The following is a 60,948-nucleotide window of genomic DNA, read 5'->3' on the forward strand; positions in this document are numbered from 1 at the left end:
GCCTGTTTCATAATTATTGTCCAACAGTTAGTGTCACAAATGTAGCTTTTACTTTTCATGCCCATATTCCAACGCAAATAGCTAAGATTTCAACTACTGGGATTTAATTAATCATTCTGATGGTGATTCACAGTCCTAAGCAAAGGGCAACTTTCTTCTCCCCATCCCCACTCTTTCAGCTGTAGGGGATGTGCAGAGCTAGCAGTCATGTTGGAGAAGAGTAATCTCATTAAATTTTGCACATAATACCTGTAAGTTACTTGTTGACTAATACTTAGCCAAATCAAAAGCTCAGAGAGAGAAACTGCGCAGAAGTTTGGGATCTTTGAAATGTGGTCACATTGTGGTTTCCAAGAATATGTGTAGCATCAGGACAAATAAAAACAAATTTCAAAAAGGAGCCAAAAGAGGAGCTCACAGATGTCAGGCTGCTAATTCACTGCTGCAGCACAGTCCTGGCAACTTAAAGGACAGTCTGAAATTTGAACCTTCTGGTATTAGGCTACCTCTCACCTGGATCTCCAAGAAAAGAATTGCACAATCACAGGTTGTCAGACCAAAACTCACCGAAGACAAATGATTATGCTATGCTGCACTTCATTTTTCCAGTATCTAATACCATCCTCAGCCTTCTTGCTCTAAGTTTCTTGAAGAGTAAGTTTTAGTCAGTTATTGGTGAAAGCAGTGACCTCTACTATTGCTTCACCACACACAGCACATGTGGAAAACAACTTCTCAAGCTTCTTTGAATACACACACATGCCTGTTTTAATCCCTTCCTATCAAAATGTTCAGTTCACATAAGGTCACTCCTTTTAGCTAGATGAACTCTTGTCATTCATGAGTCTTCAAACTCCCTCTCTAGAGAGTAAGCCCACATTGCTGCAGAAGTGGCTCCACCTGAATTATTCCCCATTGCTTTGCTTGTCTTTCAGACACTTCTTTAACAGACTGGCGCCCAAGGGCATTGTTTCAGTCCTCTCCCAAAATTCTTTTGAGAGGGATGTGGGTTTTTAAGTCCTACACGTCATTAAGGATTTCAGAGTGCAGATTTCAGTGTGAATTCCAAACATCCAGAATTTTGAAGGCTATTCTGGGTCAAGTTCAATTAATGACAAATACAGGACCCAGCTACAGAAACTGAAAAAAATGTTTGTGTTTTGAGTCGTGGAGCCCCACCTCTCTACAGTGGGGCTTTCACTGTGGTCTTGCTAGTGTTAAGAAGTCTTGGCTTAATGAATTTGGGCTCTTGGTTTACTTCTCTGTGGTGATGAAATGCTGACTGACAGTTTATATATGACTCTATTTATACCCACGTGCATGTATATGCACATTCACATATACACATGTGCATGCAAATACAAATAGAGACAGTGTATATACTGCCTGTTTTGAAACAGTCCTGGCACATGGTTTGATTTGAAGTTTGCTTTGCCTTTTAAATATTCCCTGCTTTGTTCTACAAGGTTTGATGTAGATCAGATTCAGACTTGACCGTGTGTTCCTGCTTACGGCATCTAAAACTAGGGAGGACAAAACAAAACAGTGGTCTGGTTTTGATCTCAGTCCTCAAATCCTTCTCATGATCCTTTTGTCATTTGAAACATTTCTATGCAATTTAAAAGCAACATGTTACATGCTATAGCCCAGAAATCAAATCCTCTTTGTGTCTGACTTTAATTCACCTTCATGTCCCGATGCTGTAGTCATGCCAGGGGGTCTTTGCATAAATGAGAGTGAGATCTTATAAGCCCAGAAATGCCTCTTACATTTCAGTACATTGATGAACTGGATTTTAAAGGACTATATCATAAAAATTACCCTCCAGGCCCTACAGACTTTAAGAAGGCAGCTACAAAAGGATTAAACCAGTTACAGAATAAAGCATAGGTTTGCAATTGAAGGATTCTGGTGATTATTTACGACCTTAAATCACAAAATTTGGATTTGGATTCCAACTCCCTTTGTGTTTGGGGAATCACTGGCAGTTGCTTGATTGTAGTTCACTGCTGCCAGTTAGGATGATTACATTGCTCGAGCGGAGGCATTCCTCTCCACCTCCTGCTGGATACTGCTGCAGCTGCCATGTTCCCAGTGCTCCCACCGTCAGTGAGCAGGGGCGATCCTAGATTCACGGAACCACTGAAAAGGCTGTGAGGGAAACCTGGCGTGATTGGCAGGGCAAGGGGTAACAGGAGAGGACAAGGGTTTCCATAAAATTCAGTGCCATTCTTCTGCCAGTACTGTAGAGAGGCATGGGAGGAGTTAGTGCCACCAGCTGGCCATGCTTCCTAAAGCCTTCCTGTGGCTGGTTGAAGACCTTTGGGTCAGTCAGGCCTAAATGTACACTCCAGACGCAAATAAATAAAATAAGGCTACAAAGCTGTCAACAGAGCTATGGTAAAGCCCGGTTTGCAGATAGCGACTAGTTCTCCCTCAGTAAAATAATCATCTGCTTCATTCCTTACACTAAACAAGCTCTTTTGTCTCTGCCACCAACCAGCTGATCACTACACCCAAGGCGGACAATACCATGTATGTACAGCAGCGAGATGAGTATCTGGAGAGCTTCTGCAAGATGGCAACAAGGAAGATTTCAGTCATCACAATCTTTGGCACCATGAACAACAGCAGCATGAAAATTGACCACTTCCAGCTAGGTTCTTTTGTTTTTTAATAATTTCTTTCCGTCTTGTGGGCACAATACAGACAGCAAAGGGAGAAATCTCCCCAGCTTGGGTCAAGATCTAAGCAACATTATTTGCTGGGGTTCTGTTGTACTTTCACACCTATTCCTTCTCCTTCCATGCTAGCTACCTCCCTTTTGTATTTACATAAGTGTCTCTGGTATTTTCCGTTAGGCTTCCCAGTGATGTAACTTGAGCACCTTTAGCTTTCTTTGTGGGAATTGTTAAAGCCAGTAAAACAGTGAAAAGGCAGAAAAACATGATGAGGGCATGGGACAAAAAGAAGAAATTAGGCTCAGGTCTACCAATATGTTGAATACCATCGTCACTATCTAACTAAATGGCTACCCTTTTATGATGCCCCCCCCCCGTCCTTGCTTTCACAAGACATCAGCCATGGATGGCTAGATACTGGCTAGCACAATTCAAAGAAACTCGCTGTTGTCATGAAGGAGAGGAGACTGGGGGCAGGAAATGCTGCAGGGAACTGTTTAAGATTATATTCAAAACTTGGCCCAAATTAATTCTGGTTTGAAGTTCAATATCATTATCTCCCCACCCTGCCATATAACATTGTCTCTTGCTTTTGCACTCCTCATGAGATCATGGTAAAACTTCAGTTTTCAGGGGCATGCACTGGCTAAACCCAGTTCAAAGAGAAGCATGCCAGTTAGTACCCTTGCTGTGAGTTCCCTTCCTTCCCAGGATCAGCTTTCCTAGGCTTAAGAGCTAATTTTGCTATGTCCACAAAGTGAGCATTCTCCTCCACAGCAAGGGGAGGTCCAGGTGCATTTTCCCCTTTGTACTGGTATATAGATATTAATCTAGAAGATTTCAACCATAGCTTTTAGGTAGGGACAACCTTACACATGTGCACCAGCGTACCTGATGTTACAAAGTTTACCATTTAAAGTCCTACTGCCTCTCTTTACCCATAAACCTAGATACCCATCAATGTGACTGCTTATTGCTGGCTATTTTAAAGAGGTTCATGTAATTGAAGCCAGAAGTTTTGGACTATAAATCAGACTATGCAGGATTTGCAAAGCAGCTCATTCAGCCATATTTAGTATCACCTTTTTACATACAGAATTCCCATACTGGGCATCTACCTCTCTTAGGCAGCCTTGAAACAACTGGCGTCAATGTCCAGGTCCAGGGAGGCGCCCATCTAAGCCAGTGAGAACCTTTTCTTTCATAACAGTAGGATTTGGGCAGACTTCAGTCCCAGTCCAGCAAACCACTTACACTTAGGTGTCTCTTGAATCAGGTAAACAATGTCATTGCTGTCTGCATCTAAAAGGTTAACACTACCATGAATACTTCATGGGATGAAGGCATAGAAATAGCATAATAGTTGCTACTTTTGCTTATAAGTCCATCTTTCCTCTGGAAGTTCACCTGGTTTTACCAGTCCCTGGGAAGAGATGTGCTCTGGAACAGAAAGCTCAGGACCATACCAGCTCCAGGGTATTTCAGGTCTGGCATACAACAGGCCAGAAAATCCCAGATTTATGTCTGGCTTCCAGCCTCACCTCTACTACACTCAGAGGGAGAGCACCTAGCGGGGATCAGGAGTCTTGTGTGCCTGAATGACAGCGAGTCACAAATCCTGCCAGACCGTGCACCTTGTTGACAAATCTGCAGTGGCACAGGATTTTCCACTTCAAGCCAAGGTTATTCAAGGTCACTTTTTGTGTGCCAAGATCCATCTGCCTGTCAGTGAACTGTTTAGGATTATATTTAGCTCCAATCTGGCTCATAAGCAGACATTCAGTGACATAGACCATACTCTTTCAGCCTGTTCAAATTTAATCTACACCCAAACTTTTCCCAAACCACACAACTGAATTCTCACAGGAGAAATTAACTTTTTGAAGAAAAGCAGGAGACTTAGAAGAGTACAAGTTAAACCTTACATGAAGTTCACCTTACCTTTTTTCAACAAAAGCCAAATTCTGAGCTTTTAGAAAAGTTTAATATAAACATCTTTCTATTTACACACACATACACACACACGCACACCCTTCTCCTCTACCCTTCCTGCTCGCACAACCTTTTCATGGCTCAATCTCCTTCAGCACCAGAGGCATCAAAAGCTCCTAAAAAACAATTTGTTCACAGTATTTATGCTGTGAGAAGCCTGAGCACCCTTCATGATGAGGTCTACTTGTAGTGATGCATCTTTGGACTAAAATACACGACAACAATAGAAAAGTCCACAATTTCAAACACATTTAGAAGCAGTAAATAAAAGAGAGCTCATTAACACTGTTCAGCTAAGATTAGCTCATACTGAAAGCAAAGAACATTTCCCAGTTTCATATTGTAATGACACGAAAACTGAGTGTCACTGCAGAGGGCTTCACTTCACCCCAGGTTAGCCATGTGGTCTTTTCCCCAGCTCATGGGAACAGGGCTTTAGTCAGCTAAACACCAGCCCCAGGCTACACACTTTACAATCAAAGCCAATACCTAATCCATCAGGCCACTGTACTGCTACAACAAACTGATGAACTTCTTTTTAGCCTTATCTGAATTATTTCTAAGGAGTAGCTCATCTTCCCAGCCTGTCTAGCTGCTAAAGAAGTATAAAGAAAAGTCTCTGTACTCTTTCAGTGACCTGTCTAGAAAAAGCAAAGAGAGTCAGGACTTTGCGGGTAGCAGCAGACAGTCTTGATTCCCACTGTTCTTCATGCTGATCATTATGCTCCTTCTTTATGAAGTGGAGGTCAGGGACAAGTAGTGAATTGAAAAGAGGCAATTAGATTAACTTATTTTCTTTTTCTCCCTAGAAATAATTTCCAAGTTTGAAAGGCAGGCCAGCATTTGTGGCTTTCTTCTCTCCCATGACACATTTTTCAGGACTTGGACATGATGCGTACCTCAGTACCTCTACAGGCTTGTCTTATACAGGCTTCAAGTCTCTGTCTCCAGAGGTCTTTTAGGTCTTTTTTTCCTCGGGTATTTCTGAATGTTTTCTTAGCGTAGAGCAGTAAGTACATACAAGTCACTCTCAAAAGTAAGTTTTTTCCTGTCAGGGTGCTAGAATAGGCAACGAACACCAGCAGGCTGATGTAGGAGAAGGAGTGCCACAGCAAGGTATACAGAGAAAGCTGAAGAGCTAGGACTGTAGTATTCAAGACACATTAAACAGTTTCTTGTTTCTTGCAGTTACTAAACCTCCCATGTAAGTTTTTAAGACTGGCCAGGTTAGCTCTAGTATCCTGGCCAACCTAAGCTGTTCTAGCTATATTTTATTTGCCCAAATTCTCTATGCTGTTTCATTTGGATATGGTGCTTTCCAGCCCCTGTCCTACATTGTTCCTATTTTCTGTTCCAGAAATGGTTGCATTTCAGGAGCTGGTGAAATGATTAGTACATGCATATACATGCATAAGAATATTGAAAACAAACAAACAAGGAAATCTAAAATATCTTTCCAGGAAAGAGCAGGCAACCTAGATCTTCTAAAATCAAGTAGAAACGCTGAATACTGATGTGCACATGCCCCAGGACAGACTGTTTCAGGAAATACTGGGACTGAAAACTGAACACTTAAAAGCTGTAGCACCATATTGCTGTTTTTTTAATATCTTGCCTGTGCAGCTGGAAGAAGGCTTTTGGGAAATGAATTTTCCCCTTTCGTTCAAGGTGAAATTAAAGGCAGAGTGCTGTGTGATTCCATGATTACTTTCATTTCTCCTTTGTCTCACATTAAGATAATGAAAAGCCCATGAAAGTGATAGAGGATGAAGATCTTGTGGACCAGCAGCTCATCAGTGAGTTGAGGAAAGAGTATGGGATGACCTACAATGACTTCTTCATGGTGCTGACAGACACTGATATGAAGGTCAAGGTGAGGTTTTTAACTCTTTGGAAGAAAAGGCATTAGAAATACAGGAAAAAAAAGTGAAAAAGTAGGAAATTATACACTACAGGATTGCATGTGGGGGCACATAAGTGACTGATGCAGGACTTGGTTATTGCTGGAGGGCAAGAAAAAGGACAGTAAGAGAATTTTTGAGGAATTAGGTAGTTATCTTTGGTTTCTGCAATTAGGGGATTTCAGGAATTGTGGGTTTCTGCTAGCATCTGATCTGACATCATAGGAACAAGAGCTCCCACGGGCAGGGGTTTTATTATAGTACCTGGTATTCTAAAACACAGTTTGACTGCTCATCAGGATGACAGCATATAGCATATGGACAAATGCTCTTGTTAAATGGGCTTACAAAAGAGCATAATGACAATTTGTTGCCTGCAATGGCCTGGCCTTATCACATTGGGAAAATACTGAAAATATGTCATTTCCAAAGAGTACTCTGACTGCAAAACTAATGCTATTTTACATGGCTTCTAATCTGCTTTAGGCCTTGTTACCTGTGTGTAAACAGGAATACTTGGATCTCTATATATACCACGGTGCTGTGATATATGCAGAAAGACTCCCAATATGTGCATCCTTTCATCCATCTGTTCTTTTTTTTTATAACAGCAATATTATGAAGTACCTATAGCAATGAAATCTGTGTTTGATTTGATCGACACCTTCCAGTCACGAATCAAAGACATGGAAAGACAGAAAAAAGAGGGCATTGTCTGCAAAGAAGACAAGAAGCAATCCCTTGAGAGCTTCTTATCCAGGTATTACCTTCTGTTCTTATCTGCTGCTAGTTCTAATGATTATTGTCTTATTGAAAAAATACCCATTCAACTATTTCTGTGATTTTTTAATATAGATTTCTCAGTACTTAGAGTGCTTAGCAAACGTAGAGATGTAGCCATAACCTGAATGCAGTCTTGTATAAAGCACTAGAAGTCAGGATGTATGCTGTGTTTCCTGACTGCACATTCTTTGGACACTGATTTTCTGTACCTCAGTTACCCCATAACGACATGGAGATAATAACACTGATTTGCACTAGAAGAGCAAACAAGGATTAATTCACAGATGTTAGCTCAGTGTTTTAAATGCATGAAACACAGTGTTTATGTGTTTCAATCATCAACCATCACAATCTCATTAATCCCATTCTAATCCTTTCCATGTAGCTCAAATCAGTAATTAATTCTCTGTAACTTCCTTCTTATCCTACTCGAGATAACAGTTGGTCTTTGCCAGTATTAGTAATGCATATTACTAAAGGTCTTGCACAAGTCTTGCAAAATGTTTGAGAGACCTTCTGCAGAAAGACAGTTTTGCTTATGCAATTGCTATATGCTGTTACTGCTCTACCTGCAAGACCTGAATTCCAGGCAATAAACATATCTGGACTGTGGGAATTCAGATCCACAGAAGGCCTGTGCAGCTATAGATCCCTCTATCACAAGATAATTTATGTGAAATTAGGGCTACTCATCACTCTAGGTTTTACTTACTGCATCCTCCTCACCTACTATCAGAATCCATGGGAATACACTGTTAATGTCAAATAGGGATAAATAACTGAGGCAGTGGGGATTACAACTTGAGGAGGAAAAAAGCAACAGGAAAATGAATAGGCTCTTGTTCCTAAACATTTTAAAATTCACTGGCCATTTCAACAGAATAAACCTTTAAATAGATCCACCCAACCCACCTCACCACCTCCTGTTTAGGTCTCAGCAATTCATCCTCAAGACCATCAAGAAGAACCACAGGTTAGGAACAGCTGACCAACACAAGAAAAAGCTTGTATGCTGGAAAGTGTCAGGCCCCAAATCCTTCTTTTCCTGGAATCAGCCCTAGTAATAAGCACACATTAGAAAAAAAGGCAGGAAAAATGCAGAATGTTGCATCTCTAAACACATCTGCAGCTGCACAGAATGCATTTGTCATCTGAGCAAGGAGCATCAGGCTTTAAATACTGGGTGGGCTTCACTAGCCATGTTAACTGGTCAGATTCCCAGCAAGATTCATTCCAACTTTGTCCAAGATTATGTTCCCAGCTGAAAAAGAGTCTTGGCATCATTTCCAGTGCTGCGCATTGCGGAGGTCAGTTACAATAATGCAAATATTGTTCTTAACAAGTCTGGCTGGAGTAAAAGGAGACCATGAGAGCCAGAGGTGGTTTGAGTACTGCTTAAAAGCTACATGTATTGGAAGAAGATCCTTGAGTTTGAGAGGGGGAGTGCCCTCATAACACCAAGACACTGGCTGCACTACTCTCTGGGCTCACAAACAGGAACGGGATGCAAAATAGGTAAAAGAGAAAGAAAGAATGCACACAGAGAAGGGTCTGGCAGATCTGTCAGGACAGAATTGTTGGCCTGCGGCTTGTGATATCAGAAATAAGGCACAAATGTGTACATTAGTGTTGCTGAAATGACAGCTGTGAAAGACCAACTGAATAATTTTTCAGTAAGATGTAGCCCCTGACAAGCACACCAATTACAGGGATTGCCTGGTGCAGGAGGGTGAACAGCTTGAGTGGCTTTCAACCCTTCTCAGCTCTCTGCATCTCTGAAGGAGATACTCAAAAATCCATAAAGTGATTAAGAGTATCTTAAAACAGCTCACATATATGATTCCATCCTGATTTATGCCCTGGAAAAAATATGATCCACTGTTTACATTCTCAGTTATCATTTCATAGAATCACAGAATGGTTTGGGTTGGATAGGACCTTAAAGATCCAACCCCCCTGCCATGGGCAGGGAAATCTTCCACTAGACCAGTAGCCAGGTGCTTTTGCTATACAATATATCACAAGATAATTTTTTCCTTATTTTCAGAATAACAATATGAAATTTCCCCCATTTCCTCATGTCATGCATATGATTCTTAATGCTTCTCACTCCTATGCACATAACTGTATACATACACCTATGTCTCTTTGCTTTTCCTCTGGGGTAAGTTTAAAATGTGGGAGCTTTGCTTTTCAAGGATTTACTTTTTTAATTATAAAAATACATGCAGTATCAGTCAGTCAACAAGACAAAAACATCAGCATCTCCCATTCTTTTGGCAGCTTCTGTGATATTGGGCAAGTTCACCATATTTTCTTCTTCTCCCAAATAGAGTAGAATTGACCCTTCGCATTAGCCTTTATTTTGAGATCTTCAATTGGTTCTGCAGAAAGGCAGGTTATTATTGTAACAAAGTAACATCTGCATCCATTTAAAAGATCATTTCCTGATACAAAAATATCCCTGCAGCTTTGCAAATTCCTATAAATCTGATTTATTCAGGTTTAGTGGAGAAGTACTTTTATTCAAAAAAGGAGTTGCTTGGAGAGAATTAAAAACCCCTGTAGTTAGAATTTTGCAAGGTTTCAAATGTCCTTATGTCAGTGACTTTCCTTGAGAGGACAAGGGAAAGCACTCCTTGTGCAAAAGTTTGGTTAGATGGGGTGTTCCATATTAAAGAAATAGCCAAGATTTTTCTTATTGCTCCATGCATACCTCATACGGCCACAGGCTCACACAACCACGCTCTTACAAACAAGCTCAGATTTAAAACCATGTTAGAGGTATTTTGAGCAAGTGTGGTGTAGAAGAAAAAGAGGTCAGTGAGTATTTACACAGAAGTATGTTATGTCTGAAATGAAGATACACCCTAATTCTCAGACAGGCCTTGGACTGCAAAGTAACTGTGCAGTTCCAGCAGGGGTGAATGACGTAAAAGGTCAATGTTTAGTGAGGAATTCTACAGGAATGTTTCTTTCTATTGAATATACACTTCTCAACATTATTGTAACTACTGAAGAGGTCTTTGAGCAAAGATCATAAGCTTTGCAGTGTTTCTTTGGTGAAGCAGCAGATGTTTGAGAGTTGTAAAATCCAAAATAGGCTTTATCCTCTCCCAGTGATGGACAGAACTGGGAAGATCTCCCATACAGCTGTTACTCAGAAGTTGTGACAGGAATGACATACTTCAGCCTACAGAGAACAAAAATGCTGACAGGACTCAGGTCATGTATTATCACTGTACACTGTCACACTCTCTCCTCCTTCCAGGTTCCGATGGAGAAGGAGGCTGGTGGTGATCTCTGCTCCCAGTGATGAGGATTGGGCTTATTCCCAGCAGCTTGCTGCTCTCAGTGGACAAGCCTGCAATTTTGGTGAGTCAAAAGAAATGACACTCTTGCTCCCCAAACCCACATCCTTCCTGGTGATGCAATAGCTTCCTTTGCTCAAGTCTGAATCTAGACAGTCTGAGGAGTCTGACAACCGAATAGCTTGCTGTAGGTACTCCACATCCAAATGGAAAAGACTGTGCTAAGCAGGTAGTACAGCAAACCCCCTGAGAGAGCTAAGACAGCTAAATTGTTCCCAGGAATCATTTGTGCGAGGCAGAAAAGGTTAGCACTCCAAAGCTTCCCTCCAGGCTTGAGCTTCAGGAGCTCAATGACGTTTTCTTTTCCTTAATGCACAAATTAACACGTAAGTACAATGCTTTGGGAAGGTCAGATTCTCTATACCCAGCTCAGAACCAGGTCAGGTTTCAGGGAGATGATGGCCATTAGGTTTTGTTTGTTTTTTTTTTAATCCTTCCTGCCTCATTGCCAAAACCTGTAAAAATATTATCCAACAAGGACACTCCCAGCCCCCTAAGTACTAAAGAGCCAACTACATAGTCAGTGGAGAGAGATGGAGTCTTCCAGGAGGCAATTAAAAGCAAGACTCAGAAACACTCTTCTGCCTTTCCATTAGAAAGCCCAGAGAGACCTACTCCTTAACTTAGGCTTCTGGCAACGCAAATCCCATAGAGGGCATAGACTTGACTCCTGCAACAGAATGAAACAGCGGCTGTTTCAATACATTTCAGTTATGCCTGGAGATCTGCACAGTATCACTGCTTATTCATAACCACCCAGCTTTCATTCAGAGCATCAGCATCATCTCACTTGGTAACTACTGAAGTAAATGGTGACATGGACCACCGCAAAATGCTTCCTGAAGAATGGAATGTAATTAAAACAGTTAATTCTCCTCACCTTTTGTTAGGGACAGCTTGAAGGAGAACCAGCAAGTTCCTAAAGCGTTTGTCCTCAATGGGTGTTATAACTAAGCATCTATCCTCCAAGTTGTAAAAACAGTTACATCAAAGATTTTGTAGATACAGACTCACGTTACACAAACAGTTTCTACAGCCCCCTAAGGCCTTTCTTCAAAGCACTCCAAGCCTCTGCCCCAAACAAATGAAAGAAGTGAATGCCTGTCATAAGCCATCCCCCGCAGTCATTTAGAGTTTAGCTGTGATAGGTTACATTGCCCCTAAATACTTTGTTGTTGTGTAGATGACAAGTAAGAGCTTTGAACAAAACAGTGCAGAAACATTCTGAATTTGGGGAATGGCCTCTACAAATACAACAGTGTGCCTGATGCTTGCATCCCTACCCCTATCTCTGTTCTAGAACCACTACAAATGCTGTCGTCCTTGGGACATTAGCAACAGCTTTCATGCAACTGATAACCATATTTACTTGACACACTAGCTTATCCTCATGTTTGGGACAGGTGATGTGACTGGCAGAGATTTCACATAAATCACTAGCTCTTCCTCCTAGAGGGCTGGCTGAGACTGGGTCCTAACTTAGCATACAGAGACCTGGCTGATTAAACTGAAATCTGCCACAGAGCAGAAAAACCTGGTCTGACCCCAAATCTCCTTCATTTCCTCCACAGGTCTACGCCATATAACTATACTCAAATTGCTAGGACTTGGAGAAGATATTGGGGGTGTCTTAGAGTTGTATCCAATTAACGGTAAGTAACTGTTTCCAGTTTCTTCAGTACTCCCCACGAAGGACATTACATAGAGTTTCTTTGCTGTAATTTCTTTAGAGGGATTGGTATGAATATTTTTTTCTCTTTTGTTTCTTTCAAGAAACAAGACAATACAAAAGCAAACAAAAAGCTTTCTTGGTGTTCCCGTGCTAAACATTATATAACTTATTCAGGACACAAAAGCCCAAATATCATTTCGAAGACATCTCACGTCTTTATCTTCCACCTAAACATACAATCCCAAGTACACTTCTCTGCCTGCCTTGCTGTCAAAGATGAAGAGATGTCTGTGCCTCTTACATGTGCAAGAGTTTGCAGGGCTAATAGAACACCAACTCAGCAGATCCTCTTATATGGGTCCCTCAGTCATCTTCATAGAATGGTTTAGACTGTAAAGGACCTTTTAAAGATGATATAGTTCAACTCTACTGTCATAGATAGTGACATCTTTCACTAGAAGAGGTTGCTCTAAGCCATGTCCAACCTGGCCTTGGAACACTTCCAGGGATGGGGCATACACTGCTTCTCTGGGCAACCTGTTCACATGTTGCACCACCCCCAACCTGAAAAACCTCTTCCTTATATCTAAATCTACCCTCTTTCAGTTTAAAACCATTACCCTTTGTCCTGTCTCTATTGGCCCTGGTAAAATCTTTCTCCATTTTTTTTTTTTTTACAAGCCCCCTCTAAGTATTCTGTTTGCTCTCTGCAGGCTACTTCAGGTACCTATTCTTAGGAGATCTCACTGTCAGGGTACATTTCAAATGCTACCACTTAAGCCCAACAACTGTCTCCATCAGTGAAAGAACAGTCAGATGATTTATCCCATCTCCATTCTGACTGCTCTGTAACATGAAAGCGTGCTAATCTTTCTAGCTTGCTGGCCTCCTTCAGAGAGCTTCAACAAGTTTGTAAGACGTGCCACTTTGTAAAAGTCCTACTGCCAAGACAGCTCTGTGTTTGTTGCCATTAAATGACCCAGCAAATTCATCCTGTAATTCTTCACACTATCACTATTTCTCATGATTTCTTTCACTGAGACTGTTTTTCATATATGCCTTATGCATTATGAGAACCAGTGACACAAACTGCATAGAAGCCAAGGAGGCACATGTGTGATGGGTGACAAAAAGGTGTGCTACACTTCAGCAGCTTCAGCCTACAGAATAAAGACAAGTTTACTAAACCTAATAAAGCTGTTTAAAATACATCTTTAGTTTACACTGAAGCTGTTTCATTTTGGAAGCAGGAAATCCTGAACTTGTAAATGACAAAAACTTTATATTGCCAACTATTGGCCTTCATCCTATCTCATGTTGCTAACAAACATCATCACTGCCTAAACAAAATATCAATGCTGGTTTTGTGATTACTTTCTAGGAAGCTCTACTGTAGACCGAGAAGATATCCCAGCTAATTTGGTGAAAGACATTAGAAATTATTTCCAAATTAGCCCAGAGTATTTCTCCATGCTTCTAGTTGGGAAAGATGGAAACGTCAAATCCTGGTATCCTTCTCCAATGTGGTCTATGGCAATTGTGTATGATCTGATTGATTCCATGCAGCTTCGTCGACAGGAAATGACAATTCAGCAATCGCTTGGCATGCAGTGCCCAGATGATGAGTATGGTGGGTATGGTTACCATAGCTATCACCAGGGATACCAGGAAGGTTACCAAGATGATTACCGTCACCACGGAAGTTACCACCATGGATATCCATACTGAAAAGTGCAACTTAGTCCCTGACTGCCCATGTCTGTTTTCTAATAGTTATTCAAGCAATTGGTGGCCACTTACAGAAAGTCTTCCCAGGCTACCTAGATATCCCTGCCTCGTTCTTCCACTGTTCAATCAAGGGACTTGTTTTCTCAAAAATGCAGAAGCCATTACAGTGAGGCAATTCAAACCAGTAGTATTGAAGCTTTAAACAGTAAATTAAACCTTTAAACAAAGGGCATCAGCAGGTGCTGTCTGTATTAAAACCAAACAAAAACCCACCACAACTCCAGTCCATGGACACTACTGTAGGGCAGAACATGAACTGTCCAACAGATTTTGCAATTCTTTTGTTAGTATTTTTTCTAAGGAGAAAAAAAAAAGTGTATTTATTGGGAAGTGAGATTGCATTGTGCTCATGAAGAGAAGCAAAGAATCACACTTCAGGACTTTCCCAGAAAAGGAAAATATAAGACGGAAGCATTTGGCAGGCTCTTTAATAATAGCAATAACAATAATAAAATCCTTTTGAAGTACCTTATCTAAAAAGACAGCATCCCTTCTGTGGTGCATTAGTATTGTAATTAGCTGACATTATCAAGGAAAATGTGAATTTACAGCTATGGCAGGATTTGTTCTAATATAATTCAATGTAAAGTTCTTAACTACAAAGCTTGCTTTATGGCCATTTATTCTTTTAATTGGGATCCATGTTCTCTTAGGTCCTGCCCATTTGACAGTTAAATCAAAGGTAATGAGAGCTAAGTGAAAACACCAACTATAGCTAGCATTGTCTGAAATACAGAAAACTGAAAAGCAGTATTTTCATCAGAAAAATAGGAAAAAAATTCTTATTCATGTATATTTTAAATGAGTTGTAACAAACTCTCTATAATAATGTTCTTAATTAAACTATTGCTCTAAATTTCAAATTTCCTTCTACCTCTTCATCGCATACCCTCCCCATGGAAAAAATATAGACTAACATATAGACTAAACATTTATAAAGCTATTTGGGAATAATTTAATCTGCTACTAAATCAGCACTATTCCTGCCACACTTGCTGAAACAGTTTTCTTCTCCCTTCTCATTGGAGAAGTGCCCTTTGGGCATCTGATCTGTTGCACCACCCTACTCCTACTGAAATCAGTGGTGGGAACAGCATGCATAGCCATGCTTTCAACACCATTTGGATTAGATTTCTAAACATTTAAGATCCGCATAAAGATTCAACCTTCATAGTAGCACAGTGGTCATTTCTGATGCTGAAGGCATGCCTGACCAGACACATTTCTTTCTATAATCTCTGACATGAGTGCACATGCTGCATATAGATACATGCGGCAGGGCATTCTTACTAGGCTTTGTCACCACAGCAGTAGCACAGGAATAGGGAGAAGCTACTGCTCTAAGCTGGTCAGACCATGCCCCACAGTTTGAGTTTTAGCGTTTTCCTGATTTCATCCCCTACCCCCCAGACAAAACCAGAACTGAGAAAAGAAACAAGCTCACTCAAACCCAGCTATTTCTCTAGAAACTTGGTCACAGAATGTCAGAAAAGCAGACAGATGTGAGGAGATCACAGGGCCTGACCAGTTGTTCCTTAGCTTTACAAACCTGGTCATTATACGGGGCAGGCTGCCCTCTGCACCACAAGGTCTACTCAACACAGGGTACAGCTCCTTACTTTCCTCAGGTGACTAGCTAAGTGGGTAAGCATTTGACAGAACCATTTTGATAGGGCTGCTGCCTGCAGAGAACTTCCAAGCTCCCATTAACTACAGCTCTTCAGAGAAATTTAAAAAAACAAAACCAACCCCAACACCAGACAAAGAACCCCACAACAAAGAGGAACTAAAAAAAGAATTACAGAACTGAAAGATTTACAGAAGAAAATGGGAGGTACCATAGCTCAGTTTTAGAAAACAAGTGCTTATTTCACCAGTGTATTAAGGTCAACTGCCTAACTTTCTTTGCCTAAAGCAAAGCAGAGGAAAGTAAACCAGATGTTTAACAGCCACTCCTGTAGACAAAAAGAGAAACACCTTTAGGGTGTCTTCTTTCAGGTGTTCATTTCAACTTTTCTATAATCTTGTTTTTAGTGGGAAGTCTTTAAATGAAAGAAAGCCCTTTTAACTCACACTACAAACCATGGAAACCAAATGTCCTGTGCTGAACAGGAGGAAGAGACAGTTAACTTACAAAAGGATTCAACACCTGATCCAAATTGCCTTTTATCCCCCAACCCTCCAGAAATCAAACTTAAGTTACGCAAGTACCAAACCCAGTCTAGGCATTCAGTGGCAGCTGCATTAAAAAGACAACTCCAAACAAGTTGTCCACTTATAAGGGAGGTTGGGATGGGCTCTTAAAGCAGAACATGCATTCAAATACTCACAGAATCTGGAAAATACTGTTCTATATTCTGGTGCTGATTCACGCCTTCATTATAAACTGGCTCAAAATTATCAAAAATTTTCAGCTATGATTCTGATTTTGATTCAGCTATGATCCTGACTTTGCAACCTACTTTTCCTTATGGAAAACAAAAAAAAAAAAAAAAAAAAAACAAACCTAAAGGAACACCAAGCCAAAAAATCCTTTCAGCAGCAACATATAGTTTTCTAAAAGACTAAGGGCATTCAGGAGCTACAATATACCAAATTCAGACTTCATTTTGCAAAACACAAATCAAATCCAAAGCACTGGCTCTGTCCCTGACAGACCCACTGAGATTAATGTTCTATTTCTACAGCCTTTAGTGAAGGCTGTAGAAATCACATTTAATTATACAGAAAAAAAAAGATATCAAATCATTTTTTTTCTTATACAATTATAAACTATAAAGAAAATTATAAAGAAAAAAACCTTTTTCTTATGCATATTTATGAGATTTCATTCAGCTCCAAGATGGCTGTCTTCATCCACAGGCTTTCAAGCACCATGGCTCACTCATAATACAGTTACAGAGTAGCTGAAATTAACCAAAATAAATATTGCTTTAATTAGCTTGTTCTAAACAAGAGAAACATGAACACATCTCTCTTCCTGAGAGGTTTTGTGAACTACTTCCTCAAACCGGGGGGGATGAACATAACATCCTCAGCAGCAATTAAGTTCAAATGTCTGTGAATCTGGGGCTCTAAATCACAGCTTAGAAAGAGCTCTCTGCCCAATGTATTCACTAAAGACTGCGTGCCAAACAAATGCTGCTCTCCAAAAGTCTCCTTGTAAACTTCCCTGTTGTTAGCTGAGGAGAAAATAGTAAGCTTACCAACATGGAGTAGGTCAACAACCATACAGTAGAAATACTTAAGTGGGATTCACATGATCTATTTGAAAAATGTAACTATAGAATAGCCCCCCTTGCTAACTAGGGCTGATGCCCAACTGACAATTGTTTACAGCCACCTCCTAACAAATCTGTACACACAAAATTCAACTACTGCCATGTATAGTACAGCTGCACAGAACTGCAGTTATACTACTTTTGGGTTACTTTACACACTTTTATTATTGCTAAGTTGATGCAAATCATCACCCATGTTTAGACAGCATTTAACATTCCTGTTGCTTCAAAGGGGATATACAGTTCTCCTCCATTATTAAAAGAAACCTGCCTGGCCAATCCAATAGAATTCCTCTGAGATCTCCAACCTGAAGACAACAGAAAGATTTCTACATGTTAGACAGGACCAACACTACAGTGCAAACTAAATTCTTGGATCAACAGTGCAATCTTTGTGCAATCTAAGACTTCGGCAAATAAGCAAGACAGCATTGGTGAAACTTGTAGAGGGGAAAATCATTAAGCAGGACAAGAGTGGAGAGAACTAAGTGCACTTTATAAAATCTGCAGATCAGTCATTTCCATATCTCATTTCTCTTAATGCAGATATTTCAGGCAGAAAGGTCAAACATACAATTTTTAAGACATTCATCTCTGTTCTGATGCTCTGCCACTAGAGGTATGAGGCTGATTTCTATGTTTTGACTTAACACAAAGCTCTCTGGAAAAGTTCATATAGAAAGATACTGTTCATGTAAATCCAAAGCAATACAAAGCTAACAGTACTTCCACTCTTCTTGGAAATACCTTCTTAAGTTGGTAGCAATGATCGAAAAAGACAATGAACTTAGGGAGGATTTTCAACTACAACAACAATTTCACATTGTACAGTTATTCTTAATATATACTAGAAAAAGTCAATACTCCCAGAAAAAAAAAAGTAGAAATGAGAATAACAACTTTAGATTTTATAACTTGACAGTCATTTCCCACATATAGAAACAGGCTACACCTCCTGATGGATCAATAAGAGGAGGTATGTTAATTAATATAGCTATGAGTCATCAATACAATATACATAAGTAAGATGTTATATACGGAGCCTGGAAATAGGATGGCAGAGGGAACAAAGGCAGGACTGTCTCCAGTCCACAAAGAAATGCATCACTAAATGATTACTATACGCTGTGGTATGAGGCTTTGACACTGAACTCATTGCTTATCTTTTGAAGAATTCTTTTCACAGTATCTTTCAACTATGAAGTATGCATTTTTGAAGGGAGAAAATTATAAACCAGCATCTTTTTCACTGTTCTGAGAAAAGAGTCTTGAGGAACATACCAAGAATCTCTTATCTGCATCCCGGTTCGCTTTGCTCTTTTAAAGTTCTCTGAATTATTTGGAACCTATTTTTCATCTCACTCAAAATGCAATCCAGCAGACACACCTCAACAGTGATTCTGAGACCACTATGCCTGGCACTCTGCAGAATGACTTCTCTCTCTGCAAAATAAATGCAGTCTGACAGGGTAGTGCAACACTAAATGATACTATCACATGCACTCTCTTGCTCAGTGCTCCAGATGTTGAAAAGCATCACTGTAGCTGCATAATATTAAGTTTTCAGATAGTCAGCTCTCTGCAAACTAATGCCTCTACACATAGCCTTTCTAAACAGAAAAAAGAGACACCATGATGCTTTTATACTGTATAACACATTTTTGTTTTATTCAAGCTCTTTCAAAGTTAGGCCACATAAGCTGCATGTAAAACTTCTATAAAGGCATTGCAGATTTCCATTTCCCCAGACATTGGGAGACAGGCACACAAGGATCTCACGCTGAAATGTGAGAACCAGTGGCTGAAGTCAGTGAAATCTATTCTGCTCTCAGTCACATCAGAGAAAATCAGAAAGAAAGGACTCCACAGGAGTCAGTACAGTTACACTGATATAAAGACAGGAATAAAGACAGAATTAAGACCATTCAAACTCAAATCACACTCTAGAGATCTGCATTTTTGACAGATCAACACACCCTTAACCCAAATTATTCAATTTTATATTGAATAAAATATTATACATCCTGAAGTGAAAGTTTGATGAGATTGGTTCAGAGGGGCTCTTTTACTCAGCTAGGGATATATCAATCTGAATTGCAAAAATACAATAAATCAGCCAATATGCCTCTATTTATGAGGTTACTAGTAACATCTTCAGTCCTGAAAAGAAAACTTACTGGAGAATTTGTATACTGGAAGATACAGCAGAAACATTAATCAATGCTTGTATCACTGCTGCAAGGTGGAGAACAGTTATCTCTGTTTTGCTAACCAAGGAATTCATACAGGAAGTTGCAGTGACTCAGGACAGTTAACCAAAGTTGTGAAAGATATACAGTTAAGAGTCCAGGACTGCCTTCCATAATATAGCATGTCACCCAGACCACCGAGTCCAGGGTGTAGGTCTCTTCTTGTTTCCATCAGTTACAGATTTTGTTTCTTTCAGCAGATTTTGAAGCTCTAATTTACATGCATAGGAAGAGACAATACAATGCTCCATATATACGGCTTGAATGTTTTCCTCATTCATCTCTGATATCCAGCTGCAAAACAGTTTCAATTGCAAGTGGGGAAAAATGACCCTTCTCTGTGTTAATAAAATGTTAAAATTCTTTCACTATGAGTAATAGAACTCCTCTGAGCCAGCCTAATGCTAGAGGGAATCTTCATCTGTATCAATGTCACTGCTTGGTTTGTTCAACCTCTCAAATTCTTCTCCATCCTACAGGAAACAGAAGCAAAGGAAAAAAATGTGAGCAAAACTTATCTTACTATTAACATCAACAAAAACAAACAAACAAAACCAACCCAACCAACCAAACACAAAAAAAAACCCAAACCAAACAAAAAAAACCACATAAAACCAAAGTTTATTTTGAAGACATCACTTATATAACATCAAAACCCTGTAATTTAAATCTCTTACCAGTGTGTTATAATCTTGCTCTGGGATACACGTTTATAAAAAATATCCCTGTATCTTTAAAGCAGCTTCTAGCCCATTCCTTTAACAGGAAGCTTGCGCACACAGTACTGCTTGTTTTCACCACAGCTGCTCAGTTTTAAGTGCTAAAATAGATAACTTCTGGTATACCAGAAATATATGACAGTGTTATTTATTACTTGTTATACAACAACCTAAGAAGGGACTTTGTGGAATATCTGGAAAACACCTCTTCCAAATTTAATATTTCTTAGAGTTAAATGGAGACAGCACCCCCTGCTGGTTTCAACGTGTATTACAGAACACATCTGTGCAAGCAAACTCAAGAGTACAGAAACATTAACCCTTCCCCTTTAGACTGACCGCTCAGCTTAGCTGAATGACCTACCTACGAGCATGCCCTTCCTGCCATGTTCTAGTTAACTACACGACTATTCAAATTCAGACAAAAGCCACTAATGGGCCTGGAGGAAATTTTTTTTTCCCCCCTTATGAAACAAGTGTTAAAACTCTGTATTTATAGATTACCTTTTTGTCTTCAGATACCATTGATTGTTCAGGTAGAAAGAATCTTAACATCAAATATATTAACTTCTTCATTATTTGTGCTCAGCTGCCAAGACTTATCAGTTCTACTTACGTACAATTATTTCCCAGGCATCAATTTCAATTTCTGAATGCCCAAGGCCAGTGAAATATTTGTTTCTAAAGGTTTCAAGAGAGTATTTGTGCAAAGCTAAAGTTGCTCACAAGACAAAGTAGGAAAGCTATGCTTACCTAGGGTTCACACACTGAAAAAGATGAATACGCAAAGCAAGACCCAGTCAATTTAAAAGACTTTAAGAAATACTGAGGAGTTTTGGTGTTTGACTTGAGGCATGAGTCCAGTAACATGAAAAATGAATCTTCCAAACATACCATAGCATAAATTGAGGTGAAACAAAAGAGGAGCCAGGGAAGACAAGAACTGAAAAGCCTTACCCCGCTTGACCTCTCCCATGCATCTCCTTTGATATGTTTGCCCCTTTCCCGCAGAGTAGCGTATTCCAGGCCTCTTGGTTTACTGGCATTATAGATGAATATGGAGAGAAGTACTACAGGAGCTTCCAAAAAGAACTCCAGAGAAGGCCTGAAGTCAAAGATGATAAAAGAGACGGTGGTAATGATGACAGTGGTGATCTGAGCAGTCATAACATGGAACATGTTGTCTCGGAACTTCAAGATGAAGGCTACAGACAGTCCCAGGAAAGCTGTGACAAATATGAGAGCCACTGAGAAGATGTTGTGCCCATAAAAGAAGCCACAATTCCCTATCTGCTTCCTGTCCTTATTCTGCAGTCCCAGCATAAGCCCATTGAACAGCACCCCAAAGGCATAGAGTTTGCTGTTCTGCGTGAAGATGCTTTCAGCAAGCTGATCCCCATCTTTCAAGATCTTTTCATTGTAGATGTTAGCCAGGGCAGAAATGAAACACTGCACCAGAATAAGCAGATGACCCAAACTGAGGCGAAGAGGTTTCAATGCTCCTGCCATGGTACTGGTGACATTCCAATGGAAGCTGGGAAGGAAACTTGGTGTTACGCAGTTGCTCTTTTCCAGGCATGCTTCCTCAGGTCGAGCATAGAGGAGGCAGTGGTTAGATGGACTAAAAAACATACTATGATGGAATCCATGTGCGGCCAAGCTTTGCTGATGGCCTCCAGTTCCTAGAGTCAGGGCAACGATGGACAGGAATAAAATCACCAGAGATGCCCATTGTACCCAAGAGATTTTTCGCCTAGGAGTAGACAAAAAAAGCCACCAACTTTAGAAACACACAGGCATAAATTGTCAGGAGAACAAACTCTATAAAACACATAAAAGACATCATGCCACAGATAAGGAGACAGAGACATGAGCAAAGATAAATCTTGGCTTTCCAGACTTCACAGCAGCACACTTTATTACAGCAAGGGGGGCCCAGCCTGGCAATCACAGAAATACAAATGGACTGTTCTGTAGAGATAATTTAAGGAAAGTATTTCAAGATCATGTTAGTTCTAGATACTGACTGCCTGACAACTTAAAAGCAACTGTTGTCTCTGTGGGAAAACAGATCTGATAGAAAAAAAAAGTAATCACAAAAATTCAAATAATTATCCGCTTTCTCCAGTAAACTTTTACTACATTTCACTTTTCCCACATGATTATGTGCCCTTTTCTAATTTTTTATGATGATACATCATATAAATCTATGAATATAATTTATAAGACTGTAGGACTATTTATATTATTTTTCACTCAAGCAATGACAGTTTACCTTGGGGAAAATAGGGAATTTTGAAAATTAAGTAAACTGTGATATGACAAGAAATATCGAAGTAAACAACTGAGAAAAAGCATTTCAAGTCAGACTGTCAGACACTGTTTCGGTATATTAACGCTTGTAGAAAAGGCATCTTTCCTCCACATCCAACACAAATGAGTTTTTGAGTGTTATTATCCATTTCCCTGTCTTTTCTGAACCTAAATCACACCATAAAGTACTCAAATCAGGTGAAGTGGCACACATAGGACAGAGTCTGGCTTTTGTCAGATGAACAATGAAGAAAGAATACATAAACACTTCTTAAACATACCAAGCTAACGTATAAATGGAAGTACCCAAACCTTAATTCTGACCATCCAACAACTACATAATCAATGGTTCAGTTGTCTCTTATTACAGTTGACCAAATGTGCAGAGATATGTAGGAACTCCTAATAAGCTACCATTTCCTACGCCTTCAGAAAACACCTTTGTAGAAAACAAAGCCAACTCTCCAAGTTGGTATAGTCACAAGAAATCGAATAACTGTTCCCCATTAGATGAAAAGAAAGAATGTAGCTTAACTTCTTCATGAAGGCTGGGAAGATATAAAATTTCTTTCACTTTCATAAATACTACTTACTTTAGCACTATCCTGAAGAGAAGAGCTGTTGTTATAATGACAAAATTTGAAAAGAGTACAGCCATTGCCTAGAAAGAGAAGAAAGGGAACAAATTTATACTCCAGACATAGTGTGAACATCAAAAGTCCACCAACTTCAAGTGTTCACCTTTCTGCAAGGTAAAAAGCATCATCCTGGTACTTACCTTACATCTTTACTCAAGTGGCAGAATAACACTTCCCTAAAATGACACTGAAGCACCATTTTAAAATCTCAAGCAAACCACAGAGACCAAGTTCCACTGAAAGTGGGGAAAGCTGTACTGAAACAAATGTATGAGGAAACCAATCCAGCAGAAAACTTACTTAACAAAACAGTTTAGTTTTCAGCCAGATCAGATCCCCAGCCAGGCTGACCAGTCAGGTGCAAAACCAGCTATGCCAGTAGAAAGGAGGAAGTTCCTCCAAAAAGAAAGTAAGAAAAGAATAGGGGAAGACAATGCTGCTGCTGGCTGTGGTGCCAGCTTGCAGCATTCATGAAATCCCAGACTTGGACAAGGCACTTACAGGAAATAAACTTCTTGCATGTCAAGTGCATTTGTTGCATTGTTTGTCAAAGGCAAGGAGGTTCAGCTTGAATTTTCAAGACTGCAACTGTACTAGAGAAATCACCTGTTTCAAATCAGAACTGAAAACAACTCTAAAGCTCCTCATTTGGGAATAGCTGTACAATTATGACAGTGCCTTATTCCATAGCTATAATCCCAAACTGCAATCTCCTTGTGGCAATGACTGTCTTTTTAGTCTCTATATTAGACACTCTACACTGGGACACTGGACCAAGAAGAGGCTCTTTTAGGCAGTGCAGTTACCATTAAAGATCAGAATCTACCAACACCAGTAGGGAAAAAAAGTTCTTTTTGGGGGTGAAGGCATTTCCCAAATTGTGCTATTCAAGACTGCCCTGTATAGTCAGTACGCACACAAAAAAATCCAGGCATCTGAACTAATTCCTCTAATTCAGCCTTAGAGTGAGATCACTTTTTAAGACAATTTTACACAAAACCATATATGGTTTCAGAAGTGTAAGACACAGACACTGTCTTGAACTTCCTCATCTGCATTTCCACATCCCTGATTCCACAATAACAGAGCCTTTTTCATTTACTAGAGGAAAACCACAGATCCTTTTCCTGTTACCTTAGTTCCAGTCTGTTCCAAGGTACTCTCTGCTGAATAAAAAAAACCTCATGAAACAAACAACACAGGGTCACAAGTAAGCCGAAGAGTGACATGAGACATCTGCCTAAGACACAGCAGCTTAATTTTCCATTTTGCAAGATTACAACACAATAAATATTTATGGAACAAGAAAAATATTGAATAAAGAAGTGAATCTGGCAGAAACAACTCTGGAAAAAAAGAGGCTTGATGCAAAATGTACGAGTGTTCCATAGTACTCTGGTTTTGCTTTACAGTCAAAGCCCCACATCCAACAGCTTTGGTAACATAATATGATCAAAATCTGTAGCAGGATAGTTACAAGGAATTAATTTTGAGTTGTTCTCTGAGGCCTCAAGGGACCTTTGTCATAGATGAGAAGGAGCAAGAAAAAATTTACCAAATATCACCATACCACAAACTTACATGCTACAAACAGAATCTCTGAAAATCTCTTATCACTAGGAAATGTTACCTGCTAAAGAGTATCCATAGCTGTTAGAGCTGAAGCTTACCAAAAAAAATTTTTAAAAATTGCCCCAAAGCAACTCCATACTTCAAGCAACTGTCACCCAGGTGCTAATTAGTTGGAAGCCTAGTAAGTTTTTAAAGTCACATGAAACCAAGTTCAGTGCATATGGCCTCCTTTCAAGCACCTTGCCTCTACCTTTTCACTTTCACTGTCTTGTACACTGCCAAGTTGTTCTACCTTATCTACAATCTTACAGGTATTTAGTTGGTCTTTTAATACCTGTTTACCATGATTATGCACAATTACAGCTAACCCTCATAGAACATATCCATTTAAAAGATATAAGATGCTAAGAGTTCTTAAAAAGAGAAATCTTCGAGCGCATGCTCTGAGGGGAGAGAAACAAGGTGTGAGCATCAGGGGAGGAGTGGGGGTGTAAAATCTAAAAGCCATCCATACTGCAAAAGATGTATAACCTTTGCATAAAAAAAGCAATAGTGTTCATGTAGCCTTCTGAACATCAGGCTTTGTTATTACTAACATTATAACTGAATTTCCTTCCTAAAATAAAAAAAAACAAACAGAAAACATACCAAATGCCAAATCCAAAACCAACACCAAAACCACATCACCAATAAAAAAAAACAAAAAACAAACATTGCCAAAACCCATACACAACAAACCACAGAACCAAGCACTGGGTACGTTATTTTAAGATATCTAACTCTTGATTTAAATTACATTTTTGCAGCCAAGTCTTATTGTAGACTCTGCCCTGTTCATGACAGAAATGTACACCTAAAAGAACAATATTTTAAAGAGAAGTTCTGACAGAAAAGGAACAGAAATATTTATACATATTTTTAATGTTAAACAGAGGCTGCCATAATACCTTATAGCAAGCACTAACATCTGTTTCTAACTTCAAACATAGATATGGAATGAAAATAAAGAAAAGCACAAAACCTGTACTATTTCCTGAGCATATGCAGATTTATCCAAAAGGATGAATGTAGCTAGAGGAAAGTACCAATTAAGTTTTGTGTTTAAACATAATTTTTGCATTTGTTTGTTAGTTAAGTCAGTTTGCCTCCTCCACTCCTCACTTCCTGTTACACTTACTCTATTTGTGGGATTTACATTTACTCATTTCTCTTTGGAGTCATTGAGGAAAGAAAACAAGTAATTATGTGAAGTCATATATATAAAGTAGTAGAAGCTGCACAGAAAAGTGCAGCTCAAATATGAGCAAGATGAGCAAACACATTGAAAGAGAAATACAGAGCTGAAGAAACCAAATGAGTGAAAGCATAGAAAACTTGCCTAGTACTTAAGCAATTCAGTCTATTTCTAAATCATTTCAGATGGAGAAAACACACAGAGACTCCTCTACTGAGAGACCAGGCAAAGCAGATAGCTGTTTAATTTCCTCTGTCTCCAAGGCAGCCATACTGAAAGCCTACCAGTGCACTTTTGGGTCCTTGAAGTACCCTCTCCTGCCACAGTATGTGCCAAGGATACACAGAGCCTCTAGGCCAGTCACAATGTAGTGCTTCTGTCACTCCTTCCTATTCAGGCTGATGTCAGCCTTCAGTACAGTCAGCTGCTGGGATCCCCCTGTCACTCTAGAAACACAAATGGATTCCTCCCCTTCATAGCTCGATAACATTAGGGTACACTGTGTAACTAGAACATTATATTTCTGTGGGTCCAACATGCCAGGTGATCTGATCCACACAGTCCAGTAAACCCAGCTGTCCCTCTTCTAGTCCCCACTTCCTTCTTGAAAAAACGGATTATACTTCTTTTCAACAGGACCAGGAGTAAGATCAGCCTTTCCACTCTCTCTGGCGAACTGCTCACTGGAGACTGGAGCAGCAACTTTCCTGGAAGAACTCCCACTTGTGATGTTTTTTCCTTGCAATTCATATACCTGTGCCTCTAGAGTCAACACAAATTTTCCATCCCAATTCCTCATGTCCTTTCTGTGGCACCACAGGTAAAACCACAGGGTACCCATGGGTGTATACCTTCTATATTCTCCCTCTCGAGCAAAAGAATGCTTGCTGTTAATAGATGAAATACTGGTCCATACAGATAGAGAATAGGACGTATCTTCTTTGAATTGCTGGAACTCCCAGGACAGCTTTTCCACAGCTGAGAAACAAGTCCTTTGGGAGGACGAGAGATTTTCTTTGTATTGCCAGAGATGCTGAACCATTTCATCCACCACTGTGGCATCTCATCTCTCTAGGTCATTACTATCAAGTTGGCATACAACAATGGTGCGCTCCATACATATTTCCACAACATGAGTCATGCGCATTGAACTTTGGATCTGTGGGTAACTGTGCATTGTTCAAGTCATAATAAATCATCTCTAGCACAACCAATTCTCTCAGATACTGGATACTTCTCTACATTGCCTTCCAATTGCCTGAGTGACATCTAATATCTTCCTTGAAGAGTTACCATTCCTTGACACTTCACAGGAACCGCCTCCAGAGGCTGAGAACTTGTGACCCACTCCCAGTTGCCTTCTCAATTCTCCCTTCCCTAGAAAGTGATCCCAGATGATTGGCTTACCTACCCTCTAGTTCCAGGCTACTAGCCCTGTTATCCCAGGGAGCAGCGAGGTGATAATGTGCTCACCCGGATGACAGCTGAAATCTTTTTGCAAATTGCACAGCTCAATCAGGGATAGTGATCAAGTGGTTACTTCTTGTTCCACTCACTCCTCCTGTAATTGTGGTGGCCCTGCTTCATCCTCCTTTACTGAATGAGCTGACTTCCTTGTCCATTTCTTCTTGTGTATAGGGACAACTGATGCCAGCACACACTGGTCCTCTGGTTCAGCTGCATCACCCATTGCCAGGATTGGAGTAGCACAAATAGCTGCTTAACCCTAAAGAAGACCTGAACCACATTCATGGCTCTTAGCAATAGGGCCATGCCGATCTGAGCATCCCAAGTATAATAAAAATTTTCAGAATTCTCAAATGTTATTGTAATTGGCCTGGAGGAGAAGGTGAAGATGTGGAAAGATGTCTTTTCCATAGGTTGGCTCTCCAAGGAGAAAAGGTAAAAGGTATAATTATTAATAGTTTCCAACAGATTACTCCCAAAGTACAGAGGTGATAACAATGCTGGGTACACATACCAGCTCAGTTTCACAACCAGGAATTCTATCATATCGTAAACCAATATTACAAAGTACAGCAAAATGGTAACTTTAGCCCGGCCCCCAAAGGTGATAAACAGCACAGCAGGGAACATGTACACCAAGTGAGGAGTTATGCAACACAACCCTGAGAACAAGCACAACAACCCTGACAGCAAATAAACCAACATTGTGACTAGCGACTATTAAATCAATACAATGAATGCTTATAACAAATTTCTTATAACATGCTCTGGTCAGATCTGTCATTATCTCAATACTTTGGTGCCACTCTGGACACTAAAAAGGATTGTCATGGTTTAAACCCAGTGGGCTGCTAAGTACTACATAGCCACCTGCTCACTCCCTACCTCTGGTGGGATGGGGAGGAGAACTGGAAACGTAAAACCCGTGGGTTGAGGTAAGAACAGTTTAATAATTGAAATAAAGTTGACAACAATAACAACAACAATCATCATCATCAAAAAAAAAAAGAGAGAGAAATAAAACCCAAGAAAGACATAAAACCCAAGAAAGACAAGTGACGCACAGTGCAATTGCTCACCACTGGTGCCCACTCCGTACCTCCCAGCCAACGTCCCCCAGTTTATATATAGGGCATGACGTGCTGTGGTACAGAATACCTCTTTGGCTAGTTTGGGTCAGGTGTCCTGTCTCTGCTACCTCCTTGCTTCTTGTGTCCCTCCTCACTGGCAGACCATGGGAAACTGAAAAGTCCTTGACTTAGGGTAAGCACTACTTAGCAACAACTAAACCATCTGTGTGTTATCAACACAGTTATCAACACTGTCCTCAGACTAAAGCCAAAATACAGCACTGTACCAGCTACTAGGAAAAATTAACTCTATCCCAGCCAAAATCAGGACAAAGCTGTACAACACTGACCAGTGGGCAAGAGAATAAGAAGGTCTCCTTGGTAAGGTAACAAGATCATTCTTCTACCTGCAAATCTTGCCTTGCCGGTATTACAACTGTTGATAGTCTAAAGGCAATGTTACCTACCACTAAGACATCGGAAGATATTTTATTCATTATATGTATACTTACTGGCTGGAGGTAGGACAGTACGTAGAAGACAATCAAGTTATCCAAAAAGTAGAGAAAGGCAGGAATTGACCATTTCATGGAATTACAAAAATTCTTCCAGGAAAGACATTCAAAGGGATGATCCAAACAACCCTCTGAAAGGAAATCAGCAAGAAAATAATCTTATTATCAAAAGTCCATTCCCATGTAACAGAATAGGTACCACTGTTCTATTTTCAGGAACACTGCTGGACTGAAAAAAAAAAAAAACCTAAGGTACTACAGAGGACAGATCCAGGGCAGAACACACAGCCAGAGCAGCAATCCTGTGCCTACAGATCTCCTTGCTTCGACATAGAACACATCAAGGAACCTGTTACCCCCATCAGAGTGTTTGTCTACTGGGAGAAAAAAATCCAATTACCAACCATTCTTTGAGGCTCAAAAAGCAACCCAAAGCCCCCACACAACAGTGACATCATCACTGGGTATGATTTCCTGATGATCATCCATCAAATCTAGAAATGAAACAATGACACAGACAGTGAATCTGTTCATACAGCACCAAAAAGGCAGTCAGTAATGTCAGAAATACAAAATAAACCAGAATTCAGTATCTGTAGCACACAGGACATGATCTGGGTAAAAACAGAACATATAGGAAAAAGGAAGAAAGGACAAGGCACAAAGTATGACATTTACTTAGGTATTCAGAACACACACTTTAGGATGAAGACTGTGATAAACTTAAGAGCTGGTGACAGAAGTACTTTGTTAGCAAAGATTTAAGACTACACAATGTTATTTAATCCTCCTCTGAACCACCAACATATTGAGTTCAGAAAAACTCAGGTATCTGGAAGGAAAAAAACCCAAACAAACAGAAAATGTATAATCAACAGTAGCCAATGATGGCAAACACTGACTGAATGCATTTACTTTCTCAGGTATGTCTGTACTAAATGGTGGAAGTAAAAATTTCCTCAGCTTGCCAGAGCCATGACTGTTAGATGGAGAAGTCGATAAAAATAACAGTTCAGTTTAACAGAAGTCTCCAGTGCTTGACACCCTCTTCCAATTTAAACATCTGTTTCTTACCATTTTGAAATGCTACAAGCTTAAGCTCTTGTTCTTTTTATATCAAGACAGAAAAGCCAAGAAAGAAAAAAGAAAAATAGCCTGCAATGTCAAACCAGTAGCTACTGAGGCCCAACACTGATTTTTCTGAAGAGCAGCCCTAAGATTTGTCTTCACAGCAAAGCCACCTTGAATTATAACATTGGGATGTTGCTTCTGACTCAAATACCACTACACACACAAAGCCTCTTCAGTGGAAGAGTCGTCTAAATAAAAGTGGTCAGAAGAACAGAATAAAGGCCAATTCTTGGGTTAATGCAGTTTTTAAGCTTCTCTTCAGTCTATTTTGTGAACAGTGACTATTATCCTAGCATATACTGTGTTAAAATTGAGAGAATGTGAAGACCCTGTCTTCATTACACTTTCTAATTCAACTTATCTGCCCCCATTTCAGCCACCATGCATACAACTGAAGAACACCTGAATTTACAGCACGAAGTAGAAGTTATAAAAGCAAAGTTTTGTTGCAACTCTGCATGGAAGACAATTCCAGAGAACCTTACTAGCAGGACCTACTCCATACTACAAGTGAATATACCATTAAAAAAAAAAAAAAAAAGAAAAAAAGAAAAAAGAGAAAGTACTACAGCAAATCTTAGAAAGTCAACACATTTGAGTTATTTCAGACACAGGTACTTACCTTTTTTCTTAACCCATAGTGCCAATACCAAACACAGGACCAATTTTACTACTTCAGAACATATGTTCACTGTTGTAGGAAGATAATCGTATTTGTTATCTGTGGGATTCAGCAAATCAGAGAGTACACAATCAGATTCTGTCTCCTGTGTTTATAATTAGAGCAAGAAACTATTTTAATCCCTCAGGTCAGAATTTTAGCCACTTTCCATAAACGCAAAAGGCTCTATCAGCACTTTCATTATAAATATTCCAATTTTTATGATATACAGCTTCCTGAACTGCCTCCTTTCTGGGTTGAAATCTTTCCTCATTTGGTCCCACTTTACAGAATTTTTAAAGAGAACTCAAGAACATCCTTTTTTTCTTTTTTTTTTATTAGGAATATTTTCCCCAAACGACAATATACTATTATTTTCTCCTGGCAAAAAATGGCTTTCCAGGAGGACACAACTTTCTTCTAGGCCTGTATCTTTTCTTTGTTAACATATTTTGCTAATACTTGGCGGAAGGAGCACCAGTAATTCTAGGCAGCTACAGCACACCCACTCTGATACCACTTCTCTCCAAAGCCTGTTGCAAAACAAATATTTCAGTCAAGACACATACCATTACTATTGCTTATACAACAATTTAGCCTTTGAAAATCAGCTATAAAATAATTCACTGCCTCATCTTTTAAGGGTGAATCACCACATGGATCATACACTTTGCAACCCAAGTTATCACTATATGCTAGACCAGAGATACATGTCTATGCTAGTACAGAAATACATGTCACTACTTATACAATTGAATGTTTATCCCAAGAACTCTGCAGGTGGAAAAGTAGGCATCTGGGTATTCCTTTTACCCCAAATGTCAACTCCTTCTTATTTGAGGTACATCGTGTTTATTGCCCAACAGCACCTTCATTGGCAGAATACTTCATCAGGAGGATTCGACTTGAGCCCAATGCAATAAACACGCCTCCAAGCAGAAAAGTATAGATGGTTGTCTTGGAGCAAAACACAACTCGATTACAGCACTTCATTCTGCTGTCTCACTGTCAATATCCTTTGGATGACAAAATGAAAATACACTGTAAATAGTACTTCCAGAAACTGATTAAACCAGGTGAAATGTATTTTGCTTCTTTGTGTTATTTTACACAAAGATGTTTACATCACAAGCTACAATCTCATTCTGCAGTTATCTTTTTCCTTCTTATCAAAAAAAAAAAAGAGAGAGAGAGTGAAAGATATGCTATAAGGAGCAGCAAAAGGGGGATAAGCAATGAACACAGAATACTCAGAAGGTGGCACAGGAGGCCAGTCTGTCAGAAGATTGCATCTATGGAATACTGATTAGCTATGAGGAACAAATAGGCGACAGGTTTATTTTCCTTTAATATTTTTAAAAATATTGTTCCAAATTCCAGCAAGGGAGTGTTTTACAGCTATTCAGCGAGAGCAACACCTCAGAGAAGATCTGGCACTTACTCAGCACCGGCTTGTAGCCAGGAGGACGGGAGGTATACGGATGGCTGCACGCAGAGCCTCAGCTGTGCCTGCCGCTGGTTCCCCGTCTCTAGCGTTACCGTTACTCGGCCGACCCGTTAGCGGATCTCCAGGTCTGACAAACCGACTCGCAGACGGCCAGCATCGGGCCCTCTGCCGGGTGAGGAGGCCTGAGGGGAGCCCCTTCGGGCCGGCTGCGGGCAGGATGTTCGTTAACAGCAGCCACGGCTCGCGCCGTTTCACCTCAGGGAGCAGGGGCCGGGGGCGGCAGGGAGAGCGGCTTCAAAGCAGACCCCCCCGAGTGTCAGCGCCGCGCGCCGCCGGGGACATACGGGGCGAACACTCACCTCGCAACGGCGGCGAGAAAGCGGCCAGCAAGCGCCGCCGACCGCACCCCCCCCCCCCCCCGCTGAAGGACCACTCGCCTGGCTTTGCGGACCGCCGGCTGCCACGTCGCTGCCTCAGGTCGGCACACGGCTGCAGCCAGGAGCGGGGCAGAAGCCGCGTGGGACGAGCCGGGTTCTGAGGCCGGGGCAGCGGGGTCAGCAGAGGCGGCAGCAGCGGCCGGTGCTCAGCCGCCGCGCTCGCAGCACACACCGGCTCCCCTTCACCCGCGCTGCTCGCCCGCCGCGCCCATCGCCAGCTGCCTCAGCCGCACTCACAGCCAGCAAGCACCTCAGCGGCCCGCACCAAGCTCTCCCGCAACCCAGAGCGTTGCCCGGCTCCCGCCCTGCTCCACCGGCCTCACCTGGCAAGGCCAGGCGGTGTCCTCCCTCTCACGCTGGCGGCGCACGCCCCTCGCCTACCCGCCCCGCGCGGGAGCGCGCACCTCATTCTCTTTGACAATCGGCCCTCCCGGCTGCGTGACGGCGAGGAACCGCGCTCCTCCCCCCACCATTGCGGGACACGCGTGCGCGCCAAGAGCCATGGCCCCTCTCCTCCCTCCGGACCTTCCCGCCTTGCGCACGCACGCGCCGGGGGGCGGGCTTGTTGCGGCGGACCAGGGCCCGCTACGGCGCAGGCCCATCACCGCTGGGCCGGGTCGGGCGCGACGAGGTGCTGAGCGTCGGTGTGTCGTCAACGTGTGTGCGACGCGGGGAGAGTGCCGCCGCCAAGAAGCTTGTTGACCGAGGGGCGGGGGAGGTGGTTGTCCTCCTCCTGCTCTCGGGGCCCGCCGGCAGCATGCAGAACGTCATCAACACGGTGAAGGGGAAGGCCCTGGAGGTGGCCGAGTACCTCACCCCTGTGCTCAAGGTGCCGGTCCGTGCGGGAGCGGGGTGAAGCGAGGGGAGGTTTTGGAGCTGTTAAGGGTGGAGGATGCGCCTGCTTTTTTAAAGCAGGGTGGCCCGCGGAGCCGCGAGCCTCCGGTCGCGGGTGGCTGTAGAGTTGTCCTGCTTCCCTCACCTCTGCCTGGGGTGTCACCCGCAGTGCGGCCGCTCGCGGGTTCTTATGGCGCAGGCATTGCTTTGCCGCCCCAGTAGGACGCGAGGAGCGCCCGACCGCTCCGGGAGTCGCTCCGCCTTCCCGGAAGCCGCTCGGCGGCTGCGGTTTCGCTTGTCCCAGCCTGAAGAACTCTGGTTGCAGCGGCTTTATGCAACCGGCGGAGCGCCTCCGAGGGCGCCGTGCTCCTTCAGGCCTCGGGAGAGATTGTGCAGGGGCAGCCTTGCGGCGGCAGAGCCACTGGCCCTCGTCTTGCGCTGTGCCATACAGGATGGAGGGAACCTGAGTGGGAGCTCCCATTCCATTAGGGGTGGGAGCATTCGCTGGAGAGGTGCGGACCTTCGAAGGCCAGGTATTGCTGGACCTGTTGCTGGAGAAATAACTTACTTATTGCTGTTCTCTATTAAATTGGCTAAGCTTTCATAGAACCATAGAGTGGTTTGGGTTCAGAGGACCTTAAGATCATCTAGTTTTAACCCCCCTGCCATGGGCATGGACGCCTTCCACTAGATCAGGTTGCTCAAAGTCCCCTTGGCCTTGAACACTGCCAGGGTTGGGGCATTCGCTTTGGGCAGCCTGTGCCAGTTGCTCGCCACCCTCACAGTAAAGAACTTCTGCCTTGTGTCTGACCTGAACTTCCCCTGTTTAAACCCATTATCTCTTGTCCTGTTGCTACAGTCCCTGATGAAGAGTCCCTCTCCAGCATCCTTTATAAGCCCTCTTCAGATACTGGAAGGCTGCTATGAGGTCTCCACGCAGCTTCTCTTCTCAAGGCTGAACAGCCCCTATTTTCTCACCCTGTCTTCGTATGGGAGGTGCTCCAGCCCCCTTGTCATCCTCATGTCCCTCCTCTGGACTTGCTCCAACAGCTCCATGTCCTTCCTATGCTGAGGACACCAGAACTGCACACAGTACTCCAGGTGGGGTCTCACAAGAGCAGAGTAGAGGGGCAGGATCACCTCCTTTGACCTACTGGTCATGCTTCTTTTGATAAAGGATACTTAACTGATTGTGCTCTTCTGCAGTTCTTAGACTACATCCCATCTTCTGTCTCCTATTTACAAATACTTCTTTACATAAAAGTCACCTTTGTGAATGCCTAACTTGTCAGCAGTTCCTTCACCACTGATTTTCACATCTCCCCATGTTTTTTGAAAAACTACTTTTGCTGTAATTGTTTATGATAGCAGCTTCTACCTGTGGTTTTACGGCATGATCTTTTAGGTGCTTTGTACTCTGCAGCTTAGATCTTTGGGCAGAAGACATGATACTTAATAATTAATTGAACTTGCCCCTCTGTGGTATGTTGCCTGCATAGTGGACCTTTCTACAGTTACCCACCAATGTGACGTATTATGGATTGCAGTTCTGGCATGGAAAAGTGAAGTGACTTGTTTGCCATGGTACAGTTGCTGTTGCACAGCTGGTGTAATGGTAGAGGAATTCTTGTGCCCAGATGTACTATTGGGAGGAGGCAGCAGTAAAATCCCCTACAAATGGAAAGATATAACAGTGTACATGTTCCATTTACAAGGGGTTGAAATAAATACTCCAACTTGGTAACTTTGAAAGAAACTATACCTGTGTATCTCACTAGCTTACATACCACAGAATGTAGAGATGAAAAAGTGAACTGTTTATCCTTAGGGCATAGAGGATGGATATTTTACATATTTTCCATATGTAATTCCAGAAACCAAGCTTATGCATGTTGCCTACTCCTTATAGTGTATTTTGAAATTAAACAGTAAGTTGTCTCCACTGTGCTGTTGCATAATGTGTTATTGAGAATTCTCAGTTTTATAGCAATCCAAATTGCTAAATTGGGGCTGTTTGAGTTTCTTTGGTTTCTGTTAACTAGTGCATAGTGGTGCTTGTACAACTGCTCTTTTGCTTATCTTAATACTGTTCTTAAAGGTGTTATCTTTAGAAATGAGGGAGAAAGGAAACAGGTTTGCTGTGTGCTCATTTCTTTTTACATAGTGCAGGTGATAGTATGCACCGGGGTGAAGCATAAAGAATAAACGAATTAAGCAGCGATTGGCATTAAAATGATTTCCCATGATTAAATAAGGTGAAGTTGTAGTGGAAAGTGAGGTGCTTTGCAGTTGCTGCTTTTAGTTTAAAAAAAAAATAAAAAAAAAATCACAAGTTCTTTACGGCAAGAAGTTATTCAGTAAGTGATGACAGAAGAACTTGAAAAGTCAACTATGCTATGGTTGAAATTACTTCTTTTTAAAAGCCATTCTTAGATAGCTCTAATGCTGGGGAGTACTAAGTTTCTTTGATGATTGTGACTCTTCTGAAGAAAAAAAAAAAAACAAACAGAAGTCTGAAACAAAATATTCTAGATTTGAATATGCTAAAAAAAGCCTTATCCTTAAACTTCATAAATATCACCTTTAATGCAAAGGTACTTCATTTCTCCATGTAGAGCTAAATTATGTTGCTCATTGCTGTCTATTCCTCATCCATAAAAAAAATCATGGCAATGTGAGAAAATCTGAACTGTTTCCATAGAGTGCATAATGAAGGCACCACAAAAATGACTATATAAAAAAAAGTAACTAAGTCTTTCTCCGCAACTTTTCCCACCACAGATAAAAGTTGGTTTGGTCGTTCATTTATTGACCTTTCTTAACTGCAAAGCCTCATACTGGTCCATTGTAGTGCTGTTCAGCGCCTAGAACAGTCCCAAAGTCCTGATTCTGAGAATCACTGATTCTGACTCGTTTTCTGTCTCTCACTGGCAAATGTAGTACTGAATTCTGGGGGATATTTTCTCCAGTTTTGATATATTAATTGGCTGCAGCAAAAAAAAAATAAAATTAATGTGTGTGATCTTTTTTCATAATATCCCACATTCTGTAAAAAGTAATTTTGTTGAGCCATACATCAGAGGATATGGAAGTAGGCTGTCTGTCAGCCCTGACAGAGAGCTGCTTGGTCTCCAAGCTGATTAACAGATATCCATGGACAGTGCTAGTTCCAAGGCAGGACTTGATGATCTTAAAGGTCTTTTCTGACCTGGTTGATTCTATGATTCTCTGTCTTACCAGTAAAGTGGGGTACTTCAATTTGTCAGCAGTTCTCAAAATTTCTAAACTTTTTTTTATTGCAGGAGTCAAAGTTCAAAGAAACTGGAGTAATCACACCTGAAGAAGTAAGTATTTAGAAACTTTGAAATATATTTGGGAAGTAATGATAAATTTTAGTCAAAAGGACTGTATTTATCTCAAAAGTTCATGTCTTTACCAATTAATTATTGGTTTTTGAAACAGTTTCCACAAAGTGAAAGTTCTAAATGGCCTTTTTACTGTCCAGATGAAATAGAGCAACAAAATTCCTGTTAGATGACATTTGACATCTGAATATGGAATGCTTTTTTCCTATATTATGTCACAAGAAGCTTGTAAAGAAGCTCGTGATGGGTCAACAGCTCCATTTGTCACAGGAGTTCTGGACTCAAGCAGGAGTATATTGATTTTAGAAGTCTTTCCCATAAGCAGTTCAGAAGGGAGCTTGTATCTTGAAAGCTGTCTTTTGCTTACCTCACTTTTGTTTCCTTCGAAGGCTCTGGCTAAATCATTACAAATGCTTGTCCGCACCAAGTATCCAATGATTACTATTTTTTCCCTCCTTTTCTCTATAGCTTACTCCAGGCTGGTTGTATTTTGGCTTGCTGCCAAGCAGTAGTAGTTTTTTAAGGAGTCTTCTGTGAAGAGAAAAAAAGAGGATTTTTCTCTTTTTTTCTAGAATGGTAAGAACACTGATTGTACAGTGCTATTTTGACTTCGCCATTCTACTTTTTCTCATACTAAAGTGTTACTGTTCTGAAAATACATTGTCTTCACAGAGGTTTAAGAAAATTATGTTAAAACTGTTAGGTAGAATGAAAGAGAAATGAGGTAAAATGTACAAATGTGAAGATGAGATGGAAAAAGATGGAACAAATGGTGACTGATGCAGGTACATAATGTGAACAGAAGCATTTTTCCTAACTTTAGTACCTATAGCATATTCCTGCTGTATTGCATGGCAAGCAAGCAAGCAAGCTCAGAAAAACAGGCTTAGCAACATGATGTTCTGCTGTTCGGATAACCATATGTGTGTGTTAGTGCATATAGATCTTTCTATGTTGTATATTACACAATAATAGATTTACAATTTATATTATCTGTGAACCAAATATAACAGAGAAAGTCTAGACAAATGTTCTACTAATGCTGAATCCCTTCTTGATCATGGGAGAGATATTTGTAGTAGTGCTGAAGGAAAAGGGTCTTTCTATAGAACTTAGCAAGAACCACATTATGTTACATTAAATAGTTTGCAGCATTTAAACATCCTTAAGAATGTGAATAGTGTGTATTCTCTGTATAAAGTTAGATTCTGATAGGAAGAAGAAATTGAATCCTTCAAAGAAGTAGTAAAGGGAAACAGTTCTACAGCAGGGTTAATTTTTTGTTAAATTTAGATGAGACTGAAGAGTGGATCTACTGATTGTCCCTTTGACAGTCTTTCTTTTCTGATGATTTTGGTCTCTATATAGTAATGATTGCTAAAGAAGGATTCAAAGCATTGATGTTGCTAGGATATTATCTTCAAATGACTTTGAATTTCTTGGTTAATGAATCTCAATTCAACTGTATTTTAGTTTGAGATGCTGTTGTATAGACTTTGTGGGATTCCTGTGGCTTGCCTCAGAAGATGAATCAGTTAGGAATAAGGCTAAAAGATGACTCATTATTCAAACTCAGCAATTGCTCCCTCTTTTTATATACTTTTGTGCTTGATTTAATTGCAATGAATTCTTGCCTATTCTTACTAGTTAATACCTCAGAAAGATAACATCTGTTTTAATTTTATATGTAAGTACAGGCAAATCTTAAAAATCATTCTTTCCAGGAGTAGAAGTAAGATGTCCTGAAATTGATGTCTTTTGCAATATTGGTTCAGGTATGAGATAGCATTAGTGCTTGAGAAATAGAAACCACCTAGGTAATTCTGCTGCCTAAGCTGAAGAATATGCAAATGACATTTCAATTACTGTTCTAGGGTTTTGCATCTATTAGAACCACAAACAATACTTTAATGTTTTTTTCATCTTGAAGAATATTTTGTAACATTGCTGCCAGTTGGTTCCAGTTCCTTGAACAGAGAATTCTAAATAATTCTGGAATTTCATATGTTGTTTATTACTGTGTAAAGGCTAATGAGTTTTAAAGTTTTGATGTGTATTGGGAGGGATTGCTGTTTTCTTAGAAGATTTTACTTCTGCTGGAGACTTCCGTTGGAAAATGGATGAAAGGAAGCACTTTTGCAGAGATTGAGTCTGCTAATCCGTATGCAGTGCGTGTTGCAGTGTTTTCTACTATGCTAATATGCCTCGCTTTGGAGGACATGGTGAGAAAATGGCTGACACACCACTACAACAGCTTCTGGTTAACTAAAAGTGTGTTGTTATAAACTGGCATTTTAAGACAAGAAAGCAACTGTAGCAATGGGTGTTCCTCTCATTTTCAAAAGTAGCTGGTGCAAAAGACCACACAAGTAGCTTTTCATAGGTGCAGGCCTGCCTTTCTCAATATATGCATACAAAAAGAAGCCAGTGTGTTAGACTTTGCTGGGTGAATTTGAGTTCATATGCAAGCCTTGCATAAGTTTTGCAATATCACTCTGAAGTAATTATAAAATTTTATAATTTTATTATGTAATTTTATAAAATCCTTTGCTGTGACATTAAGCACAAGTAGATTGAAGATTTTTTTAGAACCTGTTTCTTCAGAACAAAGTTATACATAAGGTTTTTCAAGGTATGGTTATCCTTATTCAGTTAATGCCAGTGGTGAACTATTACAGTGATGGTCATTACTTAAAATGCATACTGTTTATACTTTGTTGCAGTTCTTTCACCAATACAATGAATTAATGTCAGTCTCACTTTTCTTCTTGCTGCAAAATTGTTTTAAACAATTTTAAACAATTAAAAATTTTTTTTTTCTACATTAAGCTCTTCATTGTCTTTGCAAAACTTTGAAGAGTGGCAAATAAAAACATATTCTTCATCATAAAGTAAACAATGTTACTGGGTCTAGAAACTTTTTTACTTGTTTCCAGAGTGGTAGGTTATACCACAGCTTTTTAAACTATCTGAATTTGCTGTTATGCTTAGCACGTTTCCTTATGCTGAAGTCAATTTAGTCTTTGGGTTTTCATGGTTATCTGAGAAATTGAGTTAAAATAAAGCATCAAACTGATCTAAACAATTGCTAGTTACACAGTTAATCTGTCAAAGGAATGTGCAACTGAAATACTAATATTGAGGAAAATTGGAGATTGTTTCTTTAGGCTCTATTTAACAGGGCTGTTTTTTTTCTGGCCTTAACAGTTTGTCGCAGCTGGAGATCACTTAGTTCACCACTGTCCTACTTGGCAATGGTAAGTAAAATTAAAAGAATTTTAGAAAGTTAGTGTCCCTGCTATGCTTTGATGTGCTTCCATTGAATGCAACTATACAGTTGTCTCATTTCATAACAATACGTGGACTCTTTCAGTAGAATTTTTGCTGGTTTTATGATAAAGCTGTCTTTAAGGCAGGCAGGAGTTACTTATTGCTGTGTGTAGGAGTAGTTGAGATGAGGATTTGTTTGGGGATTTTTTGTTTTCCTAAGGTTTTAGAGGAAATAAGCCAATACGTACTTGAATGCTTTCAGTGCTTAGCTGCGGTAGCAGCATGTCTCCCTGAGTTTGTCTTGGTGATTAGTGATCAAAAAGTAAAGGCCACATGCACCTAAGTAGTTATAATTAGTATATTTTAACAAGCGTTTATTAATTGATTATGTTCAAGTTGGCCCACATCAGATCACTTTGAGCAGTGCTTGCCCTTGGAAATTCCTTATCTTTCATACACAATAAGGGTGCAAATAGGGTGATTCCTCATGTTCTACTGATGTCTTGCATTATAAAACTGAATCAGTTAGTGCCTGCATAAGCATTGTCTGTGCAGTTGATATCATCAAGCTTCTTGGCTCTGTACTGGGCCATGAATTGCTGAAGGAGGAATTATTATGCTTTAATCATTGTTTCTTGACCTTTTTACCATCTCCTTCAGAGAAAACATGATATTGAGTCTGGCCTATGTGCCAGCAGTTTAGATCAGACTATTTAGAATGTTGGTCTTAGTTTAAACCAAAAACCACTGAAGGTGAAAGCAAATGCTTCAGTAATGTGAACTTGGCAAAGGTTACTTGAGCTCTAATGACTATGGGCAGGTTTTATATTTATAGAGGTCTATTTCTTGCTTTTTCTGAAGTTGCTTTCTTCAGATATTTGGATCTCTATTGTTGATGATCTTAGCAAATTTTGTATAGACTAGATTGTTCCATCAACCCATCATTCCTTGGCCATCTTAAAGTGAAATTAGGTTTTGAAGCAGAAAATAATTTTGATCCAAGGTTCCATAGTTTAGGGGTGGCCAACTTTTTTGATCCCTCACTTACCTCAAAGTCTCTATGTAGGGAAGAGTAAAGTCATAGCAAACAGATTCTGAGAATAAGTGAAGAAGAGTATATAAAATGTTCCTGATATGGAGTGAAAATAGAAGGGTTCTTTTGTTTGCAGATCATCAAATTCTCAACCTTTTATGGTGCACTTCATTTTACAGGGCTTCAGGAGAAGAACTAAAAGTCAAGGCTTATCTGCCAACAGACAAACAGTTTTTGGTAACTAAAAATGGTAAGGCTGAAGTTTAAATGTAAGTGTTCTTAGGTTTGATAGCATGGTTGACTGTGCTATCAACTCTACTGATTGTATTGACAGGGGAAGCAAATAATCTTGCATTTTGAATGCTTTGGCTTTGCAGTATTAAAACAGCTTTTCCTGCACATCTAAAGTCTTTTCTGTAGACCAGTTGTTAGCAGGGCTTTACACTAGTAATACAGCTTGCCTTGATGAAGTAGAAATGTAGTTTAAGCACAATAAAACTCCTCGTGTGTCTTTCTCCTGTCCTTCAACTCATATTCCATGTCTAAAAGGACGTTGTTTATTTTCCTCTTTCAGAAAACTCAGACTATTGAAATGTTCCCAAAATGTTTTTCATGGTGACACTGATGCTTCTTGTTCAGATACATAATTACTGTCACTATTCCTGTCAATAACAACAAAATACAATTTTAAATAAAATTTTGATCGGCTTCAATGCTGTGTATATAGAATACGTGTGGTGACTTCATCTTTAATGGAAAAGACAGCTAACAAGCATGTGGAAATAATTTTCTCAAAAGATCTCAAGTCAAAATGTGTCAAAGATAATTCCATTAAATGAACCTTTAGTTTGAAGAACAGCCTGAGGAGATTTTTACCTGCAATGGATTGTATTTTGTGCTTGGCTTTCACGTGCTGGCTTTTGGAGTCATACAGTGTGCTGTCATTTGAAATTGCTTACAGTAGTGTTGGATGCTTTCCTAAGGTGGTCCTGATGGCTGGATGACCAAGTGATCAACTTTGTTTCTCTTCCCCCTGCCACTTTTTCCTCCTTTCCCTTCCTCCCCCTCTCCCTTCCTGTACTTCCAGGACCCTAATTGATCTGATCCTTCTATTTTGAAACACATTCCAAAATAATGTGTTTCCTGCTGATGTTGACACATTGGCCTGACACTCGAGTAAAAGTGGTGGGCTATGTATTGAGGCAGGGAGCCATCCTACAGATCTTATTTGAAAGTCTTCATTGTGACTTTCACACGCCTGTCCTCCCTTTCTGAAAGGTCTAAGAACAATTTACAAGTTCTGCACTTCATGCAGCAGTGGAGTTACAACCCCCCCCCCCCCTTTAGTCTAATAGGAGCATTTCTTAGATTGTATTTGTTTATGATGATGGAAAATGTCTGTTTTGCCTTAATCAGATCTGCATTTTCTCTTTGACTGTGTTCTGAAAACTTTTTATAAATCTGAACTCATATGGCTCTGTAATGCATATAACTGAAGTTATTTAGAATAACATGAATTCTAACCTTTTCTAAACTTGTATGTGTTAATTTATAATTAAACATACCTAATATATAAATAGGTGTTGCAAACGTTTAGCAGAATTGTAAAGACAAATCAGTTCAGTAAACTGATGCTAATCCAGGCAAAATTATACTCAAGATAGAAGTTGCTTAGCAATATGAAGAAAACTAATAGGTTGTCTCTAGTTGTTAGCAAATGAGAAGTTAATTATTTTCTAGTTCGTAAGAATTTTGATGAATGTGCTCTAATGGGTTACAGAAGAATGAACTTTTAAGTGTTGTACTGTATATGAAATAAAATGTGGTACAGCACATCAATGTAATTTTAAGTTCATGCTTTTGCATTTGAAATACAACTTAAGGATTCCTTAAATAAGGATATATGAGAGACATTTCAGAAATCCCTGTAGGATAATTTCTACTCCAGTCTGGTTTTGTATAGGAATGACTGCACTCATTTTGTTTTGCAATTCTTTTGCAGTGCCATGTTACAAAAGGTGTAAGCAGATGGAGTACTCGGATGAGCAGGAAGCAATTATAGAAGAAGATGATGGTGATGGGGGATGGGTAGACACTTTTCACAATGCAGGTATTCAGCCTTGCTTCAGGCTTTGCATTTGGTAATCTGAAGTATTTTCAGTTTCCATTACTAGAAAGTAAAGTCTGTCTTGAATATGTTATGCTGCCAGCCACCCACTTGATTGGTACATGACTGCTCAATATTCTCTTATAAATGACCTGTGTAGTCATGTGTAGACACGTTCCTTTGTAAGATCTGTGAAGAGAATGCTGGTTTAAACTATTTGTTTGATCAATATGCAAATTTTTTTTTTTTTTTTTTTAAGATTGCTTGTGAAACACATCAAGATCTTTATCTTAATGATGACCTCAACTGACTTAATTATTTCAGTGTTTCCCATTTTGTGTCAGAGCAGAATCTTACTATGCATCCCAAACACTACTGGGTGAAAGCAGCAGTAAAACTAGAAGGCTAATGGGAAGGAACTGAAGAGTTGATACTATGATTTGGGATGGTTTTTAACTCCAGTTCCTTGCTTCCAAGATGTTTAGAAATACTCATAAATGCATGCCTTGCTCATGAAGTTGAGTTCTGTAATTGTGAGATGCCTATCCTGTGAATGCCTATCCTGAACTCACTTCTATGAAAGTTCATTAAAATGAAAATTACTTTGCAGTGTTCCATCAACAAAACCTGAACGATGTGTGAGAACTGTGCTTTTGTGCTCTGTGTTACTGGTATGGTTTATGCATGTCCAGCACCAAGCATGCTACCAATACCAAATACACAGCCTTTGAAGTATCAAAATTGTTGTGAGATGTAACTTGAAAAGATCATACGCTGCTTTCTGAAATCTTGGCAGCCTTTTTCTATACTGTAATAAAGAAAAAAGCTTTCATAACACAAACCTCTTTTTCAATTAACAGGTATAGTGGGTGCAACAGAAGCAGTTAAGGAGATCACACTAGACAGTAAGGTATTGTCGTGGTTTAAACATGGTTCTAAATTTTCCTCTTGCTTTATTTCAGGTAATAGAAGTCTTACCTGCAGCAATCTAATACTGCCCGTGAAAGATTAAATTATACTTTGTCACTAGATGTGTTACAGATACATAGTGACTTTCAGAGCCCATGATTTTAGTCAAAGCATGTGCATCTCCTTCTGAGAGGTGTTTACTGAGGCAGTGTTCTTTTTGGAATTCCTTTAGCCAGTATGCTCTTGTGCCAGGCATCTGCTCATTGAAAATGAAGGTACTGCTTTTTCACAAGTCAGTAACATCTGGGTGGAAGGAATACCTAAAGATGATCACTATTTCTTCAAAACACAGTACTTGTAGGATCTCATTGTAATTCGTAGCTGCTGTTGTGTGTTACTAATTGAATTTCACTTCTGGTATGTTGTATGTTAAAAAATTTGCTTATTGTACAGCTTGGATCACAGGTCCAGTCCAGAAGGACAACTCTCTGCTTATGTTCTATTTGCTAAAGCACTTCACAACTTAGTTTCTTACTGGTTTTGATGTTTTAGTTTTCTAATGAGGAAACCTGCTACCTGATACTTAGCAATTGGAGCAGCTTTCATGAAACCCATGTAAATCGAGACCTCCCCCTTCTGAATTTCATTAGGGTTGTCTCTTGGGTTCAGATGCTGTGCATAGGCCCACACTCCCTAAAAGAAAAGGTTGGCTGAGGGCTTGGGCTAGGACATACAAAATCGTAATCTGTAGATTAGTCGTAGCTGTTCAGTCATTGCCTTTCGTTTAAGATGGGTGGGTTTTTGAAAACAGTTACAGGCTGTTTAATCTCTCTTATTTTTCTTTGCTTAGCAATTAACTCATTCCAGGTTACAAAGTCAAATGAGAACTTTGAAAATGGATTTTTAATGTCATATTAGGACTTTGAAACAGATTGGTTGATAAGCAAATATTTGAGTTCAGTATAGTCCTTAATATTGCAGAAATTATTTTTCTGTTTCAGTGTATGTGCTGGGGCTGTAAGGCTGTGTAAATGCAGTGTCATTAAAGCAGTATTTTCAATTTAAATTATAAAGGAAATTATAAATACAGCAGATCATTCAGCATCTTGTGAAGATGATGATGATGAAGATGAAGGAGAAGCTGCAGACATGGAAGGTATTTCCTTAAATCGGGTGGGACATGATTTATGTCAGGCCTTTGACTACAGCAGTACACTCTAAGAAAACACTACTCTTTCTTTTCATAGAATACATGCTGAAAAATTCAGCAGAAACGTGCTCTTAATCATCTTTTGTATGGTCTTATTGATGCATGTTTACTCTTACCTTGTGTGCAAAAACATGCATGAATGTTTTTGACCTGGAAATTAATATGAGTAGCAGAACAGAGCCAAGCAAGTGTAAATTATGGATTTAATACAGCTTCCTTCCGCTTCATATCCACACTTAACTGCAATCTACCTACTTAAAACCACTTGAGGATTGCTAATCATGTACTTACTATAGTCTTGATCAAATTTGTATTAAAAAAGGTATAGTCTGGTTTGGGGTTTCAGAAGTTTACCTGTATTAAACATCTTTAGATACATGTAGAATGTTTTAAAGGAGTTGTTTATGAATGAGAAATATGATGACTAGCTACAAGCTGAACACAGAATTTTATGGGTCTTCTTTTCAGAGTATGAAGAGAGTGGGCTATTGGAGACAGATGATGTGAGTGAACAGTTCTCTATCTTGTCTGTTGCAATGCTTATTACCAATATGAGCGCAAGCAAAGTAAAAATAATGGTAACGCAAATGGATTATATAACAAGCTTGTTATCAGCAGTGGGATTACTGAGCTTGGTTTCCTGTGTATTTGTCTCCTGCCATCCTATTGCAGTAACCTTAAGTCCTCAAAGATTTAGATCAGTCATTTTGTGATTTTTTTTTTTTTTTTTTTTTTTTTTTTTCTGATCCTTTTCACTCTACTTACACACAATGCTGTACTCGCAAGAGGTAAAAATACACAATAATTCTTGAGGCTTATGTGTGGAAGATGAGTGGCTTACAGGTTCAATAGATTATGCTGATACATCAGACTGTCATGAGAGGAAAAAAAGTGTTGTTGTTCCTGGTGTTCCACTAAGGTCTTCATAAATGCATAAACTGAGACCTCTGCCTTCTGAATTTCATTGGAATTGTCCCTTGGGTTCAAAAGTTATTGGTGAAAGAAGAGGTTGGGGGGGGGGGGGTGTGACAATGTAATTGCATTTGTAGTTGCAAATTAGACCTTTCTTAAAAAATCCTCACCAAAACCAAAAAGTACTTGGTGGGAGACAAACTGATCCAACTAATTTAAAGATAAAAACAAAACCCAAAAGCCTATGATTTTTTTTTTTAATGCTTGCTTAAGAACATTAATTTCTGCTTTAGAGCTTTATATAACTACTTAGGATGAGAAAGGAGGAAATCCAAACAAGACTATACTAATGTCATTTTTACCTTGAACCAGGCAACACTTGACACAAGACAGATCGTAGAAGCTAACAAGGCTAAAGTTGATGTTGGAGGGGAAGATGCTATTCTACAGACTAGAACTTACGACCTCTACATCACTTACGACAAATATTACCAAACTCCAAGACTCTGGTTATTTGGATATGATGAGGTATAGGTCTGTCGGGTTTTTATCACGTCTGTAAAATTAGACTTGTGGTATCAAATAGCAACGCTTTTTTTTTTTTTTCTTATTCACAGTAAAAATTGAAATGAAAAAATGGTTACAAAATCATTATATAGTCAGGGTTGCAGACAGGACTTAGGATACTTGCTGGAAGTAGGAATAATTTCACTGGAAATTGTACTTGGTGATGGAGCATTTGGAAGGAAGCAAATCATGCTCTGTCACTTGACTGAGTTAGCTCTGTAGAGGTAGTAATAGCCCTAGTAAACTCAGTCAAATAAGCAAGTATGTATTTTCATGATCTTCAGAGGGAGGGGATTAGATAAATCACTCTCCCTTTCATGACTAAGTTTCTTGAGTTAAAGTTGGTTAGGGCTTACAGCTCAAATACCTAGATGGGAACCTAAGTGGGAACCATTGAGATGGTTCTCAAAATGTATTGACTTTACCATTCATACAGTTTATTAAAAACTAAATTTGTTTAGTACTATTCTACACCATATGGATCTTAAGACACTTGGTTCTTTCCTTCAGACCTGTTTTATATTAGATGCTTATAATTTATGGTGCTTGATCTGTTAACAACGATGTTAAAATTGCTAAGAAGAAGCAAAAGACTCTTTGCTAGTAATGGTTTTGTTCTGTTCCATTTTCCTATATAGCAGCGGCAGCCTTTAACAGTAGAGCATATGTATGAAGATATTAGCCAAGATCATGTCAAGAAAACGGTAACCATTGAAAACCATCCTCATCTTCCTCCACCTCCCATGTGCTCAGTTCACCCATGCAGGTAAGTCTTTGTTTCAGGTCTGATTCAGTATGTAGATAAAAGGCACTTCACTGGTCTTGTTGTGGATTTGGTTCAGGTTTTCTGGATGCTTCCGCAGTTGGCTGCTGTAGTGGTGTGTCAACTTCTGAGGTAGTATGAAAAGAAGATCTTGGTGACTCCAGTGCTTACTGCTGCGAGTATATTCTGCAGTTATAACTGTCTCCTCTTGCTCAACTTACTTTTCCTCCACTTCCCTATGGACTCCAGAAGATGGCAGACTACTAGAACTCTATAAAAGGAATTTCTTCTATACTTTATTTGCTGCTATTTTTGTGAGGATAAAATTATAATGTATACTTTGGGAGCAGAAAAAGCTATTTGAACATGAAATACCTCTTTATTTTGTAATATCTGCCTCTTGCTCCCCCAGAAGTCGCTGAAATTTTATACAGATAGAGGTGTTCTAATTGCTGTGCTGAAATGCTTGTTGAACACAAGTGCAAAACTCACGTGTGTTTTTAGGCTTTTCTCTGTTTCATTTGCCACATTTCTCACCCAAGACGTAGGGAGTCTGTAGTTCAACTACCTGCAGTGGTATTTTTTTCCTAGGTCTTTGAAAAGTGCCTGTCATGTTATATGTAAAATCCTTTTAGGTGTCTTAATGATACAGAGCCAATATCTTAAATGGTGTAACTCCTCAGCTTCTTGATAGCGTGAAGTTCTTAAGAGATAAGAGTTTTGGCTTCTATCTCTTTTTAAGAAGAGAGACACTCTTCGTAGTCTTACATAGGTTAATAATAATAAAAAAAGGTCCAAATTGCCACTTTAAGTCTTGTAATTTCTTTTGACTTAAAGAAACACCTTTGGGATTTGTGTCACTAGCTGAGGTGTCAAATAATCAGCTTTTTCACAAGTTTATGGTAGTTTTTGCATACTCAAGACATTCTTGTTTCTGGTTTACGAATTACTTGATCGTAAGATTACTCTTGGTAAGGGTATACTATTCTTTAGCGAGAGAGCAAGGGAACTTTGCACCAAGGAGTTTATTGCTACCTTTGGTGGTCTTATGAGGATGCGTATTCATGGACTTCGTCAGTGTGTATCTCTTGATTCTTCCAGTTCATAGTTCTTTACTGCTTTACAACAGTCTTTGCTTTCACCAAGTAGTCAGGCTTGTATCTGGACAATCTGAGCAGAGAAGCCATTGTACAACTGGGAAATAGCTTTTTTTCACAGTTAGTGGACTTACAGAAAATCTAAAAGTGGTAAGTTTTATTGTTGGTCTTTAAATCATCAAGTTTAAGTCTACACTAATACAGTACAATTTCCACACCCGTGGAAATGTCAGTCTCAGAGCTAGGAAAAAAAAACCACAACAAAAGAATAGAGCAGATAACAGCATAATGCCTCTGCTAATATGTGGTACCACCTGCATATTGAATACTGCAGTACAGCTCTGGTCATCTGTTCTGTAATCTGTGAGGTGAAGGAAGACTAAAACTGGAAAAGATACAGAGGGATTATCCAGGATAACTGAGGTTATCCTTTTTTCCCATAAGAAATGATTGAATAACCTGGGACCCTTCAGCTTTAGAAAGGGCAGCTGAGGAGGTTGTTACAATTTCAGTGACCATCATTATGAATGCCACAGAAAGTGAAGTAATGAGTGTTCTTTTGTTTTTTTTTTTTTCTTTTTAGTAGTAAACTGGTGACATTGAATGCATGTGACATGGTGGCATGTTCAAAGCCAGAAAAAGGATTAAATTCTGCACACAGCACATATTTAAACTAAGTATTTATTTAAGCAATATGATGTTAATGAAAGAAAAGTTTGTCAACAGTTGTCACAAGGGAAGTTACTAGAATGCTTCAGAATTAGAAAGTCCCCAGCTTGTACACTGCTGGAAACTAGTACTTTGGAGGAAGCATTACTAGGTGCTTCCTCTGGTCTCTTTCTTGTATACATACTCTAAGACAATAAGGAGGACAAGGTTTGGTCTAGAAGGTATTATTGTACCTTATATTAATATACCAGTCTTAATATGTAAACCTGTTAGTGACTTTGAGTGTCTCATTGTTTGCTGTCTGCGTTGTTCTGGGCAGAAAAATGGATGCAGCATTTTGTTTTTGAACGAGTGTCGGCATGTATCTAGAGAGACTTAACAGACTGACTAGGAACATGATTTATAGAAGAAAAGGAGGGAAAAAAAGCCTGAAGCCAAGGCTTGATTTAGTGATTGCTGGAAGTCCTGCTAATAAATCAGTTGGAAGAAGCTCATGTAGTGGATGCAGGCTGGGAAGATGTTCAGAAGAAACAGAGATGACCAGATATTTGGGTGTGGCTGACTAGGTAGGCCTGTGGGTTTTATAATGGGCTGTGGCTGCAATGTAACCTGTTTAATTTTGCAAACACCTCTGTAGAGTAAGAACTTATCTAATACTAGACTGTGAATCTGGATTGAGAGTCTTCGTGGATGAGAGCTCTGTGTGCATGTGTCGCTTTCCTTCACTTCAGACAGTGAAGTGCCAGTGTCTTTGTTATGTAGTCCACATCTACACTTGAAGAAATGGTTTGCATTGTGAGACTTGTTCCATTGTGAGGCTTGTTTCCAAGCTTGAAAGAGGTGTAGATACTGTGGTGAGACTGACTTGTTGGTAGCCTTAAATGCGGAGGAAATTGTCTAGTGCTTCTCAAAAAGCAAACTGTTTGACTGGCAACTGCTTAACATTGGAAAGGTTTGAAAAGGTCGTCTTGATACTGTGAAGAAAGAGGCCAACAGTATATCTAAAATGGAGGATTTAAGTATGTTCTCTTACTCTCTAAGGTGAGCTATTTTGTTAAATTGTTAGGCTAATAGCTAAGAAGGTCTGGGCTTCTGAGGTGAAAAATAGTAAGCAAAAATGTTGGTTTGTTCTTAATTTAGCTAGGAAATACCACTGCTTAGCTCTGCTGCTATTGCTTCCATGCATGTCACAAGAATTGTGTAATGTCGGATATTTAGATGGTCCTAAACTTGGTTGTTTCTTGTGACGTGTACATCACTGTGTCATGCGTCAGAAAGGAAACAAACAGCAGTTGTGTGCTACCATCAGCTGCTCGAGATCGCTCCTATTTTGAGTAGTTGAAACTGTTCATCTTGCAGCTCTGCTGTAAGTTGTAGTTCCCGTCAGCATTTTTATGGTACTGGGAGGAACACAGTCAACTTCCTCATTAATTCATGGAAACTGGCTTAATTGCAATTCTCAACTTTTTTTTCATGTGGGTGTTATGAAGGGACTATCAAACTAGTTAACTACTGAACACATTTACATTTAGATCTGAATTACTTGCGCTACTTCCAAGCACTTATTTTCCTCTCTTTCAGAATAAATGGCAACAGGTTTCTGGACTCTTTTTAGCTCTTATGTACTCTCAGTATCTGCAGGGAAGTGACTAGAAGCAGCTGCAAGGATCAGCAAATTGTAGATCTTGAGGTTAACTGATTGTTATGGATTTTGAGTGTCTTGCCTGATGATAACATTTGTGGGTTATCCACACCTGTCTTAGTGTGTTTGAGCAGTTACAGACACTTAATTGAAATAATAGGGAACTTTTTTTCTTGAAAATATGCTGTCCTAAAACGTCTTACACTTTACTCTCTTTAATGGAAGCTTGATAGTTGTTATTCACTGCACTGAAAGTCCTCTGGAAGGCCTTTTATCTCTATGAATTGCAAGGGGTTGAGAGGGGCAGGAAAACTGATTCATTTCTGGTGGTGTTTTTTTTCCTCATATGTCAGGAAGGCTTCTATTTTTTACTTTTCTGATGGTATGTATTTCCCTTCCAGCTGATATTCAGTGTCAGTATGTCAGGTGTGCTGAACTCCATGTGAAGTTGTTAAATATTTTGACTGACAACTTTGGTCTGTTGCAAAGCAGTAAAGGGGTTCTTCAGCAGGAAAGCGGACATTCTTGATGAGAGCATAAAAGGTCATCTGATCAGTCTCAGAAATCAGTTTCTTTCTGTTAAAGAAACTTATTGTTAAACCCTTAATATATGGTTTTAATTCTGTGTATCTCAATTTATTTTCAGTAGTAACAGCAATATTTCTGACATAGAACATGAATAAGTCCATTACATTACTTGAACCACATCAAGAGTTAGTTGATTAGTTGGTTATGCCAGAAAGTAAATTAAGTGAGTTTAACAGATGTTTTAAATGTCTGATCTATTTGATAGCTCAAGCAATCTACAGACAGGTCCTGGAACAAGCATTTTAGTCATCTGAGAGTTATTTCTGGGGGATTTTTTTTTTTTTTTAACTTCTGAATAAAAGAGAGATTTCTAGACAGCAGGATAATTTAGATAACGTTTCTTCCAAAGTCATCTCATTTCTTTCCATTGGGAGGTATACATACTTTATATTAATTCCTCAAAATATTCTTACAGAAGGAAATTGAAACAGGAAACAAACATTTGAAAGTTTATAAAGCACCTGCAAATCTTTTCATGAGTATGACAGTAAGAATGACCAATATTGTGGCCATTATGGAATTCCAAATATCTAACTAGTCCTTAGAAAATTAAAAAGAGCAAATGTCATGCAGTTGTATGAATTTGAGCCAGTATCCTGTTAAAGACTTCTAATAGCTTGTAGGGTGGCCTGTGCCAGTACAAAAAATAGTCCACTGTTATGGGTAAGGTGGAAGCTTGACAGTCCAGGTTCCTATATAGAAGCAGCTGGCTATGGCACCCGATACATGGCATGTGTGCTGCAGGTTCATTATGAAGATCCAGAATTGGAATCAGCTGTGGGGGTCAAAGACCAACAGCACAGCAAATGACAGATGCTGACCTTTAGTATTTCCCCAGACTTGCATGTTCCTGTTCACAGCGTGTCCTGGTAACTTCGCAACAGCTTCCTTCCTTGTGTTTGCAGCCACTGGCAAGATGATTAACTTTGGAGGTAACTACTAAATGCCAGTTACTGGTCAGCTATTTAGATTTGCATAATGGTATCAAAGCGTGGTCAGAAAGTTATGCAACTTTGTCCTCAGTAGAATCATAGATTGTTTTGGGATTGGTATGTTAAACTACTGCTGTTAACTAGCTTGCAGTGTTGCATAGGTGGATATCCATAGCCCTATATGATGTCACTGATAAAGATTGCTACAGAATTGTGAATTTAAAACCAAGTTGGAGTCTAGAGAAAAGTAAGATGAGTTGTACAACTTGGGATCTTGTGTTAAATATGTAAATAAAACATCAATTAACCACACAGTAGTTCTCCCTTTTGATTTGATATGATGTTCATCCTTTGGTTTATGGGACATAATAAATACCCTGAACACCAGACCATTACTTCTGAATTGTAATTGGTCATTAAAAGATTTAAAGTCTTCATCACTGGAGATATTCAAGACCAGACAAAGTTCTGAGCAACCTGTTCTGATTTACTGCTCATCAAGCAAGGAGGATTGGACTAGATGATGACCAGTCTCTTCCAACCTTAGCTGTTCTGTGATTCTGTGTTATATTCCCAGGAACAGCTTTGTACAAAAACGTCATGTGGTTCAGTTTTACAATATCATTTTTTATGTTTTACAGTAATGGAGTTGCAAGAGAGAAGCTTACTTAGAAACTGTTGATCTGCCGTGGAACCCAAGTTACCGCCAGAGAAAGTTTCCATACCCTGTCAGTCTCAGAGCAACAATTCTGAATTTATGCAGGTTTAGCTTAGCCTGCCTCTCCTAGGAAACTACAAATTGTTTAAATGTTCGATACCTCCTAAGCTCTACAAATTTAAGAGTACAGCAGAGCCAGCTAAATAAGTTGCAGCAATTTCTAGGTATCTTCTTCAGAGGTCACTTGGGAACTTCTGGTGACTTGCTGCTGGTGAGGATTACCTGCTAGGGGCATACCTGGTGGCTTCTTTGGTATTTAGCAATTAAAAATAGCACTAGTAACAAGCAATATATATTTGCTATTGTGGCACTCCATCTACATTGTAGCATAGAACATTTTTCATTTCCCTTGTGAATGTAGAGAGTTGGCGAATAACTTTACATTCATCATGTAATACTACCTTTCAGTTACTGTTGGGATTTTTTCGTCAGCAAACTGAAAGGTTCCTCTTGCTGCTTCTGAAGCTAACAGTCCAAAACTATTTAACTTGCACAAAACCTAATCTTACTGAGATGAAGAGAAGCTTACTTTTTCCTTAAAATATTTCCACTGTTTCTTATCTGTTTTTCAGGCATGCAGAAGTCATGAAGAAAATCATTGAGACTGTTGCAGAAGGTGGGGGAGAACTTGGAGTTCACATGTATCCTTTTTCATTACTACGTGATATTTTCAACGATTTCTTGTATTTAAGGAGCTGTTATCTCAAGGTTCCTAAACTGGAATGCAGTTGTGTGTGAAAGCAGTAAACGACTGCTTGTGGTAGCGCTTACTAAAGTTCTGGGATTAATTCCTTTGTGCAAACAAGCTCTGTTAATCAGTTCTCAGAAAGTAGGTGGAATTGAAGGGACAGAATTGAGCCCTTGTTTTTAGGGGTGTGAAGCTGTGAGTATAAAACTGAGTATGAAACTATGATCCCAGGGGAGGATGAAGCTGGAGGTTTACAGACTCCAGCCAGAGTATAATCAGTCCTCTTGGTACAGCAGCTTCTGTATTAGATTTGAATCTGAAATTCATTTCTGAAAGATGTCGAGGTCCCATTGTTCTCTACTCTATATGTGAGCAATATGTTGGTAACAACATTCAGCTGACAAAAAAGCAATGAAAATCTACTGAAATGATTCTTGATATTGAATGCCTCACAATTAGAATTTTCTTTTGCAAGTTGACTGATCTTGGTTATGCTTTGTAGTAATTGATCCCACGCTTTCTGACTAAAGAAACCTCCATGTTAGGAGAAAATGAAGTGTGTACTTTCAAAATAATGTTGCTGCTGTAAGGCAGGCAAGGGAGCATTACTGAGCAGCTGCGGGCCCCGAACAAATAATATTCTCTGTATGAGTTGAGACTTGCTCAATTTGTGCAGCAAGCAGCTGAAACTGAACTGGAAAATAACTTTTCTATCAAGGTAGTTCAAGTCTTCTACTCCTTAGTAGTTAGAAATAACTTATTTTCAAGATTTTTGGTTACTTTTTCTGCTATTGCTTAACAAATTGAGATTATTTTTTTTTTTAACAGCCAATTCTTCCCTGGTTTGTGTTTGTCAAGAAATGGTCCATGAGACTGACATGCGAAAATAGTAGGGTTTACATATGTCCAGTACTTAACTGTCGGCTGAAAGTAGTGATTTATTTTAGTTTTTACTTTGCTGTCTGCCTCAGTCCCAGGTGGACAAACACTTCATTTTATAATTACTGTGTATACCCCACACTGCAGATTCAGGCCCAACATACGTTTGAAGGTAACATACACAAGGGAGATTAGGAAAATCTCCTCTACAAAGGCAGACTTCTTAGTTTAGCAAAGCTATCTCTCCACTTTCCCTCATTGACAGGTAAGATTTATTTCAAAAGACAATTCAGAACAGGAACCTATTTCTTTTTCTGAGACACTGAGATGCTGAGGAGGAGCTTGCTTTCCCTACAGCTACACAAAGGTAGCTAGGGATTAGCCTTCCCAGATTTAACTCACCTTGACGTTTGTTAATTACAAACGTGAAGTGTGTAAGTGGGATTGTAAATGTTTGTGTACTGTTTTCTAAGATCTGTTGAATATAACTCCTGGTTCTCTGCTTCAACTTAAAACAGGAAAGTCTGTTATGTTTGGGCAAGCATCAGATGTCATTACCAGAGTTCTGCTGTATTAATTTCCCAGTCTCTTAACATTGTAATTGCTAGGTGTTATTTTCCTACCAGCAAGAAATAGTGTTGAGCAGACCATTGAATGTGACTTTTTCTTTCTTTTACAGGATTTCTATCTATTGCATGTTTTCCTTAACAAGAAACTCAGGTACCTTCTTATTTTCTTGAAATTTGTACAGGCAGTCATTCCAACGATAGAATATGACTACACAAGGCACTTTACAATGTAACTAAAATAAGAAGTGTCTCCTCTAATTATCAGATCCTTTTTTAAATAACCCATCCATGTGACTTATACAACATTATACATAATTTCTGTAACTAACCTTTTATCAAGTTGATGCATTAAAATAAAATGTTCCATTACCAGCCTTTTTAATAAAAATCTTTGTGTGTAATATAAATAAATCACTTTCATTCCTATACAGACACTGCAGTAAGTGGTGGGATTTTTTTTCTCCATAATTCCTTCAGTTTGCTTTCAACAGAAGACTGTTTTTTGTCTACATTAGAAGCTAAAATCTACTTTCCTAGTAGAAGCCTAATGCTTTTGGCTTTATTGTTGATTCCTGAAAATGTAAAGATTTTATTATTATTTTTTTATCCCAGTTAAATTAACTTGAGAATTATGTGGGTTTTTCCCTAGTTAATGAATGGTTATGATTCCTCTCGCTGGAGGGGGATTTAGAAAGCTGAAAGAATATAAGTGATCATCTTGTAGGAAAGTTTAACTAGTATAGCTGTAACTAACCAATCTCTAAAAAGTGATTTAGATTTACACTTCAACAAGAGTAGTGTTTTGGGTTGGAATTTTTGTGGAGACAAGGAGTAATATTATTAGTATGTAGTCGTTCATCTTGTAATAAAGGCAAAAGCAGTCTTATTGACAGAATTGCATCTTTTGGGTAAAAAGAGAAGATTGCTATGGTAAAGCAAGGTTCAGTCTTGATTACATTCCTGCCTCAGCTACACTAGCTGGTAGTCCAATAGCATAATTTCCTTTTGGGGGTAAATATACATGGAGTTGTTTATGAATTCAGATTATTGCAGATGCATCCAGGCTTTAGCAGCTGCTTTCTGCCCTGTAAAAAAGTCAGTTTTTCATTGATGAAAATGTGAGGAAAGGACCATCATATATATATGTGTGTGAGTGTGTGTATTTATATTTATTAGGTTCACTTAAACTCTCTTTAGCTTTCAGGTCTCCCAAACATCCATCTTGCATTCTGCAAGGTAATCCAAAATTGAGAGTCTGCAAGTGACTGAATTTACTGTTGGATGGGAAGGTTGGTTCCTGTCCTGACACAGCTGGTCCCCATCTTGACTTTCCTCTGTACCATGCTCTTACATGACAGAGTGTGTACTATGCTTAAACTGGCTTTCCTCTCTTGGTATCTATCTTCACTTCCTCTTTCTTAGACAGTATCTTAAGCAATGTCTATGTAAGTGAAGAGTAATGCAGCTGAAACCTGTTAAAGCTTAACCACACCCACTGAGTCATGCCATAGGATTTTCCCTATCAGACTAATCTCCAGGATGTTTTGGTCTTTTGGTAACAAAGGAAGTAGTTGTACTCCACCCAACAAACAGGGGAGTTGGAGGGGAGCAAAAACAGATTGTGACCTAAAATAACCTACACTGATGCATATTTTTTTCCTTTGCTCTGTCAGAATCTTTTGAAATATCATTCTTCCTAAAAGTTGTCTGTCCTCTTTTAGGAAGATTAATTAGTCTTTCACTGGGATCTGGTATATTAACAAATACCACATTTTAGTTTGCCAGGCTGTTGATAGAAGTATGTGGCATGATATGTGTATATATTTTTTTAACTACAAACTGATAAAGGCCTTTTTCTCTGACCCTAGCAGAAAAACAGGAGCAGCAGAGCTGAAGAGAGCTTGCTAGCAGCTTCCATCAGCACCATGATATTTAATGTCTTACGGCATTTGTAACACAGAAATATCTAGTATTACAAAACCTGATGCTTGGTGACTAATATGTGCAGCTCTGCTTGGCTGGATATCAAAGTGGCTTTACTGTGGCAAGCAAATTTGAGCTGGGTGCACTTGCAGCAGTTGTAACATATACTAATCCTATTCTGTATTAAAAATTCCTGTTAGAAGTGAAGATTGCTGCTCTGGGAACTGCTATAAACATATGCATTAATTGTCTCAATTTTGCCACTACATCAAAATGGCTCTTGAGAATATCTGCTCTGCTGGAGTCCCTTTCCTGCTATGCATCTTACAGTTCTTGTGGCTCTTTATTTGCTTTCTGCATCTCTATCTCTGGGTCTTGGGCACTGAGTACATTCTAATTTACAGGTGCTGCGTGCAGTGAAGACATGGGTGAAATTACTATTCTACTGAATCTGAACCAAAGTTACAGGGAATGGGTTATGATGCAAAGGGAGTAACCTTACAGAGATTTTAAACTAATGATCATGTCAAACTTAAGATACCTAGTCTTCAATTTACATGAAATACTTTTAAAATATTTAAAAAAAAAAAGACCCTCCTTCAATAAAAATAAACATAGGAAACTACAGCAGTAACTTCCAAGCAATATCTGTATTTGGCCTTCTAAAAGTCTAATCAAAGTCTAAATTATAAATAATGTAGGGTGGAAATAGTGTTAAAGAATGAGGGCAATTTCAACTTTGGCCTGCTGTGGCTTCATTTTTAGGTGTGGGAAAGTGGAGCTTGTTTAACCAGCTTGCAAACAAGCAGCCTGGTCCATGACTAGAGAGCTAGAATGTCATGAGTTTGTCTAGGTGTTGTAAAGGCTGTAGGGACACCTGCATTTTGGTCTTACCATGAATAGAAGCTTACTGATTTCATTTTTCTTCCTGAAACATACCTATCTGCTGCCCTACTGGAAAATAACCTTCTCTGCTAGTAACTTGTAAAGATTATTCTAAGTCTACTTTTTTAAAATAAAAAAAAAAAAACAACAACAACCAAACATGGGTGTAGAAACCATATGAAGGAAGAAAAAGTTAATTAATCCATGGCATTATACCTAATGTTGGAAGTAGGTATCTATGTGACTTGATAAGAGGCTCTCTTTTTTTGATAATCCAGTTCCAGCAGGGATTTATGATAAAAATATGGAAGTCTTCCTAGCTGCAAACTCTTGTGATCCTCTACCACCTGGTTAACATCGTGTTGCGGGCGCTGATAGTCTTACTACTGTTATTCTCTACAGAAAGCAAGCCACGTTGAATATACTGCTAGACTGACCTAGCACGAGGGCAGCTGGTCTGATTTAGCATGTCCATTTCAAGTCTGGGCAAATAAATATATCTCTTTATAAAGCAGACAAACTGAAACAGAGTGAACACAGGCGTAGTGTAGAGTATGAGCAAAATTCTTTGTGGACGCTAACTGAAAATTTTCTGACAAAAATTAAACACAGTGCGGGGTGGAGTGGAGAGGGGGAAGGCTTATTTTGGGTCAGGCCAAAATTTTGAGTCAGATGTTATTAATGTAGCTTTTGAAGAGAGGAAGCTGGTGTGTTCTCCTCTCCTTCAGTTCCTTAAAATGAATTCAGCCTAAAAGCCAGTGGTCTTTAGACAAATTTGTTAAAGCACTAAAATTCAATTTTATAATATTTAGAAAATTACTTCCTTTTTATTCCTGAAACTGTTTATTGAATTCAGCATTTCTGTGCAAATAGTTTTAGGTCCTACTAAATAAGTGGTTTTGGCAAATGTATTGACAGGAGAAACACCCAGTTCGAGCCAAGGACGCTTGCTTTTCTCCTAAGAAAAGCCAAGAGGTTTAAAACATGTGAATATGTTTAGGTTTAAATCAACATGATTATGCATCTTCTGAAGCCTTTAGTACCAAAGCAGTCTGAAATGCTGTTCTACATTCTTACTGCCTTGTAGCATATACATGACCACACAAGTTACAGAGCCTGCTTTCCTTTAACAGCTTTGCAGAATGTGTTCTTGTATGAGCTGTCATCAAGTACAAAATGCGTATATGTATTCCTTTCGAGTAAGTTCTTGTCTGAAAGAAAGTCTAAGTTTTCCTGCCATCTTTTCTTTTTGCCTGCTTCTGTGGTTTTCAACATAGTGTATCTATTTTAAACTTAGAACATGAGCCATTTCAAATTAACCTTTCTTGGCTTTAGTGCCCTTTTGCAGAAGTGAAGATATATATCTGATGGCTTCTGTTCCAAGTTGTGCCTGGAAGGTCTGGTAAGTGTCCCCTCTGTCTTTTGCCTACTTCAGAACCATGTGTTCGCTGCTGATCAATAATTAACTCCTTGTTTGCCCATGAAATCCTTTTGACCTGCGCTAAGCAAAGTACGCTTGTTGGACATGGTGCATTGATTTGTGTGTTTGAGAGAGATCTGTGCTAGGGCATTATTAGCAACCAATTCAGTAATTGTTTTACAACTCTTCTCAATACTAGGTCCCTCTCAGTCAGTCACTATAATACAATTGTTAAACCTGATGGCAACCATCAGGATATGGATGCCTGATACTATTCAGGATAGTGTTTGTGATGAAATGGAACCAAATTTGTTCTGGGTCCTAATCTGTAATTTGCAGAAAGCTGCAAATCACCACTTTACAGCTCTTTTTTTAAACTGTTGTCTGTTTTTGATTGCTTAAGCTCAGCCAAAGCTATTCAGGGTAAAAACCTGGCAATGATAGATAGTTTTAAAGGTCAGCCTTGGAGCAGTAGTCTGAAATATATTCTTTTAGTATGTTCTCGCATGTAGCATGATACATGTAGGAATCAGGACTATAATTACTGGGTGTCAGGACAGGCAGTAATCTTCCCCAGTTAGAAGATGAAGACCTGGTTTTAGTGTTACAAAGTGTTGCTTATGATTCTTTTTCCATGCTTCATTTTCATTTGGCATTTTAATATCGGTAGTACGTCCCGAAGATCCTACTTTGTTTTGGGAATGACATTGTTCATTGTGCTGCAGAGATTGTTTTGCCAGTATGGACTAGACTCATGCTCCTCCATGCATGGCTTTTGCCCACAAGATCGTTTGATGTTGCTGGTGACCAGATGTAATCAAATGTACATTTGAACATGTGAGAAAGCAATGAAGATAAAATATGAAATTTGCAGCATGTGCAGTGTTGTGAGGATGATGATCATGGCTAAATTTGTGAATAGACATAAAGTTAGATTGTCTTGGAAAACTTCAGCCTGAAGAATGTATTCTGTAATCACTTGTCATGTGACTAGTAGTGATAGCTTGCAGGCAATCAGTGCCAACTAAAATATTATGTGTATGTAT

General features: G+C 39.4%; 3 protein-coding genes across 10 annotated transcripts in view; 2 read left to right on the forward strand and 1 right to left on the reverse strand.

Moving 5' to 3' along the window:
- The window catches only part of CCDC80 (coiled-coil domain containing 80), an 18,391-nt gene extending 3,340 nt beyond the window's left edge, over window positions 1-15,051 (forward strand). For both annotated transcript variants that reach the window (XM_061453839.1, XM_061453840.1), the window contains exons 3-8: window positions 2,504-2,660; window positions 6,410-6,546; window positions 7,186-7,334; window positions 10,629-10,732; window positions 12,300-12,380; window positions 13,782-15,051. In XM_061453839.1, coding sequence (XP_061309823.1) covers window positions 2,504-2,660; window positions 6,410-6,546; window positions 7,186-7,334; window positions 10,629-10,732; window positions 12,300-12,380; window positions 13,782-14,128 — 975 coding nt within the window. In that variant the 3' untranslated portion in view covers window positions 14,129-15,051. The remainder of the gene's footprint in view (window positions 1-2,503; window positions 2,661-6,409; window positions 6,547-7,185; window positions 7,335-10,628; window positions 10,733-12,299; window positions 12,381-13,781) is intronic.
- A 4,464-nt stretch (window positions 15,052-19,515) lies between these two features.
- SLC35A5 (solute carrier family 35 member A5) lies at window positions 19,516-34,039 on the reverse strand. Of its 6 annotated transcripts, none has more exons than XM_061453846.1 (7): window positions 33,902-34,039; window positions 31,908-32,054; window positions 31,000-31,098; window positions 29,244-29,377; window positions 23,344-23,411; window positions 21,395-22,190; window positions 19,516-20,191 (listed from the first exon to the last, which is right to left on the reverse strand). In XM_061453846.1, the coding sequence occupies exons 2-7, from the start codon at window positions 32,029-32,031 to the stop codon at window positions 20,123-20,125; spliced, it is 1,290 nt and encodes a 429-aa protein (XP_061309830.1). In that variant the 5' UTR covers window positions 32,032-32,054; window positions 33,902-34,039; the 3' UTR covers window positions 19,516-20,122. The 6 variants fall into 6 exon arrangements, with proteins under 6 accessions (XP_061309830.1, XP_061309829.1, XP_061309831.1 ...); XM_061453845.1 differs by lacking the exon at window positions 33,902-34,039 and adding an exon at window positions 33,327-33,391; XM_061453847.1 differs by lacking the exon at window positions 33,902-34,039 and adding an exon at window positions 32,845-32,968.
- Window positions 33,530-56,113, forward strand: ATG3 (autophagy related 3). Of its 2 annotated transcripts, none has more exons than XM_061453851.1 (12): window positions 33,530-33,751; window positions 37,059-37,100; window positions 40,329-40,378; window positions 41,604-41,674; window positions 43,427-43,534; window positions 44,392-44,441; window positions 45,515-45,596; window positions 46,119-46,153; window positions 46,935-47,090; window positions 47,768-47,895; window positions 52,727-52,820; window positions 54,111-54,172. In XM_061453851.1, exons 1-11 carry the CDS (start codon window positions 33,680-33,682, stop codon window positions 52,806-52,808), a joined length of 876 nt encoding a protein of 291 aa, XP_061309835.1. In that variant the 5' UTR covers window positions 33,530-33,679; the 3' UTR covers window positions 52,809-52,820; window positions 54,111-54,172. The 2 variants fall into 2 exon arrangements, with proteins under 2 accessions (XP_061309835.1, XP_061309834.1); XM_061453850.1 differs by lacking the exon at window positions 52,727-52,820 and adding an exon at window positions 55,826-56,113 and having other exon boundaries at window positions 33,533-33,751; window positions 54,111-54,179.
- Window positions 56,114-60,948: the final 4,835 nt, after the last annotated feature.

The sequence above is a fragment of the Pezoporus flaviventris genome, unplaced genomic scaffold, assembly GCF_033815535.1.
Source record: "Pezoporus flaviventris isolate CSIRO_AGI_PZ_B2104156 unplaced genomic scaffold, CSIRO_AGI_Pfla_v1 ptg000015l, whole genome shotgun sequence".
Taxonomy (NCBI): Eukaryota; Metazoa; Chordata; class Aves; order Psittaciformes; family Psittacidae; genus Pezoporus; species Pezoporus flaviventris.

Excerpts from the sequence above, each read along its gene's own strand:
- SLC35A5 (XM_061453846.1), bottom strand. The coding sequence starts at position 32,031 with ATGAAGTGCTGTAATCGAGTTGTGTTTTGCTCCAAGACAACCATCTAT. Across the intron at positions 22,191-23,343 it reads CTCTTCAGGATAGTGCTAAA|GCGAAAAATCTCTTGGGTAC; the intron begins GTAAGTAGTATT and ends GTCTACTCCTAG. Across the intron at positions 20,192-21,394 it reads CATGGGAGAGGTCAAGCGGG|GATGGAGAAGAATTTGAGAG; the intron begins GTAAGGCTTTTC and ends TGTTTCCTGTAG.
- ATG3 (XM_061453850.1), top strand. The coding sequence starts at position 33,680 with ATGCAGAACGTCATCAACACGGTGAAGGGGAAGGCCCTGGAGGTGGCC. Across the intron at positions 46,154-46,934 it reads GGCTATTGGAGACAGATGAT|GCAACACTTGACACAAGACA; the intron begins GTGAGTGAACAG and ends ACCTTGAACCAG. Across the intron at positions 47,091-47,767 it reads GGTTATTTGGATATGATGAG|CAGCGGCAGCCTTTAACAGT; the intron begins GTATAGGTCTGT and ends TTTCCTATATAG.